Below are 71,584 nucleotides of genomic sequence, written 5' to 3'. Positions count from 1 at the left end.
GTTTTTAAAAAAACCGGTTTTTAAAAAACCGGTTTTCGGTTAAACCGGCCAAACCGGTTCCGTAACCGGTTTTTTTGACCACCTCTAGCTGCGGATACAAGCCATCAGGGAAGGCTACCCGCGCAGCAAGGCTACACGCACAAGGCACTTAACTCTTAAATAATTCAGTAATGTCACCTGAAGGAGTGAGCAAGCCGGGAACACTCCCGCACAAAGCCGGGAAAACTCCCGCCCAAATGAGCCAGTCCGTACGATACTGGAGGATCTTTTGTACTGTACCTGACGAGGTATGGACAAAAGATCTGACCAAGGATACGACAGCTCACTGACAACAGTATGACGAGCAGCACGCTCTTGTACTGTATGTCACTATTAGCCGCTGCCTACTCACCAACCTGTCGGAGGACGTGCATAGCCTGCAGTTGGTGGAACAGGAATAGTACACAGCCGGCCTGGTCACTATCAGCCGCTGCCTATCCACCAACCACCAGCATGGCATGTGCGTAGTCCACAGTTGGCAGAACAGGAACACTATTCAGCCGGCTGTACCTGCTTGGAAACCTACCTTCGGCTATAAATACTCCAACACCTTGGAATGGTATCATCTTATCTCATATCTCATATCTTGATATATTACCTGATATCTGCTCTAGTCATTCTCTTAATATACACTTATATTCAAGAGCAATCTAGTCTGATTCTCACGCCGGAGGGTGGTCACAAGGAGGTACCCCCCCTTCTCAGTGACGAGCTCACGGTGTCTGTTTTGCAGGTTATCAGAAGAACCATCTTTGCCGGACCTAACCCTCGTGGGAAACATCTATTTAACCCCCAGATTATCCGTAATCTGCCCGGGGTCGATTAGTGTTTCTTCACTTTGCAACATGACTACCGACACTCAAAAATTTCCAACCCTATGAATAAAATTCCTTGGTCCACCACTGATTTGTTCAGGCTTGGCCTGATAACGACTATTTAAACCTGACCTTTACTCAAAGTAACTACCGTTATCGACATGATAGATGACATTAAGATTTATAAGTACGATGATATGTGGTAAACACTCCACATGGATATAAGACAACTCATATTTTAAGGTTTGTATTATTGTAAATGAAGTCAAATGATTAGGACAAGTCGATCAATATAATGACAAGGAAAAAAAGTTATCAATCTCTCTTAAAATCCGCCATTGAATTGGCAAAAATTAATATATTATATTTTAATAATTATTTTGTTATTCAATTAATTTGTAGCTGAGTACTTAAAAAAATAACTAGTATAATTAATTAAGTAACAATGAACTCGATTAACATTTCCTATATTTCGGCCTCAATTTAAGAATTTTGACTTTCTTTTATGTTTTTTGGTGTCTGTTTATGCATTTTGACCTATATTTATACATTTTTGCCTCTATTTATGCATTATGTACTTTATTTATGCATTTTGGTCTCCATTTATGCATTTGAGTCTCCATTATACATTTTAGCTTTCATTTCTTCATTTTTGGCTTCCATTTCTTTATTTTAGTTTTCATTTATGCATTTTGACTTTCATTTTTTCATTTTGGCCTACATTTCATCGTTTGGCTTCTAATTCTTCATTGTTGGCTTTTATTTCTTTATCTTGGCTTCCATATATGAATTTTGACTTCCATTTATATATTTTAGCCTTTATTTGTGCATTTTAGCTTTCATTTTTATTTAAAAAAAAATGAACTTGAATAGCTTTCATTTACTTGGTGAACTTGAATCTGTAAGTAAAGAAAAAGAGTGTCGGTTCAAGTTTTGGCATAGGTGCTTGCGGGGGTGAAGGATAGATGGTGGTGTAGGCAGCGTAAACCGTCGAACGAACACCCGCTTTAATCGTTCATATCTCCAGTGAAAGTCGATTGTGGAGCTGGTGTTGGCTTATAAACCCTAACATGCATTACAGGTTGTACGCTATGCATCACATCACCCAACAAAGATGAATAGTAATTTCCCCTCACGTTGTAAATCTGCCTTTTAATATATGTATAATAAATAAGCTTAACAAAAGAAGGAATGCTTTTTAAGTTTTAAAAAACCGACTAGTCGTCTTACTAGTTAAACCAAGAACCATAGGGGCGTTCATTTGCCTATGAACTAATGCTTTGATTGGATTAGATAAAACCGTTGAACATCCACGTACGATTGCTTAGCCAGTTGATTTTTTTATATTAGTCTAACCAATTGAACCAATGAATCACTAGAACTACGGGTTTAGTGGTCAGTATGGTTTTCAAGTTTCGATATGAATGATTTGTAACTACTTGTAAAAATTGGATAAGGTTAGTCGGTCTCGTCTGTTAAACCAAGAACTGTCGGTGTCGTCATTAGATAAGCGACTAATTGTTTTAGATGAAAAAAAATGCCTTCTTTTATAGACTAGCTAGTTTTTATGATCAGACCAACTGGCTGAATTAGTAAATCAATTAAACTATAGATTCAGTTACTGGTTTTCAAATTTTATAGTATCTAACGTATCATAAATCATAAGAAAAATAGAAAAATTTATATCTAAAGATTTTGTATATATTATTAATTTATTTGGGAAACAAGCAAAAATAATGTATCTACTTTCATTAACGTTTGTCTTGGGTTGGCTTGCATAATTTAATGTCTTTTTTTTTCTTTAGCGTTTGTTTTGAGTTGGGTAAATTTATGTGCACTCTAGAGGCTTCTTGACTTGTTGGTTCCTCCAAATGTCACATTCAAATAACTACTTTATGTATATTTTATGTTTTCTAATTGGAAAATGTAATTTTTAATTTACATAATATTTTTATAATATATATGTATTTATCAACAAGCAAACAAAATAAGAGTTGGTGTTAAATTGATTGAAAAAAAAGAGACACTTGGAAGTTCATTTCTTTAAATTGTACTGAAAATTTTTCGAACCACACTAATTTTAAATTCGGTTCTGAACTTTTGAATAAAATGAAAAATTAAATTCTTAATTGAAAGTGAATTTATAATTTTTTCAAAGGTTGGAAGAACCATCCACCTGGATCTTCCTTTCAGGCTACACCAGCTGACACCCTAAAAACTAAAAGAGCAAAAATAGATTTTAAACAAGAGATTCAAACTCAAAAATCGCTCTCTATACCTAGGGGAGGTTGAATTTATAATTTTTTTGAAATGATTTGAAAAAATTTCGAGTTATATATAAAAAAATCATTGTTTTCACAAAATACGCACATTTTATTCATATTAATTATTACTACTTTATTTATTGTTTCCATATAATTTGGTGCGTTCAAATCGCCCGAATTTTAGTTTAGTTTCAAAATTTTCAATTTGAGTGATTCGATTATCCGAATAATTTGAAATCCGACCTGATAAACACATCTATCACTCTTAAACAAATAACTAATTTTATTTTTTTCATTTTTTTTTTGAAGTCTATAATAACATTGCTAGCAATTGAGTAGGTTGGGGTACAGGGGTAGTTAACCATTGCCACCCTAGACACATGGTGCAATAATAATAATCGGAACCCATAATAACAAGTGACTAAAATGGAGCCAAGTGTTGGCAAAGGGTGTCACAAATAATAATTATTGCATAAAAGCATGCATCTCTATAATCTTTATTATTCTCAAGACCGTTGGAGAAATAGTAACTGGTCCTACAATGAATTAATATTGTCACCCATAGAGCCGTTTAAAGCTCCCATTTAATATTTTCAAAAATAATAATATAAAATATTTTAAATTGTTGTTGATAGAGCACTTAAAGCAACGGCTAAATTCATATTTGGTCGTAATCGTTGTTTTCATCTGAATAGGTAAAAGGACATAAACGTCCCGACTTAATGTTAGAGATAGACGGAGTTAGCGATTTGAACGAAATTGACAAGATTCTAAAGCTTCTAAGAGTCCATATGCTAGAGAAAATTGTTTGGACTAACATTGCGTAAGTTATTAAACGTCAAGGACAAATATAACATTTTCGTGATGTTTAAACACTATTTTTATTATGACAGTATAAAAGTACCGGCTTCATTTTCTTGTAGTTTGACTTATCAAATTGTCTATGTTGACCTAATAATCGAAAACTATCAAAACTTAATAGAAAAAACATACCCGAAATTGATACCAAAACTCAATCAATGATTAACAAATGACCAAACCATGAGCAATGCCCATGAACAAGGAACCTAGACCTAATTTTAGACTTAATTTCAAGTTCGAGTTTAAAATTGTCGCTAAACCGTCCAACTTTTTTTTATGGACAGATATTCACTTTCTTGTAGTTAAACCTCTCAATTTGTTAAAGCGTCCAACTTCTAGGGAGAAAGCATTGTTTTTATGACAGATATTCACTTTTTTATAGTTTGGCCTCTCAAATTATCTGTCGACAAACTCACAGACATATTAATCGAAAAATATCAAAAGTGGAAGGACAAAATTTACCCAAAATTTGATGCCAAACTAAACCAATGATTAACAAATGACCAAACCATGAGCATAGAACCTAGACCAAAATGTTACAACTTCGAACAAATCATAGACAACAGAACATGCATGCCTGCTTGTCAATGTGCAATAACTTAAAGAACAAATATAGCAGCTGTATTTGTTAAAGACATCATGCCAACTTCAAACAATAATCTTTGTCCAAAAAAGGCATCAGATTCTTCTTCATGCCAAGAATCATTCTGTCTTCCGGTTGTTCCAATGTTTTATTATTAATAATATTATTAATATGCATACATAAACAGTTTGTGACACATCAAACACAATAAACCCCAAAGTTACATAATCTGAATTAATATGTTTAATAATATTTAAACTCGGTTCGTGTCAAGATCAAAACTTTTCCTAAATCCAAATAGTAAAAAGCCTCAAACTTTCTTCGATTACCTCGATGACGAATCTTTGATAACGAATCTTGAAAATGTGTAGCCTCGAAAAGATTATGTACAATATCAGTATATCACCCCTGAACCGGATTTTGGACCCGGGTCAACTATCTTTTGGTCAACCCATCGCGGGTTTTGTATGGAAGCTTAAAAAGATCCAAACTTTACACCAAAAAGAACAATCTTGATATTAGTTTTACTTATTTTTACTCACTTTCTCTTACACAGTTTCCTGGTAAAAGATATTTGTACTGATCAGCATTCTCCAAAAGATGAGCTGGAAGATGAACAGCCGAATACGAATGCGGGATGGGCCCCATTTTCCCGATAATCTCCTTAAACGTATACTCTTCGGGTAACATATCGAACAAATCCGTGCCTTTGCATATTACCTTTTGCACCCTTTTCGGGTTCAAGAATTTGTTAAACCGAACTCTATCAACATGGCTGTAAGCTTTCATCTTAAAAACAAACTCGTTAATGTGGCGGAAACAAAAGCTGCAATGCCACCCTGCGTCCGCCAACACGACGTCCGATTGTCGGTAATGAGCGTATCGTGTTTTTCCCGATTGATACCGATGCACGGACGCCCTCCAACTATTATTGTCGAGTAAAAACTCGAACGAGTATAAATAATTTTTTAACCGAAGATGCAAAACCGGAGGAATATCGTCACACCATCTTAAAAGATTTATCGTGTGTCTACTCGGGATTTCGTCGATATCCGACATGATTAACAAATCGTCGTCTTGAATCCCGGCTTTCCTTAAAAGATAATCCAACGCAAGTCGTTGATACGCTTCCTCGACAAACGGATTTTCCCCTTTACGGAATCGTCCCGGAATCTTCCCGTACGTTAACCTCGGCTCGACAAACTTAAACTTTTCGCGTTGACTTTCAAACACCAAAGGCTTAGGTAAGCCCGTGAAAGTCGAGTTTGATTCAAGAAGTACGAATTCAGTAACATACGGGTACAACTCATGCCATCTTATTGTAAGAAGATCAACTTCATTGCTAAACAAGACCGCATCAAACACACGCCTAGGGAACTCACGGGTCCTCCAACCGTGCAGCTTGCAAAGGTTTTGCATAGACACGTTTTCGTGATAATAATGTGGGATTTCGTTAAACGGTTTTGGGGGTTTTTCCCATAACGGGCGTAAAAAGTATGAAATCTTTTGCCCGTGAATGTATAACCCGAGGATAACAGTCGGTACCAAAACGAAAAGAAAAACGAGTGTTTTCAAATCGAGCCCGCGAAGTATGCATTTTACTCTTGACATTGTTGAAGATTTTCCTGAATCCTGCAAAAATAAATGTTACATTTTTATTATTAAAGTGGTTCACAAAAGACTATTATTTTCTTTTTTGGGCTACAATTATTCAAGTCATGACAGCTGCACAATATACTATATAAATATAAAAATATATATATTAAAAAGAATCTCAAGAACATGGAGATCACTAAAAGTTAGTTGGCTTCAATATGAGTTGTATATGCATAATATGATTTGAAACTTTCAAACAAACATACAGTAATAAAAAGAATTAATTTCATATATAGCAAGGTTTAAAAAATTTTTACTTGATGACAATTCTACCCCTTTTCATTATATTTGTTTAAACTCTATTTTTTATTTGATTTTCGACGTCGATGATAAGCAAGTGAAACGAACCGTCGTCTTTCCTCTTTTGTTATCTCGACCACAAATAATCAAACAATCGAATTTGTATGTTCAAATCAGATAATCGAACTCAACTCATATATAAGGGTAAAATAGTCATTTATAAGCTAAACATGTGTAAATATCAAAATTGGAAGTCAAATACAAGGGCAAAAAGTTCATTTATAAAAATTTAAACTTTTTAGACTTTTCCAAATATAAGGGTATAATAGTCATTTATTAAATTGTTTTTAACGAATTTGGTACATTTTATATTATAAGGTTAAAATAGTCACTTATTAAATTGTTTTTACGAATTCGATATATTTGATATTTTAAGTTTTTAACTACTTTTTATAAGAGTATATACAATATTTATGATATTTTCTAATACTTTTTAACAGATATATAAAATTGCCCCTAATAAAAATGTCATTTTTTTATAACTTTTTATTCTTCAACAAAACATGAGGTAAAAAAGTTATATATATATATAACAACACAGAAAAAAACTAACTTTAACCAAACTAGATCACCAAAACTAATAAAAATTTCAACTTTTTTTTATAAATTTTTATTAATATTTTAAACCAAACTAAAGCACCAAACTTGGAAACCAGATCCATATCATTATATATCAAATCAAGGGTAAATTAGTAAATTAAATTAATATTAATTACATTGTTTTTAATTAATATTAATTAGTAAATTAAATCAAAGGCAAAAAGTTCATTTATAAAAATTTAAACTTTTTAGACTTTTCCAAATATAAGGGTATAATAGTCATTTATTAAATTGTTTTTAACGAATTTGGTACATTTTATATTATAAGGTTAAAATAGTCACTTATTAAATTGTTTTTACGAATTCGATATATTTGATATTTTAAGTTTTTAACTACTTTTTATAAGAGTATATACAATATTTATGATATTTTCTAATACTTTTTAACAGATATATAAAATTGCCCCTAATAAAAATGTCATTTTTTTATAACTTTTTATTCTTCAACAAAACATGAGGTAAAAAAGTTATATATATATATAACAACACAGAAAAAAACTAACTTTAACCAAACTAGATCACCAAAACTAATAAAAATTTCAACTTTTTTTTATAAATTTTTATTAATATTTTAAACCAAACTAAAGCACCAAACTTGGAAACCAGATCCATATCATTATATATCAAATCAAGGGTAAATTAGTAAATTAAATTAATATTAATTACCTCACTGCAAACATCACCACAAAGATCATCAGACTTCTTGGAACAATAATCAGATCCACCTTCAGCCATTAAATAAACTTTATCAAGAAACTTTGATAGACTAATCATAGCCATCTTTAACCTCTAAATCTTGTAAATTAATAAACTTTATTCAAAATATGAAGATATTGAAGCAAGAATTTGAAGATTTGATGATGGGATTTGTGTGTGTGTGTGTTGAGTTTGAGCTTGATGGATACAAAGAAGCTGTTTGTTTCTGTTGTCTTTATGATTATAAAGATTTATAGATACAAGGTTTTTGTGTGTATATATAATATTCTTGTGAGTTGGGAAAGGGTTTTTTTGGTTTGACAAAAATGCCCTTGGAATTGGTTTTTATATTTGTTTTATTTCCTTTAATCCTTACTAAATTTGTTTTTAATACTACCATTTTTTAACTTCATTTTTAAATTTTGTAAAAGTCGTTAAGCAGACCCTAAACGGTTGATTGGGAAGTTGGATGTACTCTCAGTTGTCGAACATGATAAATATAAAGAAAATTAATTTTTGAATATTATATATATATTAAATATCATAAGTTTACTAATATTTATAACAAAATAAGTGAATATATATATAAATAAAAGGAATACGCTAATAGTTAATTTAAAAGGTGATATTTGTTCTTTAATATTATATATATACGAGTTGTGTTTTTTTTAATCAAAATCCGCCTAAGTTCACCGACTATATGCGATTCTGGCTGAGATTGACAATTTTTTATCGATTCTTAATAACTAGGCGTAGTTAAAGAAACTCGTATCGGCTACATACCATGTAGCGAGTACTTGGTCTTGTAAACTTAATTTTACAACATTGCAAAATTCAATATTTTTTTTGACTGTTACGTTATTCGAACCCGTGTCATATAGAAAGACGGGGCTTATCGAACACATTTACGTGTATATTTTGTTTACACATCTTAAAGAGGCTCATTTTTTTAAAACGGGACTTACATATTCATTCTAAAAAGTGTCATGAAACGTTCAGTGTAAAAGTTCATAATTTAATTGAATGATCAACTCAAATTTTCCTTTAAAACCCATGTTTTTATTAGTAAAATTGACTATTTCCAATGGCTGTAAAATATTGAATCCTTTTGACTAGACATTGATTTCTTCTTTAGATGTGACTTTACCTTTAGGCTAATGATCTTCAATTAACTATTTAGAGAAATGAAAGTACATGTGAAGTTGCATTTGGTTTTTAAAAAACATATTTTTGCATCTTTATAGCAATAACAAAAGAATAAATGGTGTTGACCTTTATAGCTTAACTCCTTAAAATATAAATTCAAATGTTTAAAAATAATACTTTATTATAACATGGCTTTTTTAAAATAACAACTGTTGAATAACAAAAATCCACAAAACTTAGTATTTTATGTATCATATGGCCCAAGTGCTATCTAGATATTTTAAATTTCCAATTGCTTCAAATTTGAATTGTTGGAAACACTTTTTTTAAATGTAGAAAGGTAACTTTGAAAATAAATCATATTCTTTTTAATATAATGAAACACTATTCTTATTTATAAAACATAATTTACCTTTTTAATTAAATTATTTATCATTACAAATTATTAATATTATACAAAATAGACTAAAGTGTTATATAAATAAAGACATACAGTATAAAAGGGTATGACTTTTACAATATTAGATAAGATGAAATCATATTATAAAAAATATGTTTTTATTTATGTTTTAGTATATTTCAAGACTGAGAAATAAATAGTAGTTCGAGATAAATTACACATGTCTATAAATCCAAACATCCGTGTCAAATTACCAAGTATTTCCTTTCGAATATAGAATATAAATTGTGGCTTGTATAATGAAGTTAGCATAAAACCTTTTCTATTAAAAACAATCTAATTACACTATAATATTTTACAAATATAACTTATGTTTAACAAGTGTTCTAAAAGTTATTACATATATGTATAAAATAGCTTTTAAGATTTTTTTTTTTTTAAATAAGTGAGGGGTAGTTTGGTCTTAAGTGAAAAAGGTAATGAGAACTAACCGAGTCATGACACGGCAACGCGTCTTTAAAAAATGAACACAATTGACTCGGCACTTGTGCTTGGACCCACACACCATGGTCCCATACCCAACGGAACCATAAAAAGTTACACACTTGACCCCTTAACAATCATGAGCACTCTGTTTTGGAACTACTTTGTACATAATATTTTATGTAAAGGTTTTTATGTTCTAGCACTTTACACTAACCAAACATTTTTATTAAACCGTTTGATGAAAAGTTTATAAATGTTTGTGAAGAAACACTAATTGACCCCAGGCAGATTACGGATAATCTGGGGGTTAAATAGATGTTTCCCACGAGGGGTTAGGTCCGGCAAAGATGGTTCTTCTGATGACCTGCAAAACAGACACCGTGAGCTCGTCACTGAGAAGGGGGGGGGGGGTACCTCCTTGTGACCACCCTCCGGCGTGAGAATCAGACTAGATTGCTCTTGAATATAAGTGTATATTAAGAGATTGCTAGAGAAGATAAGATAATGAGATATCAGATAATGTAATGTGTCCCTACCATTCCAAGGTGTTGGAGTATTTATAGCCGAAGGTAGGTTTCCAAGAAGGTACAGCCGGCTGAATAGTATTCATGTTCTGCCAACTGTGGGCTACGCACGTGCCATGCTGGTGGTTGGTGGGTAGGCAGCGGCTGATAGTGACCAGGCCGGCTGTGTACTATTCCTGTTCCACCAACTGCAGGTTACGCACGTCCTCCGACAGGTTGGTGAGTAGGCAGCGGCTGATAGTGACATACAGTACAAGAGCGTGCTGCTCGTCATACTGTTGTCAGTGAGCTGTCGTATATTTGGTCAGATCTTTTATCCATACCTCGTCAGGTACAGTACAAAAGATCCTCCAGTATCGTACGGACTGGCTCATTTGTGCGGGAGTGTCCTCGGCTTTGTGCGGGAGTGTTCCCGGCTTTGTGCGGGAGTGTTCCCGGCTTGCTTACTCCTTCTTCAGGTGACATTACTGAATTATTTAAGAGTTAAGTGCCTTGTGCGTGTAGCCTTGCTGCGCGGGTAGCCTTCCCTGATGGCTAGTTGTCACACCCGGCCCTGAACGGCGGAAACAGCCGGGCGCGCGCGAGTGGGGATTGATACTTAAGCACGGGCCATTGCAAACATTCAAAGTAAGATTTTCATTGCGCGTGGAATGTTTAATACAAATACATTACATTGTTTAAAAATTACATAAAAACATCCAAGTATAAAAACTGTTGAAGATTTCCACGCCATATCCCCTTGCGCGGCGGGAACAACCACGCGCATCGAAGGGATAGAACTAAAATCTTCCAAAAAGCTAGTTTTAGATGTTCAGCGTGAGGTGCTCTAAGTGTGACTCCATGCGCTACCTAGTTATCTCCTGAAAGACACGTAAAACATTTGAATCAGTATAAACTGAGTGAGTTCACAAGTTTTAGTAACTTGATAAATCGTATCGCGTCATAGTCTTGTCGAAATTATATTAAAACACATTTCTGATTTCATGTCTAAACATATGCTTGATAAACCGTATGAAAACATAGATCTGACAACATATTTCTGATAGGACCGTTCCGCGGGTTACGCGCGAACGTTTCTGGAAAACGTGCTCGTCCATGCAAAGTGGCGCTGCCACTACGAGCTAAAATGATGTAATACCGTCCCGCGGGTTACGCGTGGACATTTCTGAAAAACCGTGCTCGTCTGTGTAAGTGGCGCTGCCACTACGAGCTAATAATACCGTCCCGCAGGTTACGCGCGGACGTTGTGCCGGAAAACAAGGCGCTCGTCCATGCAAAGAGGTGCGACCCCTACGAGCGGGCTCAATCCCATAGTACTGCCCCATGACCATACTAGGCACTCGTCCATGCAAAGAGGTGCGACCCCTACGAGTGGGTTGATCAAACCAGCAGTCCCTATCCTTAGAGTTCCAATGGTAAAGTGATCACTTACTCGAATCGCACTCTCATCGAAAAACCATAGGTAACCGTTTGCATTGCTCGTAAATATACCATAATGAAACATTATTTAAACACATAATTGCTTGCATTGCTTGTAAGAGTATCATGATAAAACATAATTTAGGTACGTGTCCCTCGCCCCGAAAACAGTTTAAAACATAGTGAAAATAGTGAAAATAGGGGCTGTGAGACTCACCTGTGGTTCTTGTTAAGGGATTAGTCGAGATTCGGATTTTCTTGGTGTTGGCCTCGGAATTGAAGGTCTAGAATACGATTAAATAACAAGTATATATATTAAGATCAAGAAATAGGAGAATATAAGGGTTGGAAAGTAGATCTCAGGGTTATAATCTCGGCTTACCTAGTAACAGGAACGGAATTGAAAATCAAACGGATGCTTGAGAGATGATTAGTGCAAGTTTGCAGTTCTTAAGAGAGAGGTTTGGAGTGTGTTTGGGTGATAATTTGGGTTACATATTTATAGGCAAGATTTAGGGAACACAATCCCTTGCTTTAGGGGGTTGTAATCTTTTCATATCTAGGTGTAATGATGATGAAGTATGGAAATTATTATTATTTATTTAAAAGTGGAGGAGTGGATAAAAGATTTTGATTTGATTTGGACAGGACATGCAGGTCTGTGGTTGGTGAGAGTAGGGTGGCTGACAGTTGACTTTTCATGTTACAGTATGCTTTTTCAGGTGCTTTTGTCAGTGTACAGTTAAAAAGTAGAAATCTCTGAAACACGCTACTGTTTCCTTTTGGGCGGGAATAATCCTCCTTAAATCTGGAGATTAGGCTAAGTGTTTTGGGCGTATAGCTTTCTGCGTGAAGGACATTTCTTTGCTGCGGGTAGGTACGTAACCTTCTCGCAGTCAGGGACATTGAGTTTCATTTGTAGATTCTCCAGGTGGTCTTGGTATTTCAACATAGTGATCAGTTATGTTGAAGTCAATTCCATCTTGGAGCTTCAGACAAACTAACTCTCAATGTTCCCGCCATGCGGGGAGGTTAGTTCTCCTTCCGCACGCGCATAAACGATTTAGGATGCACCCGCCTTAGCATCATGCGGGACGGTCAACCCATTAGACAACATAAAGTTAAGTTACATGAAAACATAAAGCCAAAACATTCGCGCATGGCGCACATAACATATGCCCACGCTGGTTCTTACATCGCGCGCTCGCGCAGGGCGTACATAACAATTGCCCGCGCTGATTCTAATATAGCGCGCTCGCGCAGGGCGCACATAACGTGCCCGCGCTGATTCTAATATAGCGCGCTCGCGCAGGGCGCACATAACGTGCCCGCGCTGATTCTAATTTAGCGCGCATAATATTCACAATCACCTAATTATTAGGTTGATTACTTAGTTTATAGGGATTGGGAAATTACCGGGTGTCACATTCTCCCCCCGTTAGAAGAATTTCGTCCCGAAATTTAGGAGACGTTGCTGGCAGAGGCCATGCTCTGAAAGAGGTGTGGGTATTTTATGCGCATCTGGTCTTCTCTTTCCCAAGTGAATTCAGGCCCACGCCTCGAGTTCCATTGAACCTTTACTAACTTGATGCTGCTTCTGCGTAACTTTTGTTCTTTCCAATCGGTTACTGCTATAGGCTCTTCTACGAAATGTAGTTGTTTGTCGATGTGAATCTCGTCCAAAGGTAAAATTAACGTTTCGTCAGATAAACACTTTTTGAGGTTGGACACATGAACCGTATCATGAACTCCACTGAGTTCGGCGGGTAAACGGAGTTTATAAGCAACCGGACCGATCCTTTCCAGGATCTCAAATGGTCCAATGTAGCGCGGATTCAATTTTCCTCGCTTGCCGAAACGGGGGACTCCTTTCCATGGAGAGACTTTCAAAAGTACTCTATCCCCTACTTGAAACTCCAACGGTTTCCTTCGCACATCTGCGTAGCTCTTCTGTCTGTCGCGCGCTGTCTTAAGGCGATCCCGTATCTGAAAAATCTTGTCTGTTGTTTCTTGGATCAATTCTGGACCAGTCATTTGCTTGTCTCCCACTTCAGCCCAGCACAGTGGGGATCTACACTTGCGCCCATACAAAGCTTCAAACGGCTCAGCCTTGAGGCTTGTGTGATAACTGTTGTTGTAAGAAAATTCAACCAATGGGAGGTGAGTATCCCAGCTACCTCCGAAATCGATTGCGCACGCGCGCAGCATATCTTCCAATGTCTGGATTGTTCGCTCGCTTTGTCCATCCGTTTGGGGATGATATGCCGTACTCATGTCAAGACGAGTACCTAAAGCCCCTTGTAACGATCTCCAAAACCTTGAGGTGAACCGACTATCTCTATCAGAAATGATGGACACTGGGACTCCATGTTTTGAAACTACTTCTCGAATATACAATCGGGCTAACTTTTCCATCTTATCGGTTTCCTTGATCGGCAGGAAGTGCGCTGACTTAGTTAGCCGATCTACAATAACCCAGATCGTGTCGTAACCCCCAGGTGTCCTTGGCAGTTTGGTAATGAAGTCCATAGAGATTTGTTCCCACTTCCACATGGGAATTTCTGGCTGTTGAAGGAACCCTGATGGTTTCTGGTATTCAGCCTTTACCTTCGAACACGTCAGGCACTTACTGACATACGTCGCGATGGCGCCTTTAAGATTGGGCCACCAATACAGCACTTTAACATCTTGGTGCATCTTGTCTGCGCCAGGATGTACGGAATACCGCGTCTTGTGAGCTTCGTTTAATACTTGCTCGCGCATTCCTCCCTTGAGAGGGACCCATATGCGGTTAGCAAAATATCGAGTGTCGTTTTCTTTGAGCTCCAAATCCTTAATCATACCCCCAAGGGATTCGTTTTTAACAAACTCTGGTTTCAAGGCTTCTTGCTGAGCGTCTCGGATGCGGGTAGAGAGATCTGCGCGAATGGTCAACCTTAGAGCCTTGACTCGCAGCGTTTTTATTCGCTCCTTCCTACTTAGCGCGTCTGCTACCACATTCGCCTTTCCAGGGTGGTACTTAATTTCACAATCATAATCATTCAACAACTCCACCCATCTTCGTTGCCTCATGTTTAAATCTTTTTGATCAAATATATGTTGAAGGCTCTTGTGATCCGTAAAGATTATACACTTTGTACCATAGAGGTAATGGCGCCAAATCTTTAGCGCGAAGACAACCGCTCCAAGTTCCAGATCGTGCGTTGTGTAGTTCTTTTCATTAGTCTTGAGTTGGCTCGAGGCATACGCTATGACTTTGTCTCGCTGCATAAGGACACATCCGAGTCCCTGATGTGAAGCGTCGCAGTAAACGACGATGTCATCCGTCCCCTCGGGCAGAGACAAAATTGGCGCACTACATAACTTCTGTTTTTACATTTGAAATGCCGCTTCCTGATTTTCGCCCCAAACAAACTTCTTGTCTTTCTGAGTTAGCGCGGTCAGAGGTAGAGCTATCTTGGAGAAGTTCTTCAATGAAGCGTCGATAGTAGCCAGCTAGTCCTAGGAATTGCCTCACCTCAGTTGGGGTTTTTGGCGCTTCCCAGTTTTCGATGGCCTTGACTTTGGAAGGATCAACGTGTATTCCTTTCTCGTTTACAACGTGACCGAGAAAGTGGACTTCTCTAAGCCAAAACTCACACTTGGAAAACTTCGCAAACAACTTTTCCTTCCTCAACAATTCCAAAATCAATCTCAGGTGCTGTTCATGCTCAGCTTTGGTTTGGGAGTAAATCAGAATATCATCTATAAACACAATTACAAATTTATCCAAGTATGGTTTGCACACACGGTTCATCAGATCCATGAATACAGCCGGCGCATTAGTTAGCCCGAAAGGCATCACTAAGAACTCATAATGGCCGTATCTAGTTCGGAAGGCTGTCTTCGGCGCATCTTCCTCATGGACCCTAAGTTGGTGATATCCTGACCGTAGATCTATCTTTGAATAATAACTGGATCCCTGCAACTGGTCAAATAAGTCGTCAATCCTCGGTAAGGGGTACCGATTCTTGACTGTCAGCTTGTTCAGCTCCCTATAGTCAATACACATTCTGAACGAACCATCCTTCTTCTTAACAAACAGTACTGGAGCTCCCCAAGGTGAAAAGCTTGGGCGTATGAAACCCTTATCCAATAGTTCCTGTAACTGATTGGATAGCTCTTGCATCTCAGATGAAGCTAGTCGATAAGGCGCTCGAGCTACTGGCGCAGCTCCTGGGACTAAATCAATACGAAATTCGACTTGTCGCGGCGGCGGTAATCCGGGCAAATCTTCAGGAAAAACTTCTGGAAATTCGCGTACTACTGGTAAGTCTTCAATTCTTCGCTCATCTCCTTTCTTCTCTACTACATGCGCCAGGAAGGCGTAGCACCCTTTCCTTAGGCACTTGCGCGCCTTTAGGCACGAAATCAGCTTTGTCGCAACTCCCCTTCTTTCCCCTTGAATCACCAAGGTTTCTTCGTTCAACAGTGGGATCCAAACCTGCTTCTCATGGCAAATAACTTCCGCGTGGTTCTCGACTAACCAATCCATACCTACCACAATGTCAAAACTTCCCAAGTCTATCGGCAACAAGTTAATATTGAACCCGTGACCTCCCATGACTATTACACATTGTTCAGTTCTTTCGTTCGCGCATAACTGCCTACCACTGGCTAGTTCTATAGTATAAGGCGTGTCTAGCCTACTGCTCGCTAGGCCTAGGGAGTTTTTAAACTCAGTGGATATAAAACTTAGGTCAGCGCCAGTATCAAATAAGACAGATGCAAAATGGCCGTTAAGTAAAAACGTACCGGTTACCACATTCGGCTCTTCTTTTGCTTCACCCGCGCCGATCACAAAAGCTCTCCCGCGAGCTTGATTTCCCTTTTGCGGGCAATCCCGACTAAAATGCCCTGGCTTCCCGCATGCGTAGCAGTCGTCGCTCGCTCCAGCTTCTCTGATACGGCAATTCATCGTCTTGTGCCCTGGTCTGCCACATTTGGCGCATTCGATTCTTGCGCATTCACCCTCGTGGTGATACTTGCATCTGCTGCACCATGGGCGAGGCCCGCTGTACCCTTTTCGCGGTGGCTCCGCGGCTTGAATCGCGTAAGCCCTTGCGCTTTCCTGCTTCTTGAACGGTGGCTGCTTGGAGTCGGACCCTCGGTGGTGAGAGTTCCATTTCCTCTTGGGATCAGAGGTTCGCTGCTCGTTTCCGCGCGTAGTCAACATGCCCGCACGGACCGTATCCCTTGTAAGGGTGATGGCCCGCGCTACCGCCTCATCAAAGGTTGGAGGCGCTGCGGCGTTGAGCGGAACCCTAACAACAGGAGGTAACCCAAAGATATATCTCTCGATCTTCTTTTCCTCTGTGTTTGCCATGTCTGGCACCAACTGGCAAAGCTCGTTGAACCGGTTGTTGTAGGTGTCGATATCCGTTCCTATCATGGTGTGGTTCCAGAATTCCTGTTGCAGACTCTGAATTTCTGCGCGAGAGCAGAACTTTCTCATCAATATTTCCTTCAGTTCCTCCCAGGTCTTGTGAAGAGCAACTTCTCGCCCCAAAGTCTTCACTTGAAGCTTCCACCAAGACGAAGCTGCTTCTTGGAACATGCAGGTCGCATAAAGGACCTTTTGGTTTTCACTACATCCACTAATGGAGAGAACTGTCTCCATCTTATCGATCCAGTTGTAGAGCCCAATGGCCCCTTCGGTACCCTTGAATGGCCAAGGCCTACAGGCCATAAATGTCTTATAGGAGCACCCTTTGCCCAAGGCTCCTGATACGGGTTCTGGGGTCTCGTTCTGACGACCCTGACTAGATTCGGCCTTGCTGGCCTCATGTGTCGCGATCGCCTGCGCGATTATTTCTGCGAGTTCCTCGGGTGTCATGGTAATTCCCTTGGCTCTGGTTGGAGGCATTCTTGTTCTTAAAAGAGAAAATATAACAAACTTAGCGCATGTACCATGAGCACATAGTGTTTTTATCCTTAATGTTCACTAGACATTGTGTGACCCGTGTTCCTTAAGTGTGTGTGGTTTCTTTTGAAAATATTTTCTTTGAAAAATACTTCATGTGATTCCCCGACGGTTATAGTCTAGGTTAAAACTTCTTTTCCTACTTCGCTATAACCAGTGCTCTGATACCAATCTGTCACACCCGGCCCTGAACGGCGGAAACAGCCGGGCGCGCGCGAGTGGGGATTGATACTTAAGCACGGGCCATTGCAAACATTCAAAGTAAGATTTTCATTGCGCGTGGAATGTTTAATACAAATACATTACATTGTTTAAAAATTACATAAAAACATCCAAGTATAAAAACTGTTGAAGATTTCCACGCCATATCCCCTTGCGCGGCGGGAACAACCACGCGCATCGAAGGGATAGAACTAAAATCTTCCAAAAAGCTAGTTTTAGATGTTCAGCGTGAGGTGCTCTAAGTGTGACTCCATGCGCTACCTAGTTATCTCCTGAAAGACACGTAAAACATTTGAATCAGTATAAACTGAGTGAGTTCACAAGTTTTAGTAACTTGATAAATCGTATCGCGTCATAGTCTTGTCGAAATTATATTAAAACACATTTCTGATTTCATGTCTAAACATATGCTTGATAAACCGTATGAAAACATAGATCTGACAACATATTTCTGATAGGACCGTTCCGCGGGTTACGCGCGAACGTTTCTGGAAAACGTGCTCGTCCATGCAAAGTGGCGCTGCCACTACGAGCTAAAATGATGTAATACCGTCCCGCGGGTTACGCGTGGACATTTCTGAAAAACCGTGCTCGTCTGTGTAAGTGGCGCTGCCACTACGAGCTAATAATACCGTCCCGCGGGTTACGCGCGGACGTTGTTCCGGAAAACAAGGCTCTCGTCCATGCAAAGAGGTGCGACCCCTACGAGCGGGCTCAATCCCATAGTACTGCCCCATGACCATACTAGGCACTCGTCCATGCAAAGAGGTGCGACCCCTACGAGTGGGTTGATCAAACCAGCAGTCCCTATCCTTAGAGTTCCAATGGTAAAGTGATCACTTACTCGAATCGCACTCTCATCGAAAAACCATAGGTAACCGTTTGCATTGCTCGTAAATATACCATAATGAAACATTATTTAAACACATAATTTCTTGCATTGCTTGTAAGAGTATCATGATAAAACATAATTTAGGTACGTGTCCCTCGCCCCGAAAACAGTTTAAAACATAGTGAAAATAGGGGCTGTGAGACTCACCTGTGGTTCTTGTTAAGGGATTAGTCGAGATTCGGATTTTCTTGGTGTTGGCCTCGGAATTGAAGGTCTAGAATACGATTAAATAACAAGTATATATATTAAGATCAAGAAATAGGAGAATATAAGGGTTGGAAAGTAGATCTCAGGGTTATAATCTCGGCTTACCTAGTAACAGGAACGGAATTGAAAATCAAACGGATGCTTGAGAGATGATTAGTGCAAGTTTGCAGTTCTTAAGAGAGAGGTTTGGAGTGTGTTTGGGTGATAATTTGGGTTACATATTTATAGGCAAGATTTAGGGAACACAATCCCTTGCTTTAGGGGGTTGTAATCTTTTCATATCTAGGTGTAATGATGATGAAGTATGGAAATTATTATTATTTATTTAAAAGTGGAGGAGTGGATAAAAGATTTTGATTTGATTTGGACAGGACATGCAGGTCTGTGGTTGGTGAGAGTAGGGTGGCTGACAGTTGACTTTTCATGTTACAGTATGCTTTTTCAGGTGCTTTTGTCAGTGTACAGTTAAAAAGTAGAAATCTCTGAAACACGCTACTGTTTCCTTTTGGGCGGGAATAATCCTCCTTAAATCTGGAGATTAGGCTAAGTGTTCTGCGCGTATAGCTTTCTGCGTGAAGGACATTTCTTTGCTGCGGGTAGGTACGTAACCTTCTCGCAGTCAGGGACATTGAGTTTCATTTGTAGATTCTCCAGGTGGTCTTGGTATTTCAACATAGTGATCAGTTATGTTGAAGTCAATTCCATCTTGGAGCTTCAGACAAACTAACTTCCAAGGTATTCCTGGCTTCAATTCCCTGCGGGTGCTAAGTATGTGAAGGGTTTTGCCTTGACACTGTACCCGCACCCGTCTTATAGTTACTTGGTTGCCTAGGTATTCTTGGCTTCAATTCCCTTTAGGTGCTAAGTATGTGAAGGGTTTTGCCTTAACACTGTTCTCGCACCTGTCTTATAGTTACTTGGTTGCCAAGGTAAGGGGTATAGTCCCGCTTACTTTTGAATCTTTTTGAAATTCAAAGAGTTGGTGAAAGGATAAGAACAGTCCAAACTGTTGAAACGTCGTCCGACGGTTTCGTCTGGCAGTGTCAGGACGTGCAGGAAGTTATGGCGACGTGACAGTATATGGTCATTCCAGACACTTTTTCAGGCGCGTGAGCGCGAGTTTTCGGGCGCGTGGCCGCGAAGTTTACGGCACGCGTCCTGTCAACAGCTGTTGCCAGCTTTCTTTTTCCACGTGTCATAGTTTCATTGCACCAGTGTTTTCCTCTCTCTTCCGCATTAAATTCATCGCATTCATTGCGATGAGTACATAAAGGGAGGAGAGGTTGCATCTCAACTCACAGTTTCACCTCTCTTCTTCTTCTAAACGATTTCCGGCGAATACTCTATCTTTTCTGTCGAGCATTCTCCTGAAATCGTTCTTCTTTACATCCAAAACATGTCTTCTGTTCATGATCTTGAGGCTACCGCCGAGGAGTCTGACGTGTATGCCGAGAATCCGTCGTCCACGTCGGACAAGGATGACAAGAGTACTGCTGGCGAGTGCCAGTGTGCTCTTCCGGCCGACCTCTATCAGTACGTCGTCAGGAAGTTCATGCTCGAGCCTTTCAAGCCTGAGTTTCCTGCACCTCATCAGACGGTGTACGATGCCCCCAAGGGCAAGATAGGGGTGTACGCTGCATTCTTCGTCTATGGGAATCTCAGGTTCCCATTGACGAAGTTTGTATACCGTGTTCTGGAAAGACACGGTGTGCATCTGACTGAGGTACACCCAATGGCGATCGCCAAGATCCGCCATTTCGAGTGGGTGTGTCTCATTCTGGGTGTGGAGCCCCATGTTGACCGCCTGTTGACCTTCTATTCCTGGAGGTGCATCCAGGGGTGGTATACCTTGGTCAATCGGATCAAGGGTTTGAAGATCTGCGCTACCGAGCGCAGTCTTCGATCTTGGAAGCGGGAGTTCTTCTATATCTCCGCTCGCGTCGTCCCCATAGCGATGACGTTCAAGAACGGGAAAGCTCTCCTGAATCTTCACGCCTCCAACTACCAGGAGGCGGAATGGTTCTCCAAGGTTTCCCGGATCCAGTCTCCGGTTTACCGCTTTACGGAGTCCGGGATGGTGATGCTCGGGATGAGCCGGGTGTGGAAGGAGGCGTCACAGATTCCCATCGTCCTCGAATACGGTTTGAACTCTGTCCCTTACGGTATGCTTCATATTATCCGTTAATTTAGGGTTTTTGTTCTAACCGTTTTTTCTTTTTGTTTTCAGAGGGAAACGACTTGCAGTCTCTCATGCAGCCGCGGGAGAGTGATGGTCCCGCTCGGATGGGTACTCGTGCTCTAGATGAGAACGAGTTGCCCATCCTTGAGCAAACTGCGGATCGGTTCGTGGAGGTCTACTCGCCAGGCCACGAGATCCTGAGCGCCAGGCGGCCAGGTAAAGAACTTTTTGACCCTCGCCCTCTCAATGCTCAAACCTCTGCGGGAATTCCTCTAATTTTGTCATCTTCTGATGAGGAATCCGCAGATGGTCCTTTCTTGGCGAGGAAGAAGAAGGCTGCCGGCAGGAAGGGGAAGGCGAAGGTTGCCTCCACTGCCGATCCGGTGAATCGATCTGACTCAGAGACCGAAAGCGAGGAGGTGGCAGGGAACCCTGGTGGTGTTGAGATCACTGCTCCGGAGGTTGAGACGGTTGTCACCCCTTTACTTTTAACTTCATATCTTTCCGCCATTATACTTATATATCGTCTTCGTGTAGGCGTGGATGCTACCGCATTCCAGGGTGGAGCGGGGAGGAGCACCTCCGGACCCATGATGGTAGGTTTGGTCAACCTACCTGAGGCGATGACCCAGGCGGCTGCGCCTGCTTCAGTTGGTTCAGTTGCTCACTCGGTTGAGGCAACTGCTCTAACTGTGACACGTCTCCGCCGGTTGTCAGTGCCATATTCACTGATTCTTTCACTGAGCCGGCGGTGAGTTTTTCTGTGGTCTCTTCCGCAGCAACGACCGCGGTTGTGAGTTCACCTCTGGTGAGTTCACCTCCGTTGGTCTCTGCCACGGCGGCCTTCGCCATGCCTCCTCCGGCGCCGGTGACTACGGCCGGTCCTTCATGTATGTCCGGGGTTGCGGCGTCTAGCCAATCTCTGCCTCCTTCCCATCTGCCTGACCTCTTGGATGGATATCCGTTAGGTTCGGGTGATGGGTTTGGCGGCTACAGGCCTGTCGTCGACCCTACAGGTGCGTAGGGTTATTTTGGCCTATTATGTTTTTTTTTTTTTATCTTTTCCTAACTGTTTCTTGTTTTTGCAGTGTCGGATTCGAATGAGGTGTTTGTTCCGCGGTGGAACATCCGCCGGGGAACCACCCTTCGGACGGCTGTGGACTGCGTCGAGTGGGCGCACCACGCCGCCCCCAGTGGAGCACTGGGAGAAGCTATGTCAAGCTACCAGAAGGGTAGGCTGACAAACGAGCTTCAAATTCTCCTTGCCCGGATGCAGCCGCGCGTCGAGCTGCTTTGTCGTGAAAACGACAAGTTAAAAGCAGCTCGTATCCAAGAAGTAGCTCAGGCGCGGGCTGTCCGGGAGGAGAACAGGAGGCTCTCCGCCGTTGCTGCGGAGAAGGAGAAGGCCTTCAAGGCCCTTGAGGTTGAAGTTCAGGCCCGTCTAGAGGCCCGTTCCAAGGCTGCCCAAGCTGTTAACGAACAGCTTCGGTTGGCTAAGGAAACTGCGCGGAACGCAACCGAGAGGGCCACCAAGGCTGAAGCTGTTGCGGAGCCTCTACGCGCCGAGAATGAGGAGCTCAAAGCCAAACTAGAGAGGCTCCAGCAGGCTCATGACGCCTTGGCCATGGAAGACGCCAAAAAGCTTCAAGAGATCTTGGATCAAAGGGGTATGCTTGACCATACTGAGCGTAAGCTGAAGGGCGTTGAAGAGGCTGCTGCTAAGGAAGTGTTGCTTGCCAACCTTAACAAAAATGAAGCCGAACGCGCCCGCAACCAAGCTCAAGCTGCCCTCCAAGAAGCTCTGATTACCAAGGAATGGCTTCTACGAGAAGCGTTGTCGCAGGTATGCATAGCTTCATAATGTCTTTACGCTTTTCTTGATAGAAAAGGTTTTGACACTTGTATTTTTGTTTTGTAGGTTGTGCATCGGGTCTTCATGGACACATCATATGACGATGCCATGAGCGCAGCCCTCAACGCTTTTCATGAGGATGGGGAAAAGACTGGCTTCCTGCTTGGTCTAGGGTTCGTTGAGAAGGGCATCCCGCCTTCCAACTTCCCTTTATATGATGTGGATACTGAAGCTGCTTATGACCAAGCAGTGAACCATTATGCTGCCTTCCCGCATCCAGTGGTGGAGAAGGTGAACGAAGTTGCTGCTGCTGATGATGGGTTAACCATTCTCAAGACCTTCATTGAACCGCCACAGCCAAGTGATGGTGCGGGTACAAGTGGGTTTGGAGGAAGTGGTCCTGAAGCTTGAACCTTTAGATCCCTTTCCACTGTTAGGATAGGTTTATGTTTTTGTATAGATTTACACTCTTGTAGGCGGGTAGATACCCGGCCATTCTTGTAATACTTGAATTTTTATGGAATGTAAATCCTTTGTGCGGGTAGGACCGTCACTCTTGCTTCATAAACGTTATACGACTTGCTTATGCATATTATAGTTTAATTTGGCACTTGTTTTGCCGCATAAACAATATATGATTCGCTTGTGCATACTTTAGTTTAACTTAGCAATTTCTTAAGTACTTTGAATAAGTTAACCTATCAACGTGGCAGATAATAGGTTAAAGTTTTGCTTCCTCTTTCGTGATTGTGCGGGTAAGACCGTCACTTGCACTTAGTAGGATGGCTAAACTTTACCTATATCTGACCTGCGTGGAGGTTTTCCTCATTTTTTCCTTGAAGATATTTTCTAAGTGTTCTGAATAAGTTAACCGTTCGACGCGCGGTTGTCAATAGGTTAAAGTTCAGTTTCCTCTATCATGATTGTGCGGGTAAGACCGTCACTTGCATTTAGTAGGATGACCAAACTTTACCTATGACTGACCTGCGTGCGGGTTTTGCCGCCTTCACACGCAATGACTTCACACTTATTTATGCGGTGAAAACCGGCATATCAGTGTTTTGAATAAATTAACCGTTCGACGCGCGGTTGTCAATAGGTTAGTTCGGTTTCCTCTATCATGATTTGTGCGGGTAGGACCGGCACTTTCATTTAGTAGGATGACCCAACTTTACCTATAACTGACCTGCGTGAAGGTTGGCCGTTTCTTGTGTTTATGCGGGTTTTGCCGCCTTCCACACGCAACGACTTCACACTTATTTATGCGGTGAAAACCGGCATATCAGTGTTTTGAATAAATTAACCGTTCGACGCGCGGTTGTCAATAGGTTAGTTGGGTTTCCTCTATCATGATTTGTGCGGGTAGGACCGGCACTTTCATTTAGTGGGATGACCCAACTTTACCTATAACTGACCTGCGTGAAGGTTGGCCGTTTTTTGTGTTTATGCGGGTTTTGCCGCCTTCCACACGCAACGACCTACATCCCCACTTATGTATGCGGTGAAGACCGGCATATCAGTGTGGAAAGTTTACAAGTATAAATGTAAGATCATCAGCGTCAATGTGATAAGGAGAATCATTTCCATTAGAAGTGGCTCTTGGCCTTTTCTTTTACAAGTTTGGAATTGATCTACATGCAGACTGTGTAATTGAGCTCCCTTCCATGTTCTTGGGAGTGTCATCGAGCCTTTCGAGCCGATATGCACTTGGTTCGGAATCTCGTTGTTTACGCAGTATGTTGTCTCCGACATTGAAGCTGCAGTTTTATTCGTGTTTTCCCCAACTGGGGTTCTACACGCATTAGCCTGCCCAGCGTTCATTACGCCATGAGGTGCGTGAGCGTCCCATCTCTGACAAATGCTTCGACGATGTCCTTCAAGTCTACGCATTCCTCAGTGCTGTGGCCTCTTGTCCTGTGGAAGTCACAGAATTTGCTCTGATCAGCGTTGTGACGCTCTCGGATTATTGGAGCCTTTGGCCATGGGAGTCTCTCGGTGTCGAATATCTCGGTGACGCTTTTGGTGAGTGGCGTCCATCTGGAGTTCCGGTTTGACGACGGCATGTTATCCTTTCCGCCTAACCGAGGGTGCGAGCCGGATGAGGTGTCAAAGTTTACCCTTGACTGCCAAATGCCTAGCTTCCTCTTTTTGTTTAGTCGGGCGGTAAGGACATTGTTTTCTCTTGTTTTCTGGGTGTAGAGGTTTGTGCTTTGGAGAAGATCTCTACCCAGTTGCTTTTCCGTTTCCGCGAAGCGTTTAGCTGCTGTCATGATGGCATCCCATGTGGATGGCATGCCATCTTTACCCGTTAAGGTGCGGATGAGCTCTGGGTCTTTTGTGCCCTGGATGAAAGCAGCGCGAACAAGATCTTCGCTAATATTACCCAGACTTAGCTTCTTTGAGTTGAAGCGAGTGATGAAGTCTAGCAAAGATTCATCTTCCTCTCGAATGCAATTGAGGATTGTCCATTGCTCTTCGGTATACTTTCTTTGTTGGCTGAAGTGTTGGCTAAACTTCTGTTGGAAGTCTGCCCAATCGTAGATGTGGTGGACCGGTAGACGGTCGAACCACGCTCTGGCTGCTCCAACCAGCGTCATGTGGAACATATAACACCACGTGGGTTCCGTCCAGTTGCTGACGGTTGCCCCCGCTATGAATCTGTTCAAATTATCGTCTGGGTCAGATATACCATCATAAGTGCCGATGTTGGACATCTGTTTGGCACTTCTTGGGGCGATTGCTTCGGCAATGTCCCTTGCAAACTTGGAGGTTCCCGCATTTGCAGCGGTTGGTTTGAAGGTTTTAGAGAAGTCACGTGGGTTTGCACCCGCGTTTTTTGGTTTGAAGGTTTCTCCAAAATTCCTTCTCGGTTGGAAGTCCGTTTCCTTACGCTTCCATTTCTCCCTATGGCGAGGGTTTGCGTCGGTGTCGGATTCCTCCGAATCATCGTCCAAGTACTCGCACTCATTGCTCATGTTGAGCTGTTGTCGAGTGCTTTCGAATTCGTCAGCCTGTTGGAGTGAACGTAAGCGTTCATCCAACTTAGCTTGGAATCCCCTTTGACGTTTTTCCGCTCACGCTTTAACTTGTTCAAGTGTTTGGCGGGGGGGGGGGGGGGGGGGGGCTCGTCTGTTGTCTTTCCACCTGGGTATCAATGAATCCCAGGGGAGGATTGTTTACTGCACTTGCCCCGGCTCGGGTAACCGGGTAGTGTTCGTAAAATTTACTGCACTTGCCCCGGCTTGGGTAACCGGGGTAGTGTTCGTAAAATGTGTGTATTCGCCGGTGTTACCCCCAGTAGCTGGGGTTGTGGTTACCGGGGTTTCTTGGTTACTCCCTGGCCTGGGGGCCGGAGTAACGTTAACCATCTTTTCGGAGGTTTTGAAAAAAAAAACTGAGAATTAGTTCTAGCTTTTATGCACGGATGGCGCCAATGAAGAAAAACTAATTGACCCCAGGCAGATTACGGATAATCCGGGGGTTAAATAGATGTTTCCCACGAGGGGTTAGGTCCGGCAAAGATGGTTCTTCTGATGACCTGCAAAACAGACACCGTGAGCTCGTCACTGAGAAGGGGGGGGGTACCTCCTTGTGACCACCCTCCGGCGTGAGAATCAGACTAGATTGCTCTTGAATATAAGTGTATATTAAGAGATTGCTAGAGAAGATAAGATAATGAGATATCAGATAATGTAATGTGTCCCTACCATTCCAAGGTGTTGGAGTATTTATAGCCGAAGGTAGGTTTCCAAGAAGGTACAGCCGGCTGAATAGTATTCCTGTTCTGCCAACTGTGGGCTACGCACGTGCCATGCTGGTGGTTGGTGGGTAGGCAGCGGCTGATAGTGACCAGGCCGGCTGTGTACTATTCCTGTTCCACCAACTGCAGGCTACGCACGTCCTCCGACAGGTTGGTGAGTAGGCAGCGGCTGATAGTGACATACAGTACAAGAGCGTGCTGCTCGTCATACTGTTGTCAGTGAGCTGTCGTATCTTTGGTCAGATCTTTTATCCATACATCGTCAGGTACAGTACAAAAGATCCTCCAGTATCGTACGGACTGGCTCATTTGTGCGGGAGTGTCCCCGGCTTTGTGCGGGAGTGTTCCCGGCTTTGTGCGGGAGTGTTCCCGGCTTGCTCACTCCCTCTTCAGGTGACATTACTGAATTATTTAAGAGTTAAGTGCCTTGTGCGTGTAGCCTTGTTGCGCGGGTAGCCTTCCCTGATGGCTAGTATCCGTTGCTGCGGGAACAGGCGGAGTACGTCGACCATTGGGAGGTTTTTTCTGCGGGAACAGCTTGCGTACTGCGCGTAAGGACGTCACGTCTCTGAGCATGGTGGGTCCTGCGGATCCATTTGGTTTCTGCGCAGACGTCTCTTCAAGGTGAGTTGCGAGTTTAGCCTTTGCGCAGACGTCCCTGTTTGAGGTGTGTCTTGCGGGTCCAACTGGGCTCTGCTGGGACCTACCTCTTCAGTTTGTTTATTGAATAAATGAATGAATACGAACAAAAGTAAAAGGAGTTGTCTTCTGGTCGAATAACATGGGGTGTTGGTTAAGGTCTGAGATCTTATGGTCTTAAATTCGAAACATGGCTTAGTGAGGTTTTCAACATCGGTGGTTTCTTTCTTGATGGTGTTCTTGGGTGAGCCAGGTTTGGAGCATCAAAATCATTATGGACAACTGACATCCCGTCTCAAGAAAGCTCACCGGGATATTAGAGGTGGTTCCAAACGCTATTAATAATGAACAAAAGTAAAAATAATTGTTGATGTGGCTATGAGGTATATCGTATATACAATCTTTGAAAATATTATATTATATAATAGCTCATTAATACACAATACCTTGTAGCCATATCAATTAGTGAATTTCTTTTAATCCATGTTGTCTTTGAGACTTTAATCCAAAATTTATTTCTCACATGCCCAACTATTTAAATGCTTTGCCTCCCACAATCTTTGAATTTGCAATCTATAGTACATAACCAGAAGACACTCTAGCGATGGAATGTAAGGTGCATGGTGCGGTTTTAGGTTAAAACCAAACCAAAATTTCGGTTTTTGGATTTTTGAAACCGTTTGGTTTCGGGTTTTGCCATTTGAACTTGAAAAATTTAGGGCGATAATAATGAATACTAGGATTTTGGACACCCACGCTTCGCAACAGGACCATTAAACCAAGCAAAAGAAACATATGTAAAAACGTTAAACCATGAACGCTCAGCAAGTCAACGCGAAAGCAGCCAGTATCGGTTATGACATCGAAACTAAACAAAAGAACTAAATTTGTCAATACAATATACAACAAATTATTATATGTAGAACCAAGAAAACCGGCACTTTACATTTGCGAACCGATGTAAATTCGATTAGTATCGATGGTACCAACACAAATTCGTATGCACAAATTATATAAACATATTTTAAAGCGGTATCAAACGTCAAAACGCAGATATAAAACATGTGACGATTGGATATTTTAAATCATGAAAAAAGTTTCGGTCATTGTAAAAAGGAACTATAAGAAATACGAAAGCAAAGTTAAAAAAAATCATTTAACCGATAAATAAAACATGTGAAGCCGACACTTGAACAAGTTAGTTTTATTTGTAGTTTAGTAGCTCCAACTCTAAGTAATAAAATATTAAGAAAGTGAGTTGTAAATTCATAGTATTTCTACATTTTATCAAGTTAATTTTATTTTTATTTGTAGTTTAGTAGCTCTAATTTTAATCAATAAAATATTAAAAAAAGTAAATAGTAAATTAAATAGTATTTGTGTGAGAAGGAGCAAATCTCCTTTTTAATATACATAGTAATAAAATACTAATTTTTTTGTCACGCGCATTGTCGCCTTTTTTCCCCACACATGTCATATTAGTTATACATACATTTTAAAAAAACTTTACAGTTTTTTGTTTCCCGCATCTCTCTTCTTATTATAATTTTTTTTACAAAGATATGTTTGTTCATAAAATGTTTTTTTATAAATTAGTAATTCTTTCATTATTTAACATGTATAATATGAGTTATATCATTTTCTATAATAAATATTCACTTATTAGTGAATCATTTCACTTTTATTATCCAACACGTGTAATATCAATCAATCAATCAATCCAGCCCTGTATATCCCACCGCATAGCACGTTATCGGTAGGGTCAAGGGAGGGTGGGATGTAGGCAAGTCTTTCTCTATCCGTGAGAACAGAGAGGCTGCTTCCAGAGAGACTCCCGGCTCATAAAGCTACATACAGGTAAACATAGTAAACATACACACTACAAGCAAAGACACTTAGCAATAAATAGAAAGCAAACTACCAAATAGTAAGGAATCTGTAACCTACTAAGAATAGGACATAAGAAGCAAAAAGCAGCATCAAACAAAATATATACATAAACAACAAGGAGTCGGGCTAGCCAACCAGACCCTAAATACAAAGCTAAGCTAACTAGGTACCTTTCCCTAGAAGTCGCTAACCTTAATCATACGTCTCCACGAATCTCTATCCTGAACCATGTCCTCAGAGATGTGCAACACGTGTAATATAAGGGTATATAACCTAATCACATAATTAAAAAAAAAGCAAAAAGGTTATGTTTTTCATAAATACCTAAAAGTATTTATTTACTTTGTTTGAAAATATAGGTCATAATTTAGAAATTTGAAAAAATCAAAGTCTATGGCAATAGGCAATTAGGCATCCCCCACATGGCCAACTCATCATCAATGTGTATGTATGGTGCTTCAAGTCAATCATTTTTACACCTTAAAGAACCAATTCATGTATTATCTTCTAAACAATGAACTTAATTTATTAACATTCAAGCTAACCAATTATTTCTTATGTATTTAATCAAGAAATAACTCATAATATATTTACATAATTGGTAATTAAATAAAAAACAAGCAACATGGAGTATTTTTTAGAAGTAAATGAGCCCACATGACAAGATGGTGTCAATTAGATATGGTCAATACATATACTATAATTGTTTTATTTGGTAGAATGCTACAACACTAGACTTGGTGCAATAAGATTAGGTCAATTCCTTAAGAGTAGAATTAGACTTCAATATGTGAAGTTTTCCAATAGCATGTGATATGTTTTTCATCTTAAATTGGCCAACCAAAAACGAGTAAATGGCATGTAAGTTCAGGTCGTATAGTATTTATCTCTCCAAACCACAAAGAATATGTGGACAAAATGTCCTACTAATATGACAAACTGAAATGGAAAATAGTTTTTTGAAGTTTAACATAACTCGAAATTTTGCAAAGTAAGTTTTTATAACAATGTGAAGCTTGAACAGAAGAGTGAAAAGGTGATCTGCTGATAACTCTTCATCACTGTATCTTCAATTTGAATGAAAATAGACACATAAGGAAAACGATGTGTCTGTCATCCAAACAAAGATATTATCAATATCCAAGATATCGACATTAAAAACTTGGATCAATTCAATTCAACAATAATAGGGGCCTCAAGCAAATTTTAGAAATGGGACCTTATAAAATTAAAAGCTATTATATTGCTTACGATTATAATATACAAAGATACCATAGCCATAAACTTAAGGTATACAACCAAGAATGGCTCTATAGGCCACCCAATTGTTTTGAATTCTAAAACTTAGTACATTCCTACTAGTTCATCGTTTCCTGGCTTTGTTCCAACAAGTATAACCAATTGTTTTGTTATACAGACCTGTCTTTTTTTTATTTCGAAAAGGGGGGAGGGGGTATTTTTTGGGGGCCCAAGCCTTTGCTTGTGCCCATAACATGATCGAGCCACCCCTGATTCAATCATTGGAGTACATGACTTGAGTGAGATATCTGGTCACTTACAGGGAATGTGGATTCTGTGTGAAGTCGCAACAAGAGGTATTTAAGTCATGCTATGATGCTTTAAAATCGTATCCATCGATTCTTGCATATTTCGAAGAGTCTTTGTAGGAAGTTGAATTTTCAACAATAAGGGTGTTATAGTCACTTCTGTGTTGGTTATCAATTAAAATTGGTTCGATTATCGATTGAAATTGGTTCGATTATGACAATTATGGTTTGGTTATTGATTATGACGGTTAATTTAGTCACCGCCACTAAATAACATGTGAGATACTAATCTTATATGCAAGAAAAAAATGAGTTATCTTGTTTTAAGTTTCAAAAAAACATAAATGCTAGTAGTTGACATGGTTATTCAATGCAAAAGAAAACAACACATCAAGATTGACTAAAAAAAACATAAACAAACTTTCTAAACAACTTGACAAAAATTTAGACTTTAAAAGGCCATACAGTTATAAGTTGACTTCAAGATATACGAGTCGACAACGTTTACACAAAATATGCCAAGTGGTACGGTCCACCAATCATCGTTGGACTACGACAAACAAGGCGAGTACGGGACCACATCAATATCAAGCTACATCATAACCTCGATACCAAACAACCAAAATCATATTCCAACTTTAAGCATAAACCATTTTCTAACGCAATCATCGACAACAGAACATGCCTGCTTGTCAATGTGCAATATCTTAAAGAACAAATATAGCAGCTGTGTATGTAGGACATCATGCCAACTTCAAACAATAATCTTTGTCCAAAAAAGGCTTAAGATTCTTCTTCATACCAAGAATCAGTCTGTCTTCCGGCTGTTCCAATGTTTTATTATTATTATATTATTAATATATACACAAACAGTAGGAGACAGTAAACAAAACAAACAATATCCTCTTATCATGTATTAATAATATGTAAAACAATTTTAATTAAAATATGTAAAACCGGTTCGTGATGTCTTAAACTTTCTTCTGTTACCTTGATGATGATGATGATACTTGAAAATGCGTATCCATGTTTTGAAGAAAACCGAAAAGATTATGTACCCTATGACCCCAGAAACCAATCATTTCTTAAAGAATAATGCTGGTATCGTCGAATTCAGAACCCGGGTCAACTATCTTTTGGTCAACCCAATACGGGTTTTGTATGGAAACTTCAAAGATCCAAACTTTGCACCAAAAAGAACAATCTTGATGATGATTTTGTTGATTTACTCACTATCCCTTACGCAGTTTCCTGGTAATAAAAATCTGTACTTATCGGCATTCTCTAAAAGATGAGCTGGAAGATGAACAGCTGAATACGAATGCGGTATGGGCCCCATTTTCCCGATAATTTCTTTAAATGTGTACTCTTCGGGTAACATATCAAAGAGATCCGCACCTTTGCAAATTACCTTTTGCACCCTTTTTGGGTTCAAGAATTTGTTAAACCGAACTCTATCGACATGGCTATAAGCTTTCATCTTGAAAACGAATTCGTTAATGTGGCGGAAACAGAAGCTACAATGCCATCCTGCATCTGCCAACACAACATCTGATTGTCGGTAATGAGCGTATCTTGTCTTTCCTGATTGATACCGATGAACTGATGCCCTCCAACTATTATTATCAAGAAGAAACTCAAATGAATATAAATAGTTTTTTAACCGAAGATGAAGAACCGGAGGTATATCATCACACCATCTTAAAAGATTAATCGTATGTCTACTCGGAATTTCGTCAATATCCGACATGATCAACAAATCATCATCTTGAATCCCGGCTTTCCTTAAAAGATAATCCAAAAGTCTTTGATATGCTTCCTCAACGAAAGGATTTTCCCCTTTCCGGAATCGTCCAGGGATCTTCCCGTACGTCAATCTTGGTTCCACGAACTTAAACTTTTCACGTTGACTTTCAAAGACCAAAGGCTTAGGTAACCCCGTGAAAGTCGAGTTTGATTCAAGAAGTACGAATTCGATAACATACGGGTACAACTCATGCCATCTTATCGTAAGAAGATCAGCTTCATTGCTAAACAAAACCGCATCAAAAACACGCCTAGGGAACTCGCGGGTCCTCCAACCGTGCAGCTTGCAAAGGTTTTGCATTGACACGTTTTCATGATAATAATGTGGGATTTCATGGAATGGTTTTGGTGGTTTTTCCCATAACGGGCGTAAAAAGTATGAAATCTTTTGCCCATGAACGTATAAACCGAGGATGACAGTTGGAACCAAAACGAAAAGAAAAACCAGTACTTTCAAATCAAGCCCACGAAGAATGCATCGTACTCTAGACATTGTTGAAGATTTTCCTGAATCCTGCAAACCAATTATGCATTTTTTTGTTAAGATGATTTACAAGCAATTTTCTATTTTGGGCTCAAATTATTAAGTTCATGACAGCTACACAAGATATGCTAATAAAATATCAAAACGAATCTCAAGAACATGGAGTTAACTTAAAGTTAAGCATGCTTCAACATTATCTGTAAATACATGACATGAATTAAAAGTTTCAAACTTTAACAAGCATAAAGTAACAAAAATGTCATTTGTTAATAGTTTTTTATTCTTCAACAAAGTTGAAAACTTGTTAAAAAACCAGCAAAAAACTGTGAAAACATCAAAACTCGGTTAAAAGCAGCAAAAAACTGTGAAAACTACGTGAAAAACATCGAAAATCGGTTAAAAACAGCAAAAAAAAAAATTGTGAAAACATAAAAAATCGGTGAAAACCTGCAAAAAAAAAGTGTGAAAATTACGTGAAAACATCGAAAATCGGTGAAAACAGCAAAAAAAAAACTGCGAAAACATCGAAAATTGGTGAAAACAGCAAAAAAAACTGTGAAAAATGCGTGAAAACCATCGAAAATCGGTGAAAAACAGCAAAAATCTAGCTCCAACTTAAACCGACAAGCTCCGAACTTGACCGATTCGACTAACATTACCTGAATTAACCAAAATCAGCAACACCACAAAAAACCCCTAATTTCAACCAAATTAGGGCACTTTATTGTAATCATTTTATAGTAAATTATATAAAACTTCGATTGTGATTAGGGCACCAAATTAAAAACCCAACAATCAATTCAAAACTGGAAGCCAATTGAAAGACAACAAATTCAATAACCAAACTAATTCAATCCGAATTCCAAAACCCCTAACAATTACACACAATGCATTAATCAATTGAATATTAAATAAAATTAGGGTTTTTATTTTTTTATTTTTTTACCTGATTGCAAATTACACCGCCGCAGAGATCATCATCGGACTTCTTAGAACAGTAATCGGATCCGTCTTCAGTTAATAAGTAAACTTTATCAACCAATTTTGATACACTATTCATCATTGATGTATATATATGTATATGTGTGTGTATGTGTGTGTGGGATTTGAGTCTGGTTTTAATAGATACAGAGTTTATGTTTATATAGTTGAGGGTTGTAGAAATGAGTTTTTGGAGTTGACGAAAATGCCCTTGGAATTGGTTTTTTTTACTTTTTTATATTTGTTTTATTTCAAATTTAAACGAGCTGAGCTGAGACGAGTTTGAGTCTAGTTAATCTCGGGCTCAATTTATTACGAGCTTTATTTCTAAAGTTTGAGTTTGGCTGGTAAGTGGTTTTTTCAAGCACTGATTTGTTCGGGTTCGGCTCGTTTACTGTTTGATAAGTAATAGTAACAAGTATTTCAAATTTAGGGGTGTAAATGAGATGAGCCTAGTTCGAGTCTAGTTAATCTCGGGCTCTGCTTATTTTGAGCTATATTTTTAAAGCTTGAGTTTGGATGGTGAGTAGTTTTATCAAGCTCTGATTTGCTCGGGTTCGGCTTGTTTACTGTTTAATAAGTAATATTAGCATGTATTTATATATGTGTAGTGCGTTGGAGTAAATATGTTTCATATTTGGAACCTACTGTGTGTTGAGGTGAGTATGCGGCGGAAAGTCGGTCAGTATCGGTTTGATTTGTTGTGGTAAAAGCTTTGTGGCAAAAGTTTTATTAGTAGAGTAGATGTGCCAAAAGTAAATGGGTGAAAACTAAAATTGAGTGGTGAAAAAACATATATATGAGAAACTTTTGTGGCAAAAAGTTTAATAAATCAAAGTTTATAAATAAAACTAAAAGGTCAAAATGTAAATGTTTGAAACTTATGTGGTAAAACTCTAAAATGTATTGAAGTTGCATTTTAAATTATATATACAAGTATTAAAATATATATATATATATATATTAAATGAAAATTTTATTAGTAATAGACTCGTTTAGACAAGCAAGCATGCTCGATAAGTGAAACTCGTACTTGAGCTCTTTTATTAAGTATGCTTATTTTCATGCTTGAGCTTATTTAAACTCAGTTTAATCGAGGTTTTTCATTAGACGATCTCAAATAGCTCGTAGATGATTTATTTAAATATGTTTTTAACTATTTAAGTAGTTGCTTTTGTATACTCCGAACGATGTTTGGGTGTGTAATTTAAAACAAATATTAATTACAACTACCTAAGAAAAAATAATTTAATATAACATGACTCTTTAAAATAACAACTTGAGTAACAATATCTACCAACTTAAAATTTTATGTAGCATATGGTCCAAGTGCTACCTCAAATTGACAATTTAACTTTCCAATTTGGTTCAAAATTAAAATTATGAATATACTTTTTAATACATATAGAAAGGTACATTTAGAATCAAAACATATTTTTAATATGGGAATATCTCATAGAATCTGTTAGTAGCGTCCTGTTGGAAACAAATACATTAAAATATGAGACCATCAACTCAACAACTATTTCGTTAGTTAGAACTGACAACAACCAAAAGATGATAATTGAGATTGATAAAAATCAATATACCTATTTTATTTTATTTTACAAATAAGTGAGGGGTAGTTTGGTCAAATGAAAAATAAAGATATGGAATAAGCCGAGTCATGGCACAGCAACGCGTCTTTTGAGGGTTGACTCAGAACTTGTGCTTGTGCCCATAGACCATGGTCCCATACTCAACGGAACAAATCAACATTTACACATTTGATCAAAAGGTTTAATCAAGCTACACTCACACCCCTTTTAACAATTTAAGAGTGTCGTGTTTTGAACTGTTTGCATGTTAACTATAACACTATCTATTGTTGGTTAACTAAAAAGTGTATAACGTCCTATTAAATCATTGTTACATAGGCAATGAGCTAATGGTTTAACTATCATGTTATAGTTTAATTAAAAAACACGTGATTGATTGTTTTGGGGTGGACCCCGTTTCGTCAAATGTTAATGGGTTGGTGGTTCCCATTTTAGCGCCCGACTATAATAATAGCTCGTTTGGCGTTTGACACAATGGCGCCTAGGGTGACGATGTGGCTTTGGCGTCGGTGGGCTTAAAACCCATAACATGCTGCCTACACAAACGATCTAAAATCTAAATCGTTGGATGATAAGGTTTGTTCACATTTGTTTATGATGGTGGAATGAACATGATCAATTCTATTTATTTAGTGGAATATCAAGCATAGATGCATGTCTACGTCATTTATTTTTGTTTATGTTTATTCATTTACGTTAATTCATTTACAAATTCAATTTTTTGTATGTCCTTTTTATGATATGAATAATGTTGTATGCTTTCAAAATACATAATGGTTGATTTAGTTGCATATCAATGTAGAGTATTAATGAGCTACAATACAATCTTTGAATTCAAATACCAAGTATAATTAATGAGCTACAATACAATCTTTGAATTCCAGATAACAAGTAAAATTATAAGTTGGTTGTGTCTCAATGATGAGAGGTATGGGGATTAAACCTCACTATCACCAACTTATATGGGAGATATGAGGGATGACTCTGGCTTGTCAGGGTTCGAGCCCTGATCTCACCCGGTTTTACCGGCTCCTTGCTGTCGTGCCGTTTGGCGGGTCTGGGGGTCGGTTTTATCCGGTGAATCCTCAATAGGTGGACCGCTAGGGGCTCCTTCCGTCCGGACTAGTGGCCGGCTTGGGCTACCTTTAGCCAATGGGGGCCGCGTACGGAGTACCTGGCGTTACTTAGTTGGTCGTTCAAAAAAAAAGATACCAAGTAAAATTAATCTTATTTTATAAATAAATACCTAAAAATACATATATTTATTTGTTTTATTTATCCGGTCAAAAGTTATTTGAAAAAATCAGAGTCTATGGGCAATTGGGCATCTCCTACATGGCCAAATAATCATCAATGTGTATGGTGGTTCAATTATTCTTCTACTTTAAAGAACTAACTCATGTATTATCTTCTAAAGAATGAACTTGATATATTAACATCCAAACTAATCAATTATTTCCTATGTATTTTTTTAATTATAAACTTTTATAAATAACCAACACAAACCAAGAACACAACACCCACGAGTTGCCTCCACAACCTAGAGAGCAGCCTCAAAAGAAAGAAATTACATGAAAATGAAGCTACACTAATTTGACCATTTTAATGAGCTATGTTTTGACTTATACTTATACCAAAGAAAACCAAATGCTTTAATGTCTTCAATTATCTCTTCCACTTTAACCTCCTTACCTTCAAACATTTTTTCATTTCTCGCTTTCCAAATTCTCCAACAAGCAATAATAATTATCCCATGAAACGTCTCTTTTTCTACAACTCCAAGCTTGAAAGTCCTGTTGTCGAATCATGAAATGAATCTTACTTGATCCATGACGATGTTCCTACGGATTTTGAGATGAACGAACCACGTCTTGATCTTCTTCTTCAGCTGCGCCTGTGACCTGCAATGGTTTTCGGGGGAGTGGAGGTGACTGCTAAGATATCCTGAGGATTTCTTGTTCACAGACACAAAAAGGTGGTGGTGGCTCTTATTGAGCATGACCCCCTAACAAGGAGGTGGAGACCTCCTTATATAGAGAGCCTCATGGCCACCATCATGATACCCTAATGGGCCTAGCCCAGTTAGGGTTACCTCCACAAAACCCACTCAGCCCAATAGCATTGTATTAGTCCGTGTAATAAAATAAGCCAAACATAATAGATTTAGGGTCGTAGAACCGGGTTTTAGTACCATACCCCTACAAAATTCATGACTGTGAGATGGGATGGGTTTGTCGAGGGTTTGAAGAGCATTATCCCTGTGGCTTTATTATTAGTACTGTACTACTCCTACCATTAGCTTCCAATAGGTAATGAAGAGAGAGAGAGAGAGATACTATATATATAATATTATAATTTGTATTTTAATTTCATAAAACATTCTTGTAATAAATAATAAATAAATTAATAATACCCAAAAAAGAACAAACCTATGATGTGTTACATTCTACTCATGTTCCTCCTTCCTTGCAATCTTGCATCCTTCATTACTTACCTTCCATACAAAAAATATCATGTTTTATATGTTTAGGTATTTTTACCATTGATGGGCAAATTAAGACGCTTTCTTTAAGTAATTTACAACCAAATATGCATGAGGTACAACATTAATAAGAGGCACAAATGTCATTGTAACATCAAATCTCACGTGTATTTGCAATGTCTTCAAAATAATTACAAGTTTCATCCCTTAAACTTACACAATTGGTCCATGGTCTTTTACATATATATTATTTTATTTTCATTTTTAACCCAACTACCCCCACGGTTTTTAAACGGTCATAACTTTTTGTACGTTAATATTTTTTAGAATAAATGGCATCATAAAAACGAGCATTTTATTATCTTTAATTTGATTATCATATTGCTATAGTTTTCGAAGTAAAAAAATTATGCAAAAGTGTGTTCGGTTTGCTTTTGATGGTTTTTTAATTAAACAATGAGTCCACTTTACACGTTTTTTTTGTCGTCAAAAACCAAAACTAAACTGTTTATAAATAAAACCCAACTAAACCGAACCATTACCAACGATTAGGTTCTGATTTAGTTTGTACTTTGATAAAAAAAATTGAGTTTAAAAATTTAAAACAAAAATTATTGATATACATATACCTTCACTTCAAACTAATCATCAACTAATACATTATTAAAAGAATCATACTATGAACAAATATAACTTTGGTCATATAAATAATAAATATTATTAGAATAAATAAATGGCGAAATAATAACAAGAACAAAAATTATAAAAAAACCACTGGAAATTTGGATAAATTAAAGTTGTAATAGACGAGTTTGCTCGTATTAAATAAAAAACTGTGGTTAACTATATTTTAACTATGTCTAATATATATTATACTAATACTAAATAAGTAAATAATTAACATTTCAATATGTACGGTCACCTCCGGTTTCAACCATTAAACCAAACTGGTGAATAATCTCACAGTTTTAAACGAAATAATGAAACACCCAAACATTTGTTACATGATTATCAAAGTATGTGTTTCTTGTTTCCCACTGCATCGCGCGGGCACTTTTCTAGTATGATATGATATATAAGTTAAAAAAGAATGCATGGATGGGCGAGGCTAATTGGCTATGTACATATACATTTACTGTGTTATAATTATTTTGTTTCTAGTGATTGGTGTTGATGGGTGATAGAAACAGAAAAGAATGAAGAAATTGGGAATTGATGGGAAGATGTGAAAGGTTGAAAAAAGGTTAATGATGATGTCTGGTAATATGAAATGCATAAAATAACACCACAAGCCGCCGCCTATTTCTCTGCATATTAAACATCATCATATCATTCTACCTTCCTTTTGCCGCCGTATCTCCTCTTCTCTTCTCTTTCCTTAAAATGTTCAAATATTAATACATCTTTCTCACATTTTTTCTTTACATGTTTTAACAATGTTTTGAACAACCTTAATATTTGGTTGAGAATTTCTGAGACGATTTATTAACGGTTCATATTAATTTTGATGCTTCTTACCTGATTAAATTATATGTTGGATTGTTCAACTTTAGAACTTTGATATCATAGGTATTTAATATTTTCTTTTCAAAAATGGTTATATGACAAATGAGTGTTTAACCTTGAATTTGTAACTCTACAAATTAGTACGACTGGTAACTGGGTACGTGTTTAATACATGATTAGATAGATCTGTTTAGGGAAAAAATACAGTATATGCAATCTTATACATTTTAAAAATAATTAAAATTAAGAGGATAGGGTTCATTATTTATCCTTCTTAATGCATAAAAATATAATTGTCACGTTTAAACCACCAAAGCTAAGTACTAATCGTGTCGTCTCAAGCTTGTTAAACACGATAAGAAACGATTTGTCAACCCTACAAACCAGTAACTATGTGTTCATTTACATTGTAAGAGATGTGTTTATTTGCAGAAACTAATTTAAGTAAAAACAAAAGCTAGAAATCCCTATAGTCATGTGTAATGATGCATTAAAATAAAACATTTAAATCATAAAGAATAATATATTTTAGCCTCACATTTAACATATAAACAACTTTAAAGGGTATAAATATGAAAACCACGATAACCATTTGTACATAATGCTAATCATATTGACTTTGTGTGAGTAAGAGAGACCGTTAGTGTCACTTTTAAATCAATACATACCTACATTAGTTATTCTTTTACATATATCTGTAAAGCTAGTTATGTATTGAATGTCTACCTGGCCATCTATATAACCAAACATCATTTTCTATGATAAAAAGTAGTATTGAATGTCTACCTGGCCATCTATATAACCAAACATCATTTTCTATGATAAAAAGTAGTTAAACGAAACACTTGTATATAATGCTAATCAAATTTTGTTTGTGCGAGTAAGAGAAACGGGTTTATGTCACTTTCAAATCAATAAATATACATATTTATACAGCTGTTGTAATTTTATACATAAACTTGTTATTACTGAATCTCCGTCAATAACCAAACATTATTTTCCAAGATAAAGTTTTTACACACGTTATAATTCATAAAACATCTAAAGAAATACTAATTAGTGAATTTTAGATAACAAATTAACAATCATAACTATTTCTTTACTTATTTTACATCATTCACCAAATCACATACAATATATATGTTAATTATAAAAGGTTTATAAACATAAGGTTTAGCACTTCAGCATGTGACAAATCTAATTGGTGTGACCACATTTTGATTAAGTTAATGTTACAAGCGTGTGAATAAGATGGTCAGAAAGTCAACGGGTGAACAGAGAGTACGAGTGGCCGACAACTGTTGACATATACATACATACATAGATACCTACGGTTGATCAGTACATTGTAGTTAATAAAGTGTATGTCTATGTGTGATGAACGGTCATGATTGTCCCTATACATATCAGACATGTACACCACACGTGGCACATGATTAAACACAGAATGTTTGCAGATTAACAAACGACACAATATCTTAATGAAAGTGGCCTCTCCTCTCCTAGTATTTTGTCTTTCATAGTTTCATGTGGTTTTACAGTTTTACCCCTTGTAGTCTCTTTAATTGCCAACTTAACACCCTTTGTTCTTACACCTACCAATCAAATAAATATGTTATTTCTATACTTGTAACTAGCTAGCTTCTTTGAACACATGCGTGGTGAAAACTTGGTCGGTATCCATTTGTTATGGTTGATTTGTTATCGCGGCGGTTTATACTATATTAAAAATTTGCGAGATTGTTTGTGTAACTTAATAGAATTGAGGGTTAACATGTTTAATTTGTGAGAATAATTGTGTAACTTAATGGGGCCGAGTCAACTGAGACGGAGTCAGCTAATCCTTGAATTCGTTTATAAGTGAGTTGAATAGGAGTTGGTTGCCAATGATGGTCAGCGCAGCTGGTGGGAGGGTTTACTCGCTTGCGAGGTTCCCGCCCGCGTGTTGCCCGGGTTCGAGTCTCCCCTTAGGTAAAATTTGGCCCTTTGGGTTGCAAGGTATTCCCTTCCTCTTGGCCAGATTCGATCTCGGGGCCTTCGGGTTATTTTTGTGGTCTGGCTTTGCCAGACGCTCCAGCCGTTCCCAAAAAAAAATAGGAGTTGGTTCGGTTCTGCAAACGAACCAATTTCTGACAAGTTTTGAGTTGGAAGCTTTATGAACACCTTAGCCATAAGATCGAGCATTGACAAGTGAGCATTAACTAGTATTGAGTATATTAAAAAAAAACATACTTATTGCTTTTACCAAGCGACAAGTGATGAGTAGACTAGCAAAAATGACCGACTACTCACAAACAAATATATTACTTTTTTATGCCTAAAAATAAATTAATTTGAATTGAGCTGGATAGGTATGTAAATGATGCACTTTCGAAATTTTTTCAAGTAAGATTCGAGCTATGAGCTATTTGATTAGCTCTACTTGTTAATCATTTAAAAGTTTCATAAGAACATTGGCGGTATTGCATATAACTTTTACATGATATATAATATTTGATACTTGTTATTTTAATGTTTTTGAAAAATGTTTAAACCAAATCAGTCTGTCAAAAATGACAACTTTATTGATAATTATTATTGGACTATGTCTAATTGGGCTTACCTATGAAACTAGAGGTCTCAAATCCCTCCTTGAGAGTTGAGTCTCATTCAGAAAGCCTATATATCATTTGGGCTAAAGTGATAAACCATAAGGGCCCAAATTCCATCACTTGAGAGCTCTGGGCTATTTAGAGTTTTTCACTCCCTAAATTGGATTACTGGAACATGAACATACGAAATTTAAGTGTACGTGTTAAGTACCAATTGGTACCGTTATTCGACTTTTCGATATCATTCGGTTTCGCTATTTTCGTTAGTACATGTACAAAATAGATAAAACCAGTACGGTATTCGGTTTACACTTTCACTCTTTTCCAGTATTGATATTTTCGGCACCGATCTCATACCTGACCGAACAATAAATTTGGTTCATAAAAGACAGATAATGGACTCTGTTGATAAAACGTATGCTTATAATAAAATAATTGCACACATTGTATGTCAACGTTTATTTCGTTATAAAAGTCGACTGCTGAAATACTATATAATTACACTAAAACAATAAAATCCTTGCTTTTATGGTCTTTTTTAATATAATAAAGTATATAAAAGTTATTTGCGCTAAAAATCGCACTTGAAAAGAGTCTACAATGGTTACATTTCATGGGAGGCAATTCCAATTTTACCATTCGAGACCGTTTTTTTTGTGTAAAAATTTAAACCTTTTATGCGTAATTGGCTTCTTGAATCTCAACCATTGATTTCTTGGATCAGTAGCCTATATTAATTGTTGTTTGAACAGTCAAACCACTTAATAGAGTAAATAGTTGAAAGTAGAAATCCCTATGGGCATAAACCTATAAATACAAATTCAAGAAAACAAAAAAAAATAAAAGAGGGAACCGCGATTGTCGTCTATGTGGTTTGTTCAAATTTGCGGTGTTAGTCTAATAGTTTTAAATTTGCGATTTTCGTCCCTGTGGGTTTATTTCATTTGCAATTAAACTCGAATTCATTAACCCCGTTAAATCTGGTTGTTAAACCCACCAGCGTACCCTTCACGTGAGGGGCAATTTTGTCATTTTTCCCCAAATACACCCAATCGTAATTCGCAAGCCCCCCTCACGTGAGGGACTAGGGTGTATTTAGAGAAAAAAAGACAAAACTGTCACTCACATGAATGGTTTAACGACAAGTCTGGGGTTAACTGCACGTGAAATGAAACCCAGAAACAAAAATAACAAATTTAAAACTATTAAAATAAATCGTAGATTTAGACGAACCACGTTAACGAAAATCATAGTTGACTCAAAATAAAACAATAAAACATGTAAGTGTGTGTTTGGTTGGTTATGCCATCAAGCTACGTAAGTACATAACCACCACTCATTTCAAAAGGTGGCACATCAACAAATCCAACAATATCCACAAACCAACCAGGACCACAATATGCTCTTAAAAAGATCATCAAATAAATCTTTTAAAAAATGTAAAATAAAAAATAAAAATATTTTTATTTTCATTTTTTGTTTGGCTAAACAACCAACCTCTTCCTCCTTCAACCACCACCACCACCACCCTCAATGGCCACTGTCAAAATTATTATTACTAATATTATTATTACTAATATTATTATTATTATTATTATTATTCTTTAACAATATTCAGCATATTCTCTCTAAAAACTTATCCACAAACCATGACAACATCTTCATACTGTTTTTCTTCCACTAGAAACTCAATCACACATTCAAACTTCTTGTTCCTTAATTCAAATCTTTACTTACCAAAACATAGAAACCATGTTGTTTTCACTCAAGAACCCAAAAAAGATTTGTTTCTAAACATACCCAACTCATCTTTCCCATTTTCGCACCCGAAAACCTCGAAAACATGTCGAAAAACCACACTCCCATTCGCTTCTTTATCCGAGTCAACTCATGATCAAGAACATGCAAAACAACATGTTAAAGAAGTGCAGGGTATGGCTGAAGCATTTAACATATCATCAAACACAGCCACTGCTATATCTATATGCATAGCAGTGGCTGCTTTAAGTTTACCATTGTTTATGAAAACATTAACACAAAGTGTTAGTCTAAAGATAAAAATACTCTCATATGCAACTTTGTTGTTCGGGTTCTTTATGGCTTGGAACATTGGTGCGAATGATGTGGCGAATGCCATGGGGACATCGGTGGGGTCCGGGGCGTTGACGCTTAGGCAGGCTGTGTTGACGGCGGCAGTGTTGGAGTTTTCGGGCGCGTTGTTGATGGGTGGGCATGTGACTAGTACAATGCAGAAGGGGATTCTGGTTGCTAATGTTTTTCAAGGGAAGGATTCTTTGCTTTTTGCGGGGTTGTTGTCGTCTTTAACGGCTGCGGGTACTTGGTTACAGGTAAAATATCAGTCATAATATTTGTACAGATAATATAAGAGATATTGACAGATATTGGATTGATATTTCACTGATATTCCTATTCCCGATATCAGTGTTTTAAGTCTTGATTATATCATTTTCAGTGTTCAATGTTAGTGTTTTAAGTTTTAATCAGTTACTACTTGCTACGATTGTTAGTGTTTTGCAAGTTGCAGGTTAATTTGTTAATTTTAGGAGAGTATACTGAATTATTAGTGTTAAATTGCTATATATATGAATTTTACATGATATTATTAAAGTTACTGATATTCCACCGCGATAAACGATATACCAAATATCGGTCCTCGAATGATATCTGATATTTTTCCGTATTAACTGCTTAGGATCAAGTTGAATAAATAAAGTTATGATAATTGGTAAGAAAATCTTGGATCCAACAATATGTAAAATAGTTTTAAATTATCCTTCATTCTTATAAACCAAATGACTACTATAATTAGGAAGCTGCAATTGACCTTTTATGCATGAAAAATGTTGACTTTTAGGATATTGCTCGCGTCGCAGTGTTTAATGGCAGTGCATACTCCGGTCCGAAATCTTGGATTCACCAATATCTAGGATGAATCTAAAGAACCCTTTAATCCTAGAACGAAAAAGTTCCTTAAACTAAATTAGGGAGCCAGATTTGACTTTTTATACAGAAAAAATGTTGACTTTTGAGTCTTGATCAGTTTGCATCATTGATACACCTTTATCTAGGATCGATCTAATAAACCCGTTATTTCTAGAAAGAAACAAGATCCTATGCAGTCGATATCGTCGATATATAGGTTATCAGCCCCTTGGTAAAATATCGGTCAGAATATCAGTATCGATAATATCGGCGATATTGACTGATATATCGATATTAGTGTTTTAAGTCTTAATTTTTTCAAATTTTAGTGTTCAATGTTAGTGTTTTAAGTCTTAATCAGTTACTACTTGCTACGATTGTTAGTGTTTTGCAAGTTGCAAAAGGTTAATTTGTTAATGGTAGGAGACTATACTTAATTATTAGTGTTAAATTGCTATATATATAAATTTTACATTATATTAAAATTACTGATATATCAAATATCGGTCCTTGACGGACCTGCATTTGACTTTCATACACGAAAAATGTTGACTTTTCAGGTCTTGCTTAGGTTACATGTTAAAATAATGCATACCCTGGTGAAAACATTTAATCTACCAAAATCAAGGATAAGTCAAAAAACATATATTCTTAGAATAAAAAAGATCCTTAACCTAAACTAAATGAGCTGCAATTGTCCTTTTATACAAAAAAAAATGTTGATTTTTTGGGTCTTGGTCAGGTTGCATCATTTTATGGGTGGCCCGTGTCGACTACACACTGCATTGTAGGATCTATGGTTGGGTTTGGGCTCGTGTATGGTGGGCCCGGTGCAGTTTTCTGGAGCTCGCTAGCGAGGGTGATATCGTCTTGGGTTATATCCCCCATTCTTGGTGCAGTAGTATCCTTTCTTGTGTACAAATGCATCCGCAGGGTATGTATAACTACAACCTACAAATACTCGAAGCAAATGTTTTTTTTTTTTTTTTTTGATATTATGTTGTGGTGACGCGTGTTTTGAAAGTGATTATAGTGACTTAACCAGGTGTCCCAAATCTTTTTTTTTTTTTTGATCCATTTATTTGTGAACGGGTTGATTCGGTTATGATTTATCTCTAACGTGTCAAATGGGTCGGTCGAGTTAAAAAAAAAGGAAAAAGCATATTTTTAATGCATCCGCCATTAAAAATTGTTCTAATTATTATTAGAGTAAACTGTGGTTCTCGTCACTGAGGTTTGTCTAAATCTGCGACTTTAGTCCAATAGTTTCAAATTTGCGATTTTCGTCCTTGCGGTTTCATTTCACTTGCAATTAAACCCGACTACACTAACCCAGTTAAGCCTGGTCGTTAAATCCATCAGTGTGCTCCTCACGTGAGGGACAATTTTGTCCTCACGTGAAGGGTACGCTGATGGGTTTAACGACCAGACTTAACGGAGTTAATGAATTCGGGTTTAATTGCTGGTGAAATGAAACCACATGGACGAAAATCGCAAATTTGAAATTATTAGACTAAAACCGCAGAGTTGGACAAACCACGGGGACGAAAACCGCAATTTACTCGAAAATAAAAAAAGTTGGATGGGTCAAACAAATTTGTAACCATATTGACATGCTAACTATTTATAAAAAGTAGTACAAATTTTGTACAAAAAGTTTAGCAAAAATGACTTGTGTTTGAGTTTTGACATGCAGGATTTATCGGTTTTACTAGCATTTGTACGCATTTTTAACCAAATTTATGTTATATTTTTAGTTTGTTTACAGTGCTCCAAACCCCGGAGAAGCGGCTGCAGCCTCCGCACCCATTGCTGTGTTTTTAGGTGTCACAGCAATAACATTTGCAGCTTTTCCACTAAGCGGTAAACTGCCAATAGCTTTAGCCCAAGCCTTAGGATGCGGCCTACTAGGCGCATTTATAGTCAACAACGTCATCCGAAAACAGCTCGGTCACCTTCTCGAAAAGGCAAAGTCAACCCACCATGAGTCACACGACGAACAATCAACTCCTAAAAACCTCGGGTTCCTATCGGACATCGCGGGCCCCACAGGGACGCAACTCGAAATAGTTTACGGCGTGTTTGGTGACATGCAGATCTTGTCAGCCTGCTTCATGTCATTCGCACACGGTGGAAACGACGTGTCGAACGCCATCGGCCCGTTAGCAGCCGCTCTATCTATACTGCAAGGAACAGCCACGGGGGGCGAAATAGTAATTCCGCTTGATGTTTTAGCATGGGGCGGGTTTGGGATTGTTGCAGGGCTTATGATATGGGGGTACAGAGTGATTGCTACTATCGGGAAAAAGATTACGGAACTGACGCCTACACGAGGATTTGCAGCCGAGTTTGCGGCTGCTTCAGTTGTGTTATTTGCATCAAAACTTGGACTTCCTATATCTGCTACACACACTCTTGTGGGGGCTGTTATGGGAGTTGGATTTGCTAGAGGACTTAACAGTGTGCGGGCCGAAACTGTACGGGAAATTGTTACTTCGTGGGCGGTTACGATCCCAGTTGGTGCAGTGTTTGCAGTGGTGTATACTTGGATTCTTACCAAGTTCTTGCCACATGTTTTTTGAGTAAAGATGCAAACTTTATCCATTTGGAGGCTCTGTTAAACACCTAATCTTTTTGTTCTTGTGTGTTCTTTTATTTGATATATAATTTATGATTACCTAAATCAGAAATCATCGTTTCAACCGTTTCGCATGCTTGTATTTGGTATTCAATGTTCTTTTTCGGTTTGCAAAAGTATGTATCCATAAGGGCAAACATAGTGGGCGATTTCCGGCGAGATGGGGCTCAAAAACAGACCCCCCCCCCCCCCCCCCCGGATTTGTGGGGCGATGGGGGGTGGGGGGTGGGGGGTATTTATCGCCTGCTTGTGTTTGTATATATATTAATATTATATATGTTTGTGAGTGTGATATATATATAGGGCTACAACACCATTACACCCCAAAAACAAAAACCTATCATTCGCTGACTGGGCGCCACATGACGCAAATCGCCCCATTTTGTAGCCCTCCACAACACAGCCTTACAAAAACCAACAAACTTCTCAGTCAAACTCTGAAGCCAGCGTGGGCCCGGTTAAGACAACATAGTCTGGTCAGAATGGGGAAACGAGGCTCTCCAAATTTGAAGAGTGCAGTAATCAGTTTATCTTTTTTTACATCTTGACCGTTAAAACAAGCATAATAACATATTCTAATAATGTAAAAGATCATAAAAACTAGAACACGGGCCACGGGTACATTACAAAAGCAGTAACATATTGTGTGTTCTTTTATGTGATATATAATCTATGATTACCTAAATCAGAAATCATCGTTTCAACCGTTTCGCATCGTTGTACTTGGTATTCGATGTTCTTTTTTTTTTTTGCAAATAGTATGTTTCCATTACAAAAATCAAAAAACTTCCCAGTCAAAATCTGAAGCCAGCGTGGGCCCGGTTGACAACATAGTCTGGCCAGAGTGGGGCAACGGGACTCTCCAAATTTGAGAAGTGTAGTAATCAGTGTTTTTTTTTTCTTTTTAGCTTGACCGTTAAAACAAGCATAATAAGATATTCTAATAACGTAAAAGATCATAAAAACTAGAACACGGGCCACGGATACATTACAAAAGCAACTAAAGTAGTAACATATTGCAGTTTACAAAACCACATACCGGTTTGAACCATATTGCTCATGGAGAGAGTTCTTGAATAGATGTTAAACTAGGCTCCCAGTCAGACCCACGCCAAGACTGACTTTGACTTTTTGACCGGGGGCACGACATGTTTCTTAACTACAAATCTTGACCGTTTCTCTTTCGAAACATAATAATCTTCTGACAAACAACCCGACTCATCAGACTCAACCGAGCCCGTTTCTTTGTTATTATTGGCAGCATGTTTTTTTTTTCAACTTCTTTAATGTTGTCAAAGGGACTAAATAATACTTTCGGCCAGGTAACAGTATATCCGTTACCGATAAAACATTCTCATTAGGATTCTTGAAAACCCCGGGCCGTGCTAAACACATTCCCTGGTAATTCTTGACTATTTGACCAACTGTAACGGGATTTTGATAAAGATCTTTCCCGCCTGCATGAACAACCCGAACGTAAAACTTTCGGCTGCTCATGGTAGAAAAGGAGTCATCTTTAACCGCTTTACGGGTTCTTGAATCGTTCTTGTCCAAAGATTGGACTCCAAGGAGTGAACTTATACACCCTTTAAGCATTTCAAGAAACTAAGCTCCCATTGCTGACACAACTCAATCATTATAAACCAATAAAAACCGTCTTTTTTAGTTTTTGTTTCGGATCTTTTGTTCTTGTTTCTAGTGTTCATAGCCGGCCAGTTTGTTAAAACCAAAGTTTTGGCCAGGGGTGTTCTTCGGGTTAGTTTTTCAGGTCAGGTTCTACGGGTTTCGGGTCTTAGGATTGGGTTCTCAGGTTAGTTTTTCTGGTTTCGGGTTTTTCAGGTCAGGTTATTCGGGTCGGGTTTTTTTCGGGTTTCAAAGTTTAAAATCCAGACCCGAAAAAACCCAAATCTCACACGGTTTCTTCAGGTTTCGGGTTTTAGGATCCGGTTCTCGGGTTAGTTTTTCTGGTTTCGGGTTTTTCGGGTTCTTCCGGTTAGTTTTTCGGGTCAGGTTTTTTCGGGTTTCACAGTTTAAAATCCAGACTTGAAACCAAACCCAAATCTCACACGGTTTTTTTGGGTTTCGGGTTTTATAAACAAAGTAACAAACACATTACTATTTTTGTCTCATTTCTTTCACTAGAATAATAATAAACATCTCCAAATTGCTTCAAAGGTCAAGGGTTACAAAGAAAACTAATAAATGCATTAACATACCAGAATAGCAAACAGAGAAAGAGTTCTACATATCATTAGCAGATGGTCCATCATGGTTTAGGAGGAAACACAAAATTAGCCTCAACGTCGTAACACTACTTCAAACGGAAAGACCATTTAAAATCTTGCATATTAAACACTCGTTTATTCTCCTTTTTTACATGTTCGAACCAATGGGGTGTCTCTAATCCATATAAGATAACTACGTAGCATGCCAACCGGATAAGTCAACATTAGTCAACCCACAAAAGCTGTCGGAAAATAAGCACACAAAGATACGTCCTAAAGTGTGTAATCTTTAAAGATGCGATCAGCTTGGATACTTTCATCTTCGGGTCCTGGATCTTGACCTCGACCTCGACCTCCTCCTTTCTCTGCATCGAAACAATTGACCGGCATGTAAGTCAAAGAGAACGTAAAACCCAACATGTTTGACCAAATGTTCAGACCAGTTTCTTTTGGTTATATTATGAATTAAGGGTGTTCTTGTCATACATACCTGGTGGTTTCAAGAGAAGAATAGTTAGATTGCCTGCGGTGAGAACGCTTGCTAGGAGACCTTGACACTTGTCTAGAAATCAAACATCATCCCATATGATATAATATCATCTATTATTTATACATATAAAACATTTGCTTTTTTGCTAATGATAAACCTTAATGATGTTGATGACAAGGTGGTGGTGGTGGTGGTGATAAAATAAACCGCCATTATTAAACAAACATATTATCAATTGAACTAAAATGCACACTATAAATTGAGCCTTTATGTCAATTCCATGTTTATTAATACTATTAAACAATCTCCTACATAACTCCGATAACAAAAGACTAAGTATTGTGAACTATGTGATTAAAAAAATACCTAGGCAAGAAAAGAGCAATAGTATATATGTATATATATATAGTTACTGCGTGCACACGTCACCCTGCATAATTTTGTACTTTTCTAAATAGTAAGTTATTTTAAAAATAAAAAATAATAAAAAATAGGGTAGAACAGAAACAGCATGTCAGGCATGAGAAAGTTTTTAAAATGATGGTATATATTTGGTGTCCAACTGATATTAGAAATAGTTCGATGAGCAGTTAACTATGCTAATAGCATGCCCTAAAAGAGCGTGATATTAATTAATCGATGATGTGTATACTAAATAGATATGAGAGAGAAAATAGCTAAACCAAGTACCTTCTTGACCTCACAGAGGATGGTGATAAATCACGTCTTCTAGAACGTACCTTCCTGCAAGATGTGAACTTAGAATGAGTAACTTGTTTAAAATAACAAAAGGTAAGAGTTACATATTGGTGTAGTGAAATATTAATACCTTCTTGAGTCATCAGAAGAGCTATCACTTGAACCACGAGCATGGCTAACCGATGAGTTGTCCTTGCTGCTCCGACCCCTCCCGCCAGGTGATGGAGAATGACGCCGCTTGTGTCGACTCGAGTCACCATCGAGTTTATACTTTGATCGTTCATTCTTGTCATCTTTTTCTTTATCTCGTTTTCGACTATCTTCTTTATCACGGGATCTTCTATCCCTTTCTCTGTCTTCTTTATCACGGGGTCTTCTATCCCTTTCTTTATCTTCTTTGTCACGGGATCTTCTATCCTTTTCTCTCTCTTCTTTATCTTCTTTGTCACGGGATCTTTTATCCTTTTCTCTATCTTCTTTGTCATGGGATCTTCTATCCCTTTCTCTCTCTTCTTTATCATTCTTGACTTCGGTTTTACCGACCCTTTTCTCTGAATTGTGATCCTCTATTTTCTCTTCGGAGCCATTTCGATCTTCCTGTTTTGCCCTCTTCGTGTTTCTTTCATCGTTGGTCCTACTATTCTCATCTACCTTATTACGTTTCTTGTCCTTGTCATTCTTATCGGGCCCATTATTAAAATCATATTGCAATGAATTCTTAGCCTCAAGACCACCTTCAATGACACTCGGTTTTGACTTTGAAAAGTCAGAGCTATCTGGTTTGACTTTCTCCCCACTAGACTTATCATTATGAGACTCTGTAGCTCCATTTGGGCCCACCTTATAGGAATCATTTTCTTCTAGAAGCTTCTTACCATGCACATCGACATCATCCACTTGTGAACTGCCATTCTCTGACAGGTGGACAGGTGGCTTATTGCTACTGGAAGATGGAACAGATGAATTTTTAACATCTTTTTCGTCATCGTCGTCGTCATCAGAAGCATAACTACCAAGCCCTAGAAGATCTCCAGGTGAGCTGGAAGTAGATTTCCCATTAGCATCGTCCACATCAGCTCCTTTGGTATTGGCTGGAATTATGACCTTTGCAGTAGGTTTGGGAGTTATAACTGCTGGAGCATTATCAGCCTTACGCTCGACTACATAACAAATACGTAATTACTTCACAGCTTGCCACAGCAATAATAAAACAAAAAAAAAGTAACAATAACGCTAACCTTCTACGTTAAGATCATCTTCTTCTAAAACCTTTGTAGCAATTTCATCAAAGAGTTCATCTGTCACCTGATCAAAAAAGCAAATCACTCTCTTAATAAGAAACACCAAAAATAACTATTTAGAAAACAGTTATCTATTTTGTTTCACCTTCAAAAGAACTTCAGTTAAGATGCGTTTTATTTCCTGATTAACTGCAACAGTTCTAGCTGCTTTATCATAATCCTACAATAAAACGTAAGCGGGAAATTATAACAAAACACATACAATAATAATAAGCTATTAAAAAACAAAATACGCCATGCATATGCAGAATGGAACCTCGTCATCATCCTCTTCTTCTGTTGACCGAGCAGAGTCCCTGTTTTTTCCACCCACCAGATCTCCTTTATGGTCCATAACTTCATCTTCATTAGACTCGGTGTCCTGTCTAGAAACCCCTGGGGCTGAACTACCAATAACTGCTTTCTTTTTTATTATTTCCTCTCTGAGCCAGTTTGGCACCGAAGCCTGAAAAGTCTTTCAGTCTCAGATAGAGAAGAGAACAGCCCAAGAAACAGAAAAACTACGATGTGTTTCAATACCAATGGGTCAAAAACTACTCAAAATTGTGAATTTTGTAAAAATAACAGGCTGAAATCTTTTTAGTTTTAGTAAAGCAATTTAGAAGGTTTTATGTATTTGGATTCATTAGGATAGCTCACATACTCGACACATTTGACTTTTGCCTTTTTCCTTTTATATCAAACCATTGGTATATAAACAAGTTGAAAATGCCACCTCTATTTAGTTACCTTTTTAGGGCGCTCAGGAAACCCGGGTGTCCCATAAGTATCACCATGAAATGCATTTGATGTCCCAATTGGAAATGTTGTGTTTGCAGATGACATAGTTGGTTGGAAGCTTGATATTCGCCCAAAAGGCGTTGGATGCAAAGAAGCCGGAGAAGAAACACCCACAGAAGGATCAGTCTGTGAACACAAAAACAAAATTAGGGCTTCTGTACACATACAATAATATTTAACATTAAAAGGCTGTTATGACTACTCAGAATTAAGATCAAAACCTGTTGAATTGTAGTGTGGACTGGAGGCATAGTATAAGGCATTCCAGGGACACCTGATTGCCCAAACGAGCCAGGATCATGGCTGTACCTCGGCCCAAAATCCAAAGGCTGATTGCTAAGATCAGTTGCTGACTCAGCTGATGAGTTGTTATATGAATAATGAGGTTGCTCAACGGGTATCGATCTTTCATTAGGAGAAATTGATGGTTGGACTTGGTGTTGTGGAGCTGAAGCATATGCCATATGTGGTGGTTGATAAAAATTCCTGTTCATATCACTTGGCTCTTCTTTACCTGTCATTCAAATGAGAAATCACACACTGGAAGTGTTCACTGTTGTTGGTTCTAACTGTGAAGATGCAATCATCTATTTATAATTTACTTATTTAACCAAACACTTTCTTTTCTTTTAACAATGTATAATTTAGAATTTAGAAGTCACGATTTCCAGTGATTCAGGTTAGTTCAGTTCCCAGTAATAAACGTGACAAAAAAAAATGAATCAGAAACTGTTCTTCTTATCCTTTGGTATCTTCCAGCAAAATTTACCTGCAAGACCCATCATTCAAGAATCCTACTTCATATTCATAGACAATCTTCATCGCTCTAAACAAACTCATAAAGTATTGTGTTCATAAAAAATGGGACGAATGGGAAATATACAGTACAAAAACCAGAGAACGACGCTTCTGATCATTAGAAGGAAAAAAGAGTGATTTCTCGTAAACTACGAATGACCAATTTCAAGATATCAAAAACTAAGATAAGCCAACTTATCCAGCCCCACCCAGATTTTACCACTTTGTAATCCGTTCAATATGGTTTGGTACAAGTAAATAAGATCTTATTAGAGAAACAAACAAAGTGAACAAATGCCAGATTTGGAGTGTGTAAAGAGATCAGAAGGCAAAAAATACTGATAAGACATTCTTGAAAAAAATTCTTCAATTCAATAAAAATTGTCAATGAATATGTCATCTACAATAACAGAAACTCCTTTACATTGAAGGTGATCGATTTACAAGGCCAATTTTTTCCTCATGTCATAGACTCTTATCAAATGAGTATGCCTTCATTCCAAAACAAGACTTATAAGCCTTATCTGATGCATGGATGCATCCATAAACAAAAGTATCATGTTTACACATCATCCGCAGTTTCGCAACAAAACGTCACTTAAACCACTCTTCATTGCAGCTTATGCTGAAGCAAATTTAAGTAATAAGATTTAATATCGGTCGTAAACCTGCTGTGCATAGTCTTATAAGATAGTTTCAAAACTTGTGGTTTTATAAAACTACACAATAATATCAAGCAATTCTACCAGAAAAAGAAAACTATCATAGATAGATAATAAAAATAAAACGAAAGATGATCTATGCAACTGCATAATTTTTCATCTCTCAGATATGACAAAGCAGATATGAGAAACAGCCATTTAATATAAAAAAAGAACAGGGACTTTTCAAACAACTTTCAGTCACCTCACTGTTGTAATCCTATGATCATGTTTATGCTCAGCTTCTCCAAAATTTATAGAAGATAGATTGAAAATTATGGACTGATAGAAGCAAAAATGACCACTACTTTCTACAAATGCTATATGGATCCTTAACACAATGCAAAATAATTGCTGGTAAACCAACCATTTAACAAAGATATATTTGCTAAAAGACCAGCAAGCCTAATAGCCTCCCCTATCCTATTTGACATGCTACTTAACACAATGACTTCGTCAGAATCAGTTACCCATTAAATTTTAAATAGACTCTAGTATTTGACAATATTTATCAGCTCTATATATGAAGACTGGCATAAAAGAATCAGATCCAAAAGCACATCCAAAATTGGGGTCATCAGGTAAAAAGACGCTGCACCTGGTAAACGTAGCGCTATACAAAATGAAACTAACCCACTTACAAAATGAACCTAACATGCTGCAAGATATATACAAAAGACTGTCATCACAGAAGAGCATGAAATAGTGCACACATATCCTTGAAACAAGTATGTTGTGCGTTAAATATATATCTTTACAAAGGATAAGATAAGAAGGGGGTGGGTTAATAATATCTCAAATATACTTGAAGTGGTAAATGAAATGGTTCCACATCACCAAGCATACAGCATTGGTCCCAGTTAAGGTTCAAAGTTTAACCTTCCCATATTCCATAATATGGATCACATTTTATTTAAGAAAACACACAAAATTTGTGGTGAGATTGGATCAATCAGCATTAGTGATATAGGTTGTCCAACAGAAGTATAAGCATCACTCTTTTAGCAACTATGAGGACAGTGGATACTCAACAAACATGGCCATGGTTTTCAGGTTACATCTTATTCTAAGTTCTTTTGATCTATTTGCAACTTCAGGTGAGAACTGAAATGATGCTTTTCACATTAACTAATTTAGCATTTATAGGAAAGGGAGGAGAAGTCGAAAAAAAAGAGAGAAAACTGATGAATCAACAAACTTTCAGCAACAGTGTACATTTGGGAAAGAAAAGATAATAATTGAATGCAATTTATACGAAAGCATTTCTTCAAACAAGCTTCAGGAGCTAAATCAAAGGCATCAGTTAACTCATTACCTGCAACAGAAGAATAACTAGAAGGTACCTCCAGCTGGTGAGCTGATACAATTGTAGGTGCAGTTTCTTGATGAGGATATACAACAGCTGGATCCCGCAAATTCCCATCTCTGGCAGGATACAAATAATGTCCATCCGGGGCATATCCAGAACTGAAAGATGGCGGCTCTTGCAAATGGTTTGCAGGTGGTCTAGGTGGCAGTGCAAAAGAAGACGGACACTGCTGGTAGCTTGATGGAGGAAGTGGATGTTGCTGATAATCCGAATTCTGTGGATATTGATTCTGGTGATTTGTTTCTTCTGGTGGATTGGCAGGTGCTGACTGTGAATGCTGATGTTGATGTTGGCCATCTGTTACAGCTTTTAAAGCTGCCCATTCTTTAGCCCTAGCAGCCCAATCATCTTCATTTCTGTTATGTGCTGCAATTGGAACATGTTGACAATCAGCACATATCTAGCTTGTTAATATGAGAAACGAACACGTTCAACAAACTGTTCAATGGGAAGTTCGTTTATCTTACGTGAACAAAGAATTTCGTTCAATTAACTAAACGAATAAACACGAACAGTGGCCATGTTTGTTCAATTGTCTTCGTGAACATTCAATAGTGTGTTCATTTATGTTTGTTCATTAAAGGTTTTTACTTTTTAAATTTTTAACGGCTTCTCTAATCTTATCATATAGATTGCTTAAATCTATATGATAAGATTAAAAAAGTCATTAAACCATGTCAAAAATCTTTAATGAACAAACATAAACAAACAAACATTAACAAACATAAACAGAAGAAAACAAACACATTATCGAACGTTTACAAACACAACTGAACGAGCATAAAGTAACGAAAGAAAACAAGCACTTTATCGAACGTTTACAAATACAATTGAACAAGCATAACCTCAAATCATGTTCATTCATTTACTTAAGAAAACAAAATACCTTGTTCATGTTAGTTTATTTATTAAACGAACGAACATAAACAAACTTCTCGCCTAACATATCTAGCTTGTTAAATAAATATCAAGTAACAAAAAATCAAACCTGAATAATCCCAACCTTGATGACTCCAGCTCTGATTACTCCACTCCTATAAACCAAAAACAACTAAATTACAATGATCTAGGCGGAGCTGTTCACAAGTCGAGCCAGGGTGGTTTCAAGCTCGAGCTCGAAATTAAACAAGGCAGCTCAGCTAGACTTGAGCTCAATTTTGAAGTTAAACAAGCCTAAGATCGAGCCATGTCCCGAGCCGAGTCATGGTCGATTTTGGCTCGGTTAAAAAATTGAGCCAACTCAGCTCAGGTTTTTTCAAATCAAGTTTTCTTTAGCTAGTTTTATTCGAGCGATCCACGAGCCCGAGCTTTTTGAACAGTCCTTCTAAACATATTATACTGTAACAACCTAAAGTTAGGTTAGGGTTTACCTGATTAACATTAGGATAATGAGCTGGAGGTGGCGGCATATGAGGTCTATGAGCAACCGAGTAATTGTTCGAATGATACGGCGGCATCGGCGGCGGCGGCGGACGGTGGTGGTGGTGGTCGGAGTGTGGGGCCCAGTGTGACGCAGGAGGTGACGGCGACTGGTACGGAAATTGACCGGTGTGCCAGGTACCTGGAGCTGGTGGTTGTTGAGATTCCGGTGGTGGTGGTGGTGGTCTGGTGTAACGGAAGTCCATTTTTGACGGTTAAATTAGGGTTTGTTTTGTGTATTTGTTTGATGGTTTAATAATTTTAATTGTTGTGATTTAACGGCGTGTGAAGAATAAGGTGGACGGTAACGGAGATGTAACGGTGGATGGTAACGGTAACCGAAAGGCTCCGGTGAGAGGTGGTGGTGATCGGAGAACGGAAAACGTGAAAATGGGACGGGATAATAAAAGCGTATATAATATAGTTATGGGAAGTTGAGGTTGCACAAACCGGTTTAAAAGTTAAAATTGGTTTGGTTTAGCCAATAAAAGTCAAAACCGGTTTATGATCGGTTTTGGTTCGGGTTGAAACCGGTTTCTTGACCAAGTTGCAATTGGTTTCGGTTCGGGTTTTGACAGGTTTTTGTTTGTTTTCAGTTCGGTTAACCGGTTTTGGGGGAGAAAATTACAAACCGGTTCCAGACTTACGGTTTCAATCGGTTCCAAACCGGTTTCTACATAATCGGTTTCAAACCGGTTTGGTTTTCGGGTCGATTCGGTTAACTGGGTTAACCTAATGGCAAAAGGCAACTCCGGGAATATGGTTGGTCACAAGTTGAGCGAGGATGAGTTCAAGCTCGAGCTTGAAATTAAACGAGGCAGCTCAGCTAGGCTCTAGTTCGATTTTGAAGTTCAGTGAGCCGAGCCATCTTAGGACGAGTTTGGATCGGTTGCAAAAATGAGTCAACTCAGCTTAGGTTGTTTCAGATCAAGTTTTTTTAGCTGGTTTTATTCGAGCTTTTATCGATTAAGCCACGAGTCGCAAGATTTTTGAACAGCCTTACGGGTAGCCCAAGCCGATCATTTTCTGTTCCGAGTAAAACTCGTCTCCCTAAGGTCCACTACAGTATAACCCAGTTGAGATTTGATTTGAACTTGAGTCCTTTCCCTCCACTACAGTCTTCAACCTAAATCTTCATTTTCCCTCCAATGTTAGTTGAGCTAAAACTTATTAGTTGACTTATGCGTTAATCATAAAATTCATAAAGCAATAAACACGAAATCGACAATTGATTAATATAAATGAACGAACTGGAAGTCATTGGCGACTTTATGCTACCGCCTTGGTTGCAAGTTAATGATTTAGATGACAGTGAATTAATTGAGTTTGAGTGAGCCGGTTAAAAACGTGAAAACTAGTCCAAAACAATGGAACCAATGAAAAATAGCATGTCTACGAAAGTTTTATAAGAGCATTCACAATAGAATCTCTATCTTTATCTTACTTTCATTTCTTAAATATAGAAATTTCTATGTTTTGCATCTTTGTCAGGGTGCCCATCTCTATCTTTTTTTTTGTGAATAGTAATTATCTGAATATAAAGATTTACTATTCAGCATTCTTTATAATTTTATAATTATTATAAGTAAGAGAAAAACGATAAAATAAGTGTTTATAAATAGGATAAGGAATGATAGAGATCTTATTGTTGTGTATGGGTGTTAATGAAGTTCAACTACCATCTCAAAGGTGACATTTTAAAAGGCAATGGTTATTCATATACTTTTTTTGGTTATTCACACACCCTCTTAACACACACTCTATCTATATATACACCCTATAAAGGGTGTATGAATAACACATCCATTTTAAAAAAATATGAGTTTTTTTAATAATATATGATTGATATGTTGTCAGAAAAAAGGAATCCTAAGAGAACGATTAACAGGTTCCTAGTATGTCATATGATAAGTTCTTAGTAAAGACTCACCACTACACCACATATGACCTACTTAGTACATATGGGTCATACTACTACTCCAGAGTACATATATATTTTTTAAACATATAACCTTCTAATTTTATTTTATTTAAAAAGCCAAGGTCATACTATACTAATAAAACTAAATAAAAAATGACCACAATATATTAGACCATTTCAAACTGTACTAAATCAACAATCCTAACTGCACAAATATTATGTTTTATGCAATTTGCTAAAATAAATAAATAAAAATAGAAGCAATATATTTCCTAGCCAATTTTGCAGCAATGAAGTCATTTTACAATTTGGTCAAAAAAGACAACATTATAAAATATAGTTACTAGCATTTCATAAAGATGAATCCACAATCCATGATTCATCGATGAATGACATTAATATTCGTACGAGTCATGAATCTTGAAAGATTCTCGCTTACCCTTCAATAAATTAAGGGACTCGCACCTGCCCATGGTTATAATGATATATTGTTGTTTGACCATAAAAACATATTTAATCAGACTATATATGTTTCATGTGTCATCCCACAGCATCAACTTGTCTTCTGGTTAATCGCGCATACAATCCGTCTTTGAGTAGAAGCTCTCTGTGGTTTCCCATCTGAATTTGCAACCATACATGGTTTGAGTTTCCGGTTAGTTACTCATGATTGACCAACCCGACCCGTTTTAAACCCATTCTATCATATTGAAAGTGTTTTGAAGAGGTTACCTCAATGATCTGGCCACGGTCCATGACGACTATTTTATCTGCAGCTTGTACAGTGGATAGTCTGTGGAAAAGGGTAAATCAGTCTTTTTAAGCGTAAATAACAAAATGGTTTCTTTTTTGTATTATTACCTGTGTGCGATTATTACAACAGTCCTCTTAAAGTTATCTCCAGTAGCACGGAGTACACCCTACAAGGTCAAGGAGCCAATAAGCAAAAAACGATGGCTGATGCATAACGTTTTGAACATATATATTAATATATTATATAGAGTAAACTGTGGTTTACGTCCTTGTGGTTTGTCTAAATTTGCAGTTTTAGTCCGATAGTTTTAAATCTGCGATTTTCGTCCCTGTGGTTTCATTTCACTTGCAATTAAACCCGACTCACTAACCCCGTTAAGTCTGATCGTTAAACCCATCAGCGTGCCCCGCACGTGAGGGGCAATTTGGTCCTTTTTCACCCAAATACACCTCAGCCTCTCACACGAAGGGGCTTGCGAATTAGGGTTGGGGTTTAATTGGGGAGAAAAAAGACCAAATTGCCCCTCACGTGCGGGGCACGCTGATAGGTTTAACGACCAAACTTAACGGGGTTAGTAGGGTCGGATTTAATTGCAAGTGAAATGATCACAGGGACAAAAATCGCAGATTTAAAACTATTGGACTAAACCGAAGATTCGGACAAACCATATGGACAAAAACCACAGTTTATATTATATATACCTTAATGCTGTATTCACTCTCTGCATCTAAAGCACTAGTGGCTTCGTCGAGAATCAAAATAGACGGGTTCCGAAGAATCCCACGAGCAATTGCGATTCTTTGCTTTTGTCCGCCACTAAGTAAATCATCATCAACAATTGTATTATAGCCATCAGGCAACGAGATAATAAAGTCATGAGAATATGCTTGTTTGGCTGCCGATTAAATATCCTCTTGAGTTACATCTCGTGTACATCCATATGCTATATTTGATTTCACATCCATCCGAAAAAGCCTAGGTTCCTGTTTTATATAAGTAGTTAACGAAGGGGTAATCTGGTCATAAAGTCAGATTATTTTCGTTTCTTTTTTATGCTGACCTGTCCAACATATCCAATTCTTTCTCTTAGCCACTTGATATCCAAATCTTTTAGAGGAGACCCGTCAATCAGAATCTACACAAGCAAGGACAAAAGATATTTGCGGGTCAACACGCATCGTCCTGTTTTGACCCGTTAACCAACCGGTCTGACCCATCACCATTTAGAAAGAAAGGGTTACCTGGCCACTTGTTGGTCCATATAGACGAAGTAGAAGGTTCACAATTGTGCTTTTCCCACTACCACTAAGACCGACCTAATGAACATTTTTCAAAAATATTTAATACTTGAAGTAGTTGTTTTATACAGAAAATTAGGCAGGTAGAATAATAGACTTACTTACAAGTGCAACTACTTCATAAGGGTTCACAGTAAGGGTTATATCTCGTAATACATGTACCTTTTGAAATGTGTATTATTCTTCTTTTTATTTCAAAAGTCAGTATTGTATCAAATGGGTTGCTAAAAAATAATACTGAATAATTGTTGGAAGAAAATGTATTATTGTTTTGATGTTATAGTTTTCATAATCATATTTAATGCATTAATTATTTGCATGTATAAAAGAAGGCATCATTAGTGTACCGTTTCCCTTGATGTGTAGCTAAATGATACATTCACAAGCTCGATACGACCCTTCAAATTAGGCAACTTTGACCCTGCCACGATTCAACGCATGCAATTAGTTTATTAAGTATTGCTTTGATGAATAAAAAACTTTGCTTGCCTTTGGAAGTGAACTGGTGACTAGGTGCAAGATCCATCATTTGGAATACTTTTTCACTTGCACCGACAGATTGCATTAGTGATGATAAGTTGTCACCCACAAACCATGTTGAGTAAATCAGCCATTCACTATACAATATGAACTTTGTAAGTTGTTCAGCTGTTATATGACCAGCCTTTATAGACATTCCTCCTACCAGCGCAGCAATAACCTATAAAATTAGACATTCATATAAAGCATATATTGATGGAAAAAAAATACATACGTGTGTGTATAGGCTTAGGAAAGAGCAAAACCTGTGTAGAGTGGTATAGAGTGTTAAAACTGCAATTCCATATTCCATAAGCAGCACTAGTTCTCAAGCTTATATGAGCTAGTTTGTCCAGCCAATTGTCGTAGCTATCCGTGAATAAAATCAGTATGAATCAAATTAAACCTTAAGCGCATTAAATGCATACCTTTCAAGTTCTTTATGCTCGGTTCCATAAACTCGGACTGCTCTCATTAAAGAAAATGTCTCTTGTGCAACCTATAGAAGTAACAAACCATTTAGATACTTAAAATAAAAGAGAAAATATATGCATGAACACTACTCTTTGTTAACATAAGTCAATCTTGTAGTACTTCGTTTGCAGCTGCAGTGTACTCTTGTGTTAACCTGGCTGCTTTCTTCTGGTATCTATACATAATTCATATTTAAAACATCAATGTCTACATTTACTGCATACAATCAACATAGTTTTAAGAAAACTGAAAATCTTACTGTCCATATCGATACATAATTAAGGATAAAGTAGAGCATATGGCCAATGTGCATAAGCCAAGTGGCCAAGACAAGACTAACAAGTAGATCAAAGCCCCTGTTGCCTGAAAGAAAACACTGAAATTAGATTTTCAATTTTGAGATCCTCGAACAAATAGGAACATATTATATGTTTTAGTGCACCTGAAGTAGATTCCTTAATATTAAGTTAAGATCATTCCCAATAATCCGTGACACCTGCTGACAATCTGAACCTAATCGACTAGTCAAATCGCCAATACTTTCAGAGTCAAAAAAGTTTATATCCTGCAGAAAGATATAGTTATTGACAAAATTTTATTCATTGAATACAAAAGTAATCATTAGTGACGATCATATAGTCAAGAAAACATCATATAATTATGTTACACAAACCTGGAGAAGAAGGATGGAATATAACTTTTCCCTCATTCGTTTAACCTGCAGGTTATAAAAATTAAGAAGTCTTAAAATTACATCTTTTATTCTTATGCAGCATTCAAGCTAAACTCATTCTTTGGTCATGGACATCATCAAACCCTTTTTGTTTGACTTGGTGGAAAGTCAAACTTTGCAATGTTTCAAGTATTCTACTTTCTAAGAGATGAATATTTCTATGAACTCACAAGAATCATGTTTGCAATTCCAAACCAGCAACCTCTTAGTCCGCTGGAATTTCAAATACACAACTAAATGTCAGAAACTTCTTGTAAAATAAAAAAAAAACTACAATACATATGTTATCTTATAGTCATTAGTCACAGAAGTAAACAAGCTACTAGGAAACATAGATACACCTCAAAAACCATATATAGCGGTTTAGGGCTTCAACAACAATCAAATGTCCATGTGAAATGCAATTCTTACTTGCACTAATTTTCAATAAAAGATTAATGTACAAGATAAACCATCTAAAATCTAATAAAAGTTTAACCTGCAAATACCAGAAGTGGCACATAGAAAAATTAATAGCTTCACATTTCCACGGAATACTGCTACATTTCCACTTTGGGCTGAAAATATAGATGCTGTCAGGAAATGAGGAATGGAGATCTCTGTAAGCTGTATGATGTAAACAAAATCTAAGTTAGTTTCACAGGAAAATAGCCTAATTTTTCATGCACAAATATGAGTCTGCTAATGGCAATTCATGCTAATTACTAGAACATTCTTTAGTTAGAGGCTCTAAATCAGACACATATTAGCAACTAAAGGGATTGTTTGCGCAACATCTGTTCGCATTTGAGAAATTCAAAAGTAGATTGATTCAGCCTGAATTAGGGGTGAAAATAAGCTGAGTCACTCGCGAGCTACTATAGATCGAATCGATAAAAAGCTCGAAACAACCCGAGCTTTTTCAAGCTTCAAACAAAGCTCGTTTAGTTATCAAGCCGTAGCTCGAGCCTTGTATAGGAAGCTCGCTTAGGCTCGTCAAGCCTTTACGAGCCTCGTGCATTTTAAAATTTAACCTCTGTTGGACTTCTATGTATTAATTTCACACAGTACAACCAAGCTTTAACTCGTTTAAGGTACTACACGAGCTCGAGGCAAGCTTAGGCTCGTTTAAGATTTTTCTCAAAATGTCTAAAACTAATAAAAATACATATAACTAAATAACAAATGATAAACGAGCCAAGCCCCAGCCAAGCTCAAGCTTGAAAAACAGACTCACGAGCCATGCTCCAGTTTTGGAAAAAGAGCTCGAAACAAACCAAGCTCCAGCTCGGGCTCTCATAACTCCATACGAGCCAAGCTCGAGCTTGAAAACAGACTCACGAGCCGTGCTCCAGCTTTAGAAAATCCGCTCGAAACAAACCTAGCTCAAGCTTGAGCTCTCATAAGTCATACGAACCGAGCTCAATCGCAATTAATAGCTTGTATGCCCTAGTTAATCCTACCTCATTTCACTATAACAGTGATCAACACTATTCAACACAACTTATACCTAAACTGCAAAATTAAACTAAAACCAAAACTAAAAACAAAAACACAACATCACTACCGCAGTTAAAATCATCGCCGAGAACGCCGAAAATATAATCCACCGATCACTCGAAATCAGCTCCCACGTCCGAGTAAGCGCCCGCACCAACATCACCGGCTTCGCATTCTGCAAAACCTCCACGTCATCCAAAAACCTCCACCACTCTCCACCAGGAAGCACCGCCGGAATCAACCTCACAGCTCTCAAAACCTCTCCGGTACTCCTGCCACGTCATCCACAACCTCCGGAACAACATCATCATCATGCTTCCGTACAGTGTATCCATTAACCGAAGCCGAATTCGTCACGTAAACAACTCTCCGACGGCGGTCAATGTTACGGTCAACGGTTCGGTCAACTCTCCGGTGAGTGAATTGAGCCCTAATTTTAGTGAAATTGAATGTATTGGAGTTGAATTTGGAGTAAATGAAGCCAGTATGATGATGATAATGATGAGTGTTGAGAATTAACGTCATAGTTTGTTACATTTAACGGAAGTGACGGAGTTAACGGAGAATAACCGTTTTTTTTGCCGTGAAATGGCGGTTGTGATGACGGAGGATGTTATCGTCGGCGAGCGGCTAATAATAATATTGTGATTGGTTTTGGAGTGAGAGGAACGACGACGTTTTAAGAAGGTTAATAATAATATTATTGTGGATTTGTGGCGTGTTTGGAAATAGGATGGAATGAAACGGTGGCGTTTTGGGAAAGGAAGTAGTGACGTGAAGTGAATACTAACCACTTAGTTTTTTGTACCTTTTGGTTAAGTTTTATATAAGTGCAATGAAGGCCCCTCAAGGTTTGATTATTATTAAAACCAAGGTTTTTAGTTTTTGCTCATAAGTTTGAGGAGCATGACCATGGGTAGTTAGGTACCCCTCATTCCCTCAATTGTCCTTTGGTTTGGTTTTATACGGTTAACTTTGGTATGCGATGATGAATGACTGGTGTCAGATTCGGATACCCACCCCGAACAAAAGTGTAGAAACAGTTACAATGTATGGCTTGTTGATACATCCGGACAACCATGGATGGATGCAATCATGGTATTCAATTCGAGAAAAGTGACCAATACGGCTACGGCCTGGTCATGTGGTATCAATGGATAAGTAATCCATTTGAATATTTGACATGATGGTACGACCACCGTGATAATATTATCCACAATTTCACACCATATCTTGCATTAGAATAAGACATTCATGCTTGCTTTGTATCGGGACAATTAATGCTAATACCAACCATGTCACAACAATAAATACTCACTAGCTAGGTAATATTCATTCATTAATTCATCATTTATTATTCTCAATACACATTATACATTTTTTTTCACATTAGAGGGTGGTAATTGGTAAAAGAATGACCGCATGTCCTGAGTCTAACATTGTCATTGATCTTAATGGGTTCATGTATGAAGGCTCTCTCATCACCCGATGTCAATCTACACTAATCCATAGGTCTCTCCACAACTAGTTTCATCATAATGAAATCACATATCAAGCTGTCCGTACATTTTGAAATATTTATACCCACTATGTAACTTGATATCTTTGAGACATATGTATGAATTGAATCAGACAATTAGCTATTACATCGTATTTTTATTATGTAATGAACCCTATCTGACCCGAACCGGCCCGAAATTTTGTCTCCGTTTGTATAAAATTAGAGCATCTAAAATCATGAAACCCACTAGAAAAAATTTATGGACCAACCCACACACCCACACCCAGGAAAAAACCCATAACCGGGAGGCGGGAGCACCCTATAGCTCATCCCGAAACAAAATGTCCCAGCTATGACTCAAACTCATGACCTCCTATAAGAAAAGTCATAAAGCTACCGCTACACCAATTGATCTCAAATAGTAAAAGATCTAAATCGAAAACAATACAAAACCAAAGGGCTTCAATTGCCATACTGCAAAGACGTAAGGGCATAACAGTCATTTACATAAACCGAAAAATATCTTCCCACCGGTGTCTAACAGACTCCACCTCTCTCATAACCGTTTTCCATCACCACCGTACCTTACCTTCTCCGGCATGGCGGTTATCGGAAACTTAACACTCATACTCGACGTAACATCACCTCTCACCACCGTACTCGACCGTAACAAACCACGTCTCTTACCGTCCGATATCTTCCTAAACCTCTTCAAAAAAGACCTCATCGTAACACCTACTTCCAACCACCTCTACACATCCGTACCAATAGATAAGGATAATAATAATAATATTAATCGGAGCGGTATGCGTGGACGAAAGGCGAATTCGAAGTATAACGAGGTGGGTTACGAGAGTTCGAGTGATGAGGAGGATGGAAATGGAAGTAATTATGGAGATGAGGATGCGGAGGTAGATACGGAGGTGGAGAATGAGCGGAGGAAGAGGATGGAGTGGGAGAATGAGATGAGGATGAGAGTGAAGGAGATTGAGGATATGAGAGAGTTGGAGAAGAAGGCGGAGGAGTTGCAGAGTCGCGGTGAGGAGGAGGAGGATGATGAAGGTAACGGAGGTGATGGTGATGGAGACGGTGAAGAGACGGAAGAGGAGAAGAGGGAGAGAGTTCGGAGACAGCTCGAGAAGGTGAGGTTTCTTCGGTTATTACTGATATTGTTTACTGACTCGATTGTGTTTATCGTGTTACGTATTCAATTGATATGATCATAGAGTTAGGGTTTACGATTTATAATAGGAATTGAAACTTAATTAGTGTAGATTTAGCTCAAAGAGAGCTTGATAAGGTGAGATTTCGGTTATTACTGATATCATTTCGTGACTATCGTTTTAGGTGTTTAGGAACAATGGAACATGATGTTAGGAATTGAAATTCAATTAGTGTAGATTTAACATGTTTTGACTCGGATTCGGATGTTAAATCATGGAAATCGAGTTCAGAACATAAAATTGGTGTATTCTATTCATATTGAAGTAAGTGCTGTAAATGAGTCGAATGTTCGGCGGCTGGAAGGCCATTAATGATCGTTCGTAATAAATGAACGAACATGAACAAGGAATTTCGTTCGATTAACTAAATGATCGAGCACGAACAAAGGTCACGTTCATAATTCATTCAATTGTGTTCGTGAACATTTGCTAATATGTTCGTTTACGCCTGTTTATGTTTGTTTGTTAAAGATTTTTAATACATTTTAATGACTTATCTAATCTTATCATGTAGATTAAAGCAAAATTATTAACTATAAAACAAAAATATATATGAGTCTTATGTAATAATTTACATGTAAACAAAACATATGAATATAATTTTTATAAAGTAACACTAACAAAAACTTGGTAGCTGGACTGAACCATTGACACTGACTATTTCCGTTAGCCAAATCAAATAAAACATTGTTGGTGTTCATTTGTGTTTGTTTGTGTTCGTGAAAGAAGTTCATTTTATTAACGAATGAACACACATGAATTTTGTTCGGTTAGTTGTTCGTGAACCGTTCGGTTGTCCAATAAATGCTTAACGGATGAACATGAACAAAGCCCTGTTCAGTTTGTTTACATCCCGAAAAACTCAAAGGAACTAAGATGAGGTTTAAAGGATGCGCGAGTGTGGAACAAATGTCTACTAGAGGATGACCTAACAAGTTTATAATTGCTACTGAGCTTAATTGCACATCTTCAAGACTAACAGTTAGAAAGAAATCTAATTACCTGCCCTAAGTGCCCGTTACATGCGCACAATTGTTGTTGATAGTATTAGAGGAAGTATATTAGTTAGGTTTTGTTGTTATATTGCTAGCATAGTTAGAATGATGATTTATTAGGTTTCTTTTGTAATTGTTCTCATTATACTCCTATAGGTAGTTGATCAATAATATACATTATACCTCATAATACCTGATGTGGTTTTCATTAACTAAATTTAATTCTTTATAAGTTTCATTTACCTAACAAGGATTTACTAGAAAATATGAAAGGAGAATGTAAGTTGTGATCCATGATCCAAATGGATCTTTGAACCTTGTTCCTAATATCTGAATTTAATTGTAGTATGATACATTGAGAATTTTGGCAGCTGAGTTAAAAAGGTGAACAATTCCTAATGTTATTCAAATATGCAGTATTATTATATTGTCATGGTTAACCACAATGTGTTATTATGTTCCAGTAACACATCAATTCTCATGACATTGGTAGGTTGCTAAGGAACAAGCAGAGAGGAGGAAAATGGCTCAATTGATGTTTGATATGGGCCAACGGGCTTATGGAAAGGGTATGTATGGAAGGTCTATCGAGTACTTGGAAGGTGCACTTACAATCATACCGAGGCCCACTTTGTTTGGTGGCGAGGTTAGTTGGTTTAGTTAATGTCACAACTCTGATACCATCCATTTTGAGGGACAATTCATGAAAAAAAAACATATATCAGATAAGTCTACGAGTTTCTTTTTCTATCAATGAATCCTTTAACTTACTAATATTTAACTGTAATACCCTTGAATTAGTTACATGCTGACATGGATGCCACGCAGGCTATATATGCTGACATGGACATAAAGTTTTAACCAGTTTGACTGGTTATGGGTCAAAATTTGTGTTAAGTTGGGCCCTTTTGATTTATTTATTCTAAGTCTATGAGTTTTATTTTCAATAAATAAATCCTTTTAACTTACTAATCTTCAATTTTAATATCCTTGAAACTAGTTACATGCTGATATGGGTGCCACATAGGCTATATTTGCTGACATGGACATAATATGCTAAAAGATTCATTCATACAAAAAGTTTGAAGTCCTGCAGTGTTTTTATGAATTATGACATTTACCCTTAAAACTCTTAACCGGTTTGACTGGTTACAGGTCAAAATTTGTAATTAATTGGACCTTTTTGATTCATTTGTTGTTTGGTATATACAGATACAAATATGGCTTGCTATGGCTTATGAAGCTAATAACCGCCACAAAGATTGCATTGACCTTTACCGGAAGCTAGAAACAAGTCATCCCAGTATCAGTATCAGACGCCAAGCTAAAGACCTTAGATATATCTTACAAGCTCCCAAGCTTAAGATATCACAAGAAGAAATGGTTACGATTCCACTTATCGGTTCTAGTTACGATAGGTGAGTTCATATGAGTTCATATTAATATTTTTTTTAGAAAGTTGCACACAGTGGTTTGATCGTATTGCAAGTTTGTCATTCATGTGAGGGTAATTTGTGTTTTTAAATTTAGAATCCTTATAAGACACTCTTTCAAACTCTAGAACATCTAACGTCAACTTCATCACCTTCTATCAGTGCATAATCAAAGGTGATGAATCGCATTAGGAGTTTTGGACTTTGAAAGAGTATTTTGTTAGGGTTCCAAATTAAAAAATGACACAATTACCCTTGCATGAATGCCACATGACATCACATTTCCGTAAAAAATATAACTGAGATTAACGTCGGGGACTAGACCGCCAACCCTCTCATAAATGTTTGGATTAAGTTTGCATTTTTTAAAAATCTAGGGACCAAATTTGCAATATGGTTAAACCACAGGGTCCATTATAATTTAGGAGGTTTTGAGCTCGCTTTGTATATTCAATTATTTCATAATTTTATACATAATAATAGTTATTACATAATATAAAAATTATATAAATTAAAAGCTCGTTTAGGTTCGCAAGCCGGCTCGAGTTTGATATGTGAAGCTTGGCCCGTGCTCATTTATTAAACAAGCGTCTATAAAAGCTCAAGCTCATTTAAGCTATCCTCGATTCTAGTTTTTAACCAGTAGCTCACGAGCAGCTTGGTGCATATTTCACATGTTTAACTGTTTTAAGTATGATAAAAGTTAAGTGTGTATGCTATAATATTTAGATGACAATAATATTATCAATGAATGCAGCTATGCAGGAACATGGAGTGACAAAAACAAGGACAAGGATGATAAAATAAATCGATCGACAACCAATCAAATGCCATCCGGTAGAGACTACCTTGGTGACTTTTTGGTATGGCGGCCGCCAGGTGACCTGGCAAACAACCAGGCCTTCTGGGCGGCTTTAGTACTTTGGGTGGCTCTCGTCGGAGCAGCCCTGTTTCTGCAATGATGATGAACTCGGTATCATTTGCAGGTATCATTCATGAACTCAAAATTGTTATCTTTTTAAACAAATTTGTATAATATGATCATTATATAATCTCAATGTGTATATGAAGAATTAAAATATTTATGATTATATTATTGTATTTGTTTAACTTCTATTCAATGGTCATATAATCGTCACCGGTTTGTTTAAGGTATGAATAATATTTCGAATTCATAAAATCCACATGAGTTTTATAATATAAAATAAAAACATAGAGAAGACATATTATGATTAAACTTGTAATCACATGATCATCATTAGTTAAAATAAAAATCGGTTTGGGATGAAAGCGGTTTAAATCGGTCAACAAAGAGCCAGTTTCTTGACCGGTTTTGGTCAGTAAACCACCTGTTTTTGACCAGTTCGGTTTACTGATTTTAATGAAGAGAATTTCAAACCGCTCCCGAACCTACAGTTTCAATCGATTCCAATATGGATTTAAAGATAAACCGTTTTTTTTTCACCTCTACTTCTAGTAGTCTATAAGTCTATTCTTGTAGCAA

General features: G+C 37.8%; 5 protein-coding genes and 1 pseudogene across 6 annotated transcripts; 2 read left to right on the top strand and 4 right to left on the bottom strand.

Annotated features, from left to right (window-relative positions):
- Positions 1 to 4,613: 4,613 nt before the first annotated feature.
- LOC143573078 (uncharacterized) lies at positions 4,614 to 8,069 on the bottom strand. The gene is made up of 2 exons (XM_077058060.1): positions 7,785 to 8,069; positions 4,614 to 6,194 (listed from the first exon to the last, which is right to left on the bottom strand). The coding sequence occupies exons 1-2, from the start codon at positions 7,896 to 7,898 to the stop codon at positions 5,097 to 5,099; spliced, it is 1,212 nt and encodes a 403-aa protein (XP_076914175.1). The 5' UTR covers positions 7,899 to 8,069; the 3' UTR covers positions 4,614 to 5,096.
- A 23,620-nt stretch (positions 8,070 to 31,689) lies between these two features.
- On the bottom strand, positions 31,690 to 34,325 carry LOC143573077 (uncharacterized). The gene is made up of 2 exons (XM_077058059.1): positions 34,176 to 34,325; positions 31,690 to 33,259 (listed from the first exon to the last, which is right to left on the bottom strand). Exons 1-2 carry the CDS (start codon positions 34,290 to 34,292, stop codon positions 32,165 to 32,167), a joined length of 1,212 nt encoding a protein of 403 aa, XP_076914174.1. The 5' UTR covers positions 34,293 to 34,325; the 3' UTR covers positions 31,690 to 32,164.
- A 9,552-nt stretch (positions 34,326 to 43,877) lies between these two features.
- Positions 43,878 to 48,062, top strand: LOC143573076 (inorganic phosphate transporter 2-1, chloroplastic-like). The gene is made up of 3 exons (XM_077058058.1): positions 43,878 to 44,735; positions 46,073 to 46,264; positions 47,088 to 48,062. Exons 1-3 carry the CDS (start codon positions 44,037 to 44,039, stop codon positions 47,910 to 47,912), a joined length of 1,716 nt encoding a protein of 571 aa, XP_076914173.1. The 5' UTR covers positions 43,878 to 44,036; the 3' UTR covers positions 47,913 to 48,062.
- A 2,150-nt stretch (positions 48,063 to 50,212) lies between these two features.
- On the bottom strand, positions 50,213 to 58,123 carry LOC143573075 (uncharacterized). Its single transcript, XM_077058057.1, has 12 exons — positions 57,702 to 58,123; positions 57,320 to 57,365; positions 56,278 to 56,697; positions 53,685 to 53,977; positions 53,413 to 53,589; positions 52,940 to 53,128; positions 52,769 to 52,843; positions 52,621 to 52,687; positions 51,513 to 52,542; positions 51,374 to 51,427; positions 50,684 to 50,755; positions 50,213 to 50,558 (listed from the first exon to the last, which is right to left on the bottom strand). Exons 1-12 carry the CDS (start codon positions 57,954 to 57,956, stop codon positions 50,510 to 50,512), a joined length of 2,727 nt encoding a protein of 908 aa, XP_076914172.1. The 5' UTR covers positions 57,957 to 58,123; the 3' UTR covers positions 50,213 to 50,509.
- A 1,820-nt stretch (positions 58,124 to 59,943) lies between these two features.
- Positions 59,944 to 65,625, bottom strand: LOC143573073 (ABC transporter B family member 26, chloroplastic-like; annotated as a pseudogene). Its single transcript, XR_013142362.1, has 17 exons — positions 64,996 to 65,625; positions 63,928 to 64,055; positions 63,620 to 63,662; positions 63,390 to 63,434; positions 63,159 to 63,281; positions 62,976 to 63,079; positions 62,837 to 62,891; positions 62,671 to 62,741; positions 62,509 to 62,611; positions 62,071 to 62,423; positions 61,829 to 61,885; positions 61,667 to 61,741; positions 61,486 to 61,560; positions 61,127 to 61,408; positions 60,533 to 60,591; positions 60,404 to 60,464; positions 59,944 to 60,292 (listed from the first exon to the last, which is right to left on the bottom strand). The product of XR_013142362.1 is annotated as an ABC transporter B family member 26, chloroplastic-like (transcript).
- A 1,360-nt stretch (positions 65,626 to 66,985) lies between these two features.
- Positions 66,986 to 71,204, top strand: LOC143573074 (uncharacterized). Its single transcript, XM_077058055.1, has 4 exons — positions 66,986 to 67,571; positions 69,141 to 69,293; positions 69,860 to 70,065; positions 70,838 to 71,204. The coding sequence occupies exons 1-4, from the start codon at positions 67,029 to 67,031 to the stop codon at positions 71,040 to 71,042; spliced, it is 1,107 nt and encodes a 368-aa protein (XP_076914170.1). The 5' UTR covers positions 66,986 to 67,028; the 3' UTR covers positions 71,043 to 71,204.
- The last annotated feature ends 380 nt before the right edge of the window (positions 71,205 to 71,584 follow it).

The sequence above is a fragment of the Bidens hawaiensis genome, unplaced genomic scaffold, assembly GCF_021521415.1.
Source record: "Bidens hawaiensis isolate Kalapana, Puna unplaced genomic scaffold, B.hawaiensis_p1.1 tig00026193_1, whole genome shotgun sequence".
Lineage (NCBI taxonomy): Eukaryota > Viridiplantae > Streptophyta > Magnoliopsida > Asterales > Asteraceae > Bidens > Bidens hawaiensis.
Note: the sequence above shows the minus strand (reverse complement) of the source record. Positions and strands in the feature narration are given on the sequence as shown.

What these genes read in the sequence shown, in the direction of transcription:
- LOC143573078 (XM_077058060.1), bottom strand. Translation starts at nt 7,898, where the DNA reads ATGGCTATGATTAGTCTATCAAAGTTTCTTGATAAAGTTTATTTAATG. An exon ending in GTGGTGATGTTTGCAGTGAG is followed by an intron (nt 6,195 to 7,784) that starts GTAATTAATATT and finishes TTATTTTTGCAG; the next exon opens with GATTCAGGAAAATCTTCAAC.
- LOC143573077 (XM_077058059.1), bottom strand. Translation starts at nt 34,292, where the DNA reads ATGATGAATAGTGTATCAAAATTGGTTGATAAAGTTTACTTATTAACT. An exon ending in GCGGTGTAATTTGCAATCAG is followed by an intron (nt 33,260 to 34,175) that starts GTAAAAAAATAA and finishes ATTGGTTTGCAG; the next exon opens with GATTCAGGAAAATCTTCAAC.
- LOC143573076 (XM_077058058.1), top strand. Translation starts at nt 44,037, where the DNA reads ATGACAACATCTTCATACTGTTTTTCTTCCACTAGAAACTCAATCACA. An exon ending in CTGCGGGTACTTGGTTACAG is followed by an intron (nt 44,736 to 46,072) that starts GTAAAATATCAG and finishes GGTCTTGGTCAG; the next exon opens with GTTGCATCATTTTATGGGTG. An exon ending in TGTACAAATGCATCCGCAGG is followed by an intron (nt 46,265 to 47,087) that starts GTATGTATAACT and finishes TTATATTTTTAG; the next exon opens with TTTGTTTACAGTGCTCCAAA.
- LOC143573075 (XM_077058057.1), bottom strand. Translation starts at nt 57,956, where the DNA reads ATGGACTTCCGTTACACCAGACCACCACCACCACCACCGGAATCTCAA. An exon ending in ATTATCCTAATGTTAATCAG is followed by an intron (nt 57,366 to 57,701) that starts GTAAACCCTAAC and finishes TTTGGTTTATAG; the next exon opens with GAGTGGAGTAATCAGAGCTG. An exon ending in TAACTGAAGTTCTTTTGAAG is followed by an intron (nt 52,688 to 52,768) that starts GTGAAACAAAAT and finishes TTTTTTGATCAG; the next exon opens with GTGACAGATGAACTCTTTGA.
- LOC143573074 (XM_077058055.1), top strand. Translation starts at nt 67,029, where the DNA reads ATGGCGGTTATCGGAAACTTAACACTCATACTCGACGTAACATCACCT. An exon ending in TTCGGAGACAGCTCGAGAAG is followed by an intron (nt 67,572 to 69,140) that starts GTGAGGTTTCTT and finishes TGACATTGGTAG; the next exon opens with GTTGCTAAGGAACAAGCAGA. An exon ending in ATCGGTTCTAGTTACGATAG is followed by an intron (nt 70,066 to 70,837) that starts GTGAGTTCATAT and finishes CAATGAATGCAG; the next exon opens with CTATGCAGGAACATGGAGTG.